The 72,089-nt window shown below is 35.6% G+C and overlaps 1 pseudogene across 1 annotated transcript; it reads left to right on the top strand.

Annotated features, from left to right (window-relative positions):
- The first annotated feature begins 30,407 nt into the window (after positions 1-30,407).
- Positions 30,408-31,865, top strand: LOC306644656 (GMP reductase 2-like; annotated as a pseudogene). Its single transcript, XR_013766899.1, has 2 exons — positions 30,408-31,551; positions 31,747-31,865. The product of XR_013766899.1 is annotated as a GMP reductase 2-like (transcript).
- The last annotated feature ends 40,224 nt before the right edge of the window (positions 31,866-72,089 follow it).

The raw sequence follows: 72,089 nt of genomic DNA, 5'->3' as shown, positions 1-72,089 counted from the left end.
CCTGGATTTGATCCCCCATAGAATACACCCCCCACAAACACAAATACATGAACATCACCCTTCCAAACTTAACACAAAGACCATATTTGATTTTTCCAGGTGTCTTAGATGTCTGTAACCACTGTGGGATGTTTTTCTGATTTTTGGTTGTCTGCTTGGGAAGCACCAATCTGGGCCTCATGGTTGGTGTTGCTATGTCTCCAGGTAGCTGTTGTAACCAAGGAGACTCATAATTAGATACCTCTGTCACATACCCACATATAGGTTTAATTCTTTTTGAAATATTGTGCATCAAGGAATTAGATATTCAATCCATAAGCCAAACCAGCCAGGAGTGCTACTCCAGAAATCTTTACTGAAAGCTGTGGTGCAATGAATTCAGGCAGTTGAAGAATCACTCACTGTTCCTCAGAGGAACATCACTTCAACAAACATCATATGTGTGAGACTCTAATTATCTAATGTGACATGAACTGGAATAGAAGACTAAATACCTTTGTCAATATGCAGATCCTTGGTGGTTCTCATTGCAAGAAAACCAGGATAGTGCATGAACTAGATCTGGTGATTTTCATTTAGTTCTTCAAGCTATACTGTAGAAGTAATATAATAAAAATCACAGAGCATTTCATACTAATAATTTGTCTACCTTGAAATTTAGATGTAAGCTTCCAAAGTATTCCCCCAGAATGTCTTTTTTCTTTTGACATCAGAGAATAAATAGTAGCAAATTGTGCAACTGTTTTATTTGAAATGAGATTCTTAGAGAAATACACAAAATGAACTTAACATTCTGGCTGGTGATGGGGATCTCCCTGAAGCAATCCTTGTATTCGGTCACACTCCGACCCATGCAGATGGCTCTCACCCAGATATATATCACCATATCTGTAAAAGCAAGCACCATTAGCACCTTCAGAATTTTCATCCTTATAGTCAAGCAATTCCTGAAGACCTGGAATATAACAGCTTTGTGCAGGTTAAGCTGATAATGTTCTAAGAGTCTCTAAAAGGAGACATCTTTCTCTTATTACATTCTCCAATCTCAAATCTTTCCATGGGTCCAGAGGTCTATCAGAAACAGGTGTACAAGTTCAAAGAGCATGACTGAGATAAAAGACCAGGAATCCTAGATGCCGCAGTCATTGCCAGGGACACTAGATTCAGAAGACACAGCAGTGTCCGTGTGCCAAGTTACCCACAACTGGCTTGCTGGCCCTCTTTTAACTCTTTCCAAGGATCCTAACTCACAGGTATTTGGTTACTGACAATCTTTGAACCAATCGTGTGCCTTGTACATGAGGTTGTGCTGAATTATTTGGCCTGCCATATACTTCATTCTTAGGGCCAGGGATAAAGTTAAGCAGACAGGATCCCAAAATAAAAACCAGAACATAGGTGAACAAGCTGCTAAAAACAAGTAATTAGTTTATGATTATGTTGAATCTAGTAAATTATAATCAGAAAAAATTTCTCCCAGTACCTATACATTCTGTGGTATCTGGTATATCTACCTCTGGACAGCATCTGGATCAGACCTATTAATTCTCTTGCTATATCCAGCACACACTTAACTAAACAACTTCAAATCTGACCCACTGGTCTTCCCTTCTTGCCCTTCTCACACCTGCCAGTACAGAAGGGAGGCATGAAATTGATTTTATTTTCCATTCAGTTAGTTTTCTCCTGCTCCACATCCCTCTTCTCCTGACTGATCCTGCTGCGGGATCACGGGAAGAGGGCTGGGAGGAAGGATGGCAAAGGGCTTTATATGTATAATGTTTTGTTTTGTTTCTTAACGTGGCTCTCTGTGTTCTCCATCAGAGGTGTCAAACAGAAACTGATTTTCCACTTTAAGGCTCCAATGTGTGCTCTCTGGAATGCCCCCCTTCTGCTCCTCTGACCCTTGCAGCTATCTTCACACTGTTATTTTCTCTAATTCTTTGATGCTTTTCCTGCCTGGCCACTTACACCCTCTTCTATCTCTTGTCCCTGGCAGAAGAGCTGTACATTCTTCCTGCTAAAAGTCTCCACCTCATTGGTTTGCTCTCTTAATTGAGTTTCTTCCACAACTGCTAGAGCTCTAAAAATTACTTAGACCTTAGGAACTCATACATCCTTCCCTACTGGAGTCAATAGATATGATTTCTGTTGCAGCCTTTTCTTGCCTTATCCTACAAAAATCTGAATACTCCAGCTAATCTTCTACATTCAGAATTTTCCAGGCAGGGTAGAGCCACCAACCTCTTGATTTGCCTTAAATGCCATTTGCTGGGGAGTAAGAACTCTCTTGCAATAACCTCTGTTAGCAGTATCGCTAGGACTAGAATTTGCAGTTCAACAAGCTTTCAGTCCAAGAATAGGATGCCCACTCCCCTTTTTGCAGTTAGTTTGAATTTCTGGAATGATTTTCTTGGGATTCCTTCACTCTGCTTCAGTTAGGCAGTTCCTTCAACCCTTTCCCAGACAGAAGACATGGGTAATCCCACAACTTCTTGCTCCTATATGACTTTCCTCATAAAGAAAGAGATTTTCTCAGTGTATCTCCAGTTTCTTTGAAAGCCTTTCTGGAGGTAGGAGATGAAAGGGCTGCTCCAGTTGCAGCAGTCTACAATGAGGATGTTCACAGTACATGTTCTCAAGTTGAGGGTTTCAGGCTAAATTCTGAGACACCAGGGATTTCAGTAAGAAATAATAAGTAGAATTAGGGATAGATTTTTCCGATTCATATTGCCACCCCGCCCCCCCAGTACTACAGCACAGGGTGGGCGTTTAATGATCTTTCTCCTACCCTGCCCAAGTATCAACTGGCAGAGAATAAAATGCAGATGGAGGGGAGAGAAGACTAAAAGAAATGGGATTGCTAAACATATAACTGCTTCTATTATCTTACCTGCTGAGACCCAATCCTCTTGTTTCATGAAAGGTTAACCACATTCTGTGATAGCACTATAGAGCACATGTGATTCCATTTTACCTAAAAATAGAGCTTTCTAAAGAATGTAGATCTGTAATATTATTTTAATATTTAAGCCTGTACTCAGTAAGAATCAAAAACCCTGAAAACTTCCCCATCACAGGAAACATAAATCAAGGGCCTGTATTTAATATCACACAAAGAAGAAATAATCCTGCAAAAAAATGGAAGCAAACAAAGCACACTTATAGATATAGTATGTTAAACAGATATGCATGGCATTTATCTTCAATAAAAGCCACTGAACAGGTGGGAACTGTGATTTAATAAGCTTCGTTTTAACTCAACATCAGACAATACCAAAAAAAAAGGTGTAATTTTATCAAATATAGCAAATGAGTTTTAGTATATCCACACAATATTAATGGCACTAAAACCCACAAAAAATAATTCCTTGACTATATGAACAGATAAAACCAATGCAAATGTATTTTCAATAAATACAAATATAGTATATTTTCTTTTAAGTAGAACACATTCCAATGTTGAAATATATATGTTGGAAAAAGACATAAATTACTAGTATATCCTCAAATAGAGGCACTGAATGCAATATAATAAACTATTTATTAAAATGAAAAATTAATTATAATTAAAATGAAGTTATCTAAAATTTTTCAAACTGACAGTTTTTGTACTTTAGTTGATTTAAAAATAGCGTTTGTCTCCAAGGAACATTGCATTTAGAGATGTTTAATATTCAATGATTTTTTTAAGATCACTATTGTGACAACAATATGATTAAAACTATCATGTTTATAAAAATTAAAATTATAATGATTCCTGGAAAATATACTGTGTTCTATACAGAAATTCATTATTTTCCAAAGCATTTGAAATACAAGGGAAAAAATGAACAAAGCTTTTCATTTTTAATTAATTAATTTGAAAGTTGGAATTGCTTTACTTTGCCCACTTTGTAGGTGCGAGAAGGTTCTTAAAATAAATGTCCCCAGAAATAGAAAAGGGGTTGAATTGTCAGATAATCATAAAAACAAGTTCCAAAAAGAAATTGTACAGTTAATAGCCTTATCATTTTGAAAAAAAGAACACTTAATTCTTAACCACCAACTAATAGAAAAGCAATTAAGGTGCTAGGATGATTCTTAGACCTACTAACACTGACCCTTCCTGTTTCCATAGGGAAACCAATAAGATTTGTGATGAATTGAGGTGGAGAATTGCACTAAACTTCTTTAAATTAATTATGCCATCACATTTTACCAACATTTAGCACAATAATCATCAGACCAAGCATTCTTTGTTATGAACAATATGAGTAAATGTGAGCAATCAGAAATAACTAAAAGATTAGATAACAAAAGAAATCATTATACATGAGTTAGAGTTATACTGAATTGTATAATAAGAGATTCGTCTACAAAAAGATTGTTAGCACAGAATTCTATACAACATATGAATTTATTTTATAGCAAAAATAGAAGAAAATCATTCTTGGTTAATAATAAATTTTTTAATCTTTCACCTGTAGTAAGACTTCAGACACATGTGGAATCAATTTTTCCTTAGCATCCTATAGAAAAGTTCACGATGAGTAACTGCTGACAGAAAGTCAAAGATCAAATGACCATATATATGGAGAAAAAGATTCTCTCCCTCCTCCTGTGCACCTCCTCTCCCCCCCACTCTTTCTCTCTCTCTCTCTCTCTCTCTCTCTCTCTCTCTCTCTCTCTCTCTCTGTCTCTCTCTCTCTCTCTCTCTCTGTCTTTCTCCTTCCCTCCTTCATTTCCCTGCATTTCTGGAGAAAATATTTGAATGAAGATAGAAGAACCTATCTCTAAAGATTGAAAATGAAACTTTCATGCCCCAAGTCTACTCTACATTTGAATAATAGGTGGGATGGCTATTATTATTATTACTTATAGCCTTAATAATTCCTGCTTCCAACACTAGATGCTAATGTGTCAGACATTATTGTCATTCAATCAATCCAAATAAGTTCATCTTTACATGCAATTATTTAATGTCTCATAGGTGCCAAACGATTGTTCTGGCCACTGTGAAGAATATGTGGATGAAAGGATATAGATCTTTTGCATACAGGGTTTAAAGTTAAGTTCAGAGAGCTGAGTGCACAAATATCATCTTTAAGGGGGATATAATAGCTGCCTAATGAATTAAGCAAGCAATAAGCAGACATAAAAGAACTAAATGAGTGCTGGGGTTGTAATTCAGTGGTCCAGTGCTTGCCTAGCACATGGAAGGTGCCTCAGCACCACATTAAAAATAAATAAATAGAATAAAGTTATAAAAAATTTTTAAAAAAACTAAAGAAAGTAGGAAATGATTGTAACAATGAGTTCTTACTGTATACAGAATACTGATCCTTTATGACATGCCTCAACTCCTTTAATTCTCAAAACATCATTCAGAAAAAGTGATTATTTTCTCTACTTACAGATAAAATTAGTTTTCTAAAGTTTTTATAACTGATAACTGGTGAATTCAATATTTAATTTCAAATCTATTAATATTTAAGCCCACATTCTCTCACTATGTAACTGACGTGAATACAAGGAAAGAAAGGAGCAAAAGGCCCATGGAAAACAGTGGAAGTTCAACAGGCAAAGATACAAGACACAGAGTGGGTGGAGAAGTTTTATTTTTTTTATTTTTTATTTTTTTTTACAGACTGTATTTTGATTCATTGTACACAAATGGGGTACATCATTTCATTTCTATGGTTGTACACAATGTAGATTCATACCATTTGTGTAATCATACGTGTTCATAGGGTGATGATGTCTGTCTTATTCCACCATTTTTCATACCCCACCTCATTTCCCCCTACATAATCTAAAGTTCCTCCACTCTTCTCTCACTCCCCAATCCCCCACCCACATTATATAACATCATCCACTTATCAGAGAAAACATTTGGCCTTTGGTTTTTGGGGATTGGCTTATTTCACTCAGCATGATATTCTCCAATTCCATTCATTTATCTGCAAATGCCATAATATTTTTATTCTTTAAGGCTGAGTAATATTCCATTGTGTAGATATACCACAGTTTATTTATCCATTCATCTGTTGAAGGGCATCTAGGTTGGTTCTACAATCTAGCTATTGTGAATTGACCTGTTATCAAAATTGATGTGCTTGCATTACTGTAGTATGCTCATTTGAGAAGCATTTTTAATATAGGCAAAGAAGCAGGGGACCTGAAGAGTATTAGAAAATGAGAGGGACACCTGCTGACGGAAAGAAAATCACATTTTAATCTTTTAGTTATGCCTAACTCTTACTCCCTTCTGCACTAAAGGAAATGTATGTTCTTCATGAGACTAATTGTTACACCTTGAGAACACATGTATGTAGCAATAACAATAATGTCCCATTTTAATCTGTAAGAGCAATAAATGTTTTAAATTGGGTCCATAGTTTAACAAGCTCTCCAGAGAATCTTTTTGATGTTCAAAATTTAAGGTGGGCTTTTTGTTTGTTTGTTATGTTTTGCTTTGTTTTGTTTGTTTGTTCAGTTTTTTTGTTTTTGTTTTTGTTTTTGTTTTCTTCTCTCTCTCTCTAAAACTGAACAAAATCTGGAAGGAGAGAAAGCAAAACAAATAAATCAATAGGGGACTGGAAAAATAGTGTACCAGCTAGTAAGATGGTGTTAGGAACTTGTCAGTCTGATAAATTCAATTTACTGAGCATACCCAATATATAGTAGAGGTAAGTGGAGCAGGTAGGTTAAGAGAGTAAATTCAAGAACTGTAATGCAAAAGAGATAAGCACAGGGGTCTTTATTGTAAAGTTAATGGAACTTACTTCAAAGGCTCCTCATTTCTGTTCTCTTCCAAGGGCCTGGGAAGAGCTTAACAATGTGATTATATTTGCAAAACTAAGTTACTTAACCAAAGTTACTTAAGATCACTGTGTCTTTTCTCTGCGATTTGCTGAGTCATAGGATCTCTTCTGTCAAGACAGAAGGCTTTGGAATGGCCTCAGTCATTATTGGGATCAAGCTACAAGGAGGTTGAGTTTCAGATTTTTTATTTTAGGGGCATCTTATCCTTGGCTATCAGTTACTTTTTTGATGAGTGATTAAATTATTTCTAGTCCTCTTGATGTTGCAATTATACCTGGTATATTAAATAACCTACTAAGCAAATTCAGTTTTATATAAAATTTTGTACAATTTTGTAAATTTGTTTCATTTTGTTTAAAGAGAACATAAACTCCCTACCCCATAAAATTCTGGAGATTAAAGTTTCTGGAACAGAGGGGTTGGTAACTGATTAGAGACATAGTCCAAGAAATCAATGTGACATAAAAACTAATAAAAATGAATGTTTTAATAACTCTGTTGGGAATGAGAAGACCTAATTTCTAGTATCAGAACTATGTAAATCTAAGTATAATAATTTCATCTCTTTTGGCTTCACTTCTGTTATTTGTAAAAATGAAAAGGTTAATCCCACTTAAGTTTCTGAAATACCAGTCCTTGAATCGGTATTTGTTCACAATGTTTTTAAGAAAAATACATTCATTCACACATGACTACAATGAACCATAAAGCCACCAGAGAGGTATAGGCCCTGCCTTTTTGAAGCTGAGAGGCTAGCTGGGGTGGAAAGTGGCAGGTAGACATTAAGTAAATAATCACAGAAATTAATACAAAGTTGTATACTATATTTAAGTATTATGGAAATAAATTAGAAAGAACTGCAGGCAGGAGAGCATAATAAATAACTTCTGGAGATCCGTTAAGGCTTCCCTAAGAAAGTGTCATTTGAGCCAAGATTGGATGAGCAATCCAGTTAAGTACTCAAGTAATAAAACCAAGAGATGAAAGGGTGAGTTCCAGGGCCTTTTGGGAAGGCAGCAAAACATGAACACTCTCCTGAAGGGGAAAAAGATGTAGATCACAAGAAGAGTCTCTGAATTTTATTTTGATCATGTAAAATATTAAAAATTTGAGCATACTAACTGTATTTGTGTATTTATACATTTATTTATTCACAAATGCTATACACACTATTGTGTTTCTATTGCATAAGACAAAAAATAGAAAAAATAAGAATGTTTAAAGATTATATGACTGGTTCAGAAAACTTTCTTAAAAAAAAAAAAAAAGAAAAAGCACCGTTAGTGAAGCCAGAATTAAGGACAGGTAGTTAGTGTAGAAATAGGGGATCGGGTCAACTCGAGGAAATGAAGCCATGAAGCCATCTGCCTCTGGAAGCTGAGACTGCCCCTGGAAGAATGGAATGTCAAGGATCTCCAGAGCCCATTGATTACCAAATTTACCTGCCTTTATCAAGGACTGCAAGGAAGGAGCTGCTAATTAATGCTCCTTCCACCTTCGCCCTGCCCCTGTCCATGGCTTCTCACTTAATGAAAAACCAGGCCTAGTCAAGTAGGCAGGAAGGAGAGATTAGGGGGAGAGAATTGGAGAACAAAAGAGAATTTAACCTATAAAAGATAGAAGGTGCTCTCACTTGTTGGGACTTTTAGAACATCAGCCATGGCCCCCTTCTGCCTGCCGGGAGAAGTCTGTATTATTACCTTTAAATAAAACCTGCTTAATATGGTTGCCTTGGCATGCTTCTCTAGTGTCCAATCTTCAACATTAGAAGGAGCAGAACTCCTCACCGGTGTCATTGGTTATGAGTAGATTGTAGATCTTCATTTAACACTTTGTAATTAAAATTCTGACGCTGTAGCCAGTTTATTTTATGCTGTAACGCCCCCAAAAAGGAAACCCCAACTCTGTCCCATGGATCTACGGCAACCCCAATCAACCGCAGGAGGCGTCACTTGATGCAAACCGCAAGAGGTGTTTATTCCAGCGCGCTGGGACCCAACTCGTGACTCACGCAGGAGTCCAGGAGTTGAGTCCTGAGCAAAAAATCTTGTAGGTTTATAAAGGCAGAGACCACACATCGGGAGGGGTTGCACATGAAAGGGAAAAGGGGAACAAAGCTGCCGGGAAATTTCAAAGGGGGTCTGGGTTTGCTGATCACAATGTTTTACAACAGGGCGTAGATTCTGGTGTCTTAACTGCCTGAATACTATCTTGCTCCAATTACTCTTTTACTCTCTGTTCCGAGCTGTTTCCTGGAACAGCTTTAAGGGCTTTGTTCCCAGCACTGGGAGGGAGACCTTAGGGGGTTGAGATAAAATAGACAGCTTAAAAAAAATGTCCATTCTTTCAATGCCAATTTTAATGACTATTGTCCCATTAAGAAGTAATACTCCATAAAAAGTTGCAAATCTAAATAACAAAATTACTTAACTGAATTTACCAAATTTTAACTTTAGTTCTTTAACCTACATACCCAGTAAGCAAAGGTTTTTTTTGTTTGTTTGTTTGTTTGTTTGTTTATTAAAAATTGCCTGTAAATGAGCATTTCCTGACCAAGTAATCAGAGTATGTTGTGTTTCTCAAAAATATTCTAGCTTCATTTAAGTAAAATTGACTAATAAAAATTTAATATATTCAGTGCACCATATGATGCTTTGATTGACAGAACTAAGGGAAATGATTGCCACAGTTAAACTAATTAACACATACAACTTGATAGTTATCATTTGTGTGGGAGGGAGGACTAAGGACACTTTAGAGCTAACTTCTCTCTTAGCAAATTCCAAGTAAACAATACATTATTATTTACAATAGTTGCCACAGTGTTTGTTATATCCCTGAGCTAGGTCATCTTATTAGAGAAAGTTTGAACCTTTTGATCAATATCTAACCATTTATTCTACTTCCCAGACCCCGTGACCACCATCTTACTCTCAGTTTCTATGAGTTTGAGTCTTTTAGAATTTACATGTGAGATCCTAGTGTGTTTGTCTTCTCCATCTGACTTAATTCACTCAGCAAAATATCCTCCAGATTCCCCCATGTTGGAAGTGTTTGAATTTCTTTCCTTTTTGTGGCTGAATAATATTCTATTACATACAGACACACACACTTTTTCTTTATCTTGCCATCTGTCAACAGACACTTGTTTTCCACTTCTTGCTATTGTGAAAAATGATATGACAAACATGACAAGACAGATTTCTCTTTTACATTCAGATTTCAATTCCTTTAATTATATAGCCCAAAGGGAGAAGATTCCTGGATTGTCAGTGGTTCTAGTTTTAATTTTTTGAGTATTCTCTATATTGTTTTAAACAATGTTTGCACCAATTTACATTCTTACCAACTGGACACAAGATTTTCCTTTTCTCCATATCCTTGAGAACACTTGTTACCACTTGTCTTTTTTATAATATCCATTTTAAGTGATGTGAAGTGGTATCTTTTTTGATTTTGAATTACACATATTTCTTCCCATACCACAGATTGCTTTTAATTTAATTTATTTTTCCCATGCCGAAGCTTTGTAGTTTGATATAATCCTATCTGTTTATTTTCGCTTTTATTTTCTGTGCTTTTGATGTTCTTTACAAAAACATTGTCAAGATCAAGGTTGAGATTTTCCCCTATATGTTCTTGTAAGAATTTTATGGTTTCAAGCCTTATATTTAAGTCTTTAATCCAGTTCAAGATTATGAGATTTATCCTCCATAAATCACTTGAGCCAATTTCTTATAACATGAGAGAGGGAGGGAGACAGAACCATTGGATCTGTTTCTCTGGAGAACACTGACTTCACTATGGAAAGGCACCAGTATGTTTTGCTACTATTATTTAAGAGTTAAAATAACTTTCCAGTGGAATTATTTACATCCTTTTATAAAATTAAATTGTGTAATTTAGGATGCCACATAAAGTTATCTGTATATACCAAAGGTTTACACAACACAGATTATATCCCTCCTTCTGATCATCAATTCCCCAGTTTGCTCACTATTCTCAGTGTCAAGTGTTCCATTTCACAGAGATAAATTATTTTTCTACTTGTTGGTGAACTCTATAGGTCTCTTTTACTTAAATTTCCCTTTATAATTCAATATTTGAATATATTATAAATATATGGATAATTGTGCCAATAGTTCTTCCTCAAAATATTATCCAGTAAGCAAATCCAATTGCTATCAACTTTGATATGTTATATTTCAAAAAATATCAGATTCATAGTGGCAAAATCTTAGGGTTACTTGAGGTTGAATCTGACATTAAAGAGGTGTTACAGAAATCAAGGAACAGAAGTAATTTCTAACAAGGACAATAGAGAAGCACTGTTTTTTTAATATGGATTATAGTCCTAATCTAGGGCTGATTTTGCTCTGGGATTATAAATTTTTCCCAAAATTCTAAGGACCATCTCCATCTATCTCCAAATAACAGATGGCCTTTCAATTGTCTTATTGGTCTTTAGCACTTTTTAGTGCAGTATTCTAAAGCACCATTGAGCAAGTACTTCTTGAGTACTAGATGATTGCTTAGTAGTAAACTAAGTATTTCTCAAAGAAAAGGAGTTTCAAAGTTGAGCTGTAAACAGATGTAATTTTCATTTTTGATTAGGCAGGTAGCTGAACCAATCAATTTTGATGCCGATAAATACATTATATCACCAGTAATTGTTTAAAAAGTTGAACATGCAGATTATACAATATCCAACAGGACCTTAGAATGCAATGGAAATACCGAGTACATTCAACAACAACAGATAGATGTGTTCCTGTAGTGCTGATAGCATCAGCGGTTAAGTATCATGTATTTTTTAATTAAATTTTATTGAGGGGAGAGATTGGAAGTAGATAGAGGAACCATGTAATAAAAATATTTATTTGGCTCCAAATCACTTGCAGTGAAAGAGAATTAAGCAATCCATTAATTCTCCATTTCTCTTCTTAATCATTTTTATTCAGTCTAAGCTGGGAACTAATTCATAGGTGAAAGCACACTTCCTCTAATAAGGGAGAAAGCACTGAAAAATAAACTTATATGTTGAAATAGGTATAAAACACATTACATTGTCTCATCTACTAACTTTATTCTCCAATATCGTATCTACTAGCTTTATTCTCAGTGAATCAATAAGCAAAAAAGGACCTTAAAAGACCGAAGGCTTGAGAAAAAGAGGTTGAGCCAGATTTTTCGTAAAGTATAATACAATCTATGAGAACTGAATGAAATAATCACATAATAGTGGAAAGCATCCACCAAGAGAATGATTTTTTTTTTTAAATAAGTGAACACACATAGTTCCCTCAACACCCATCCAGAGTTCAAAGGGTAAAGAATTTTTGCCTCTTTGATAAGCTACCTACTGTTACTTCTGTGACCTGGAATCCTGTTTATTTTTTTGTTAAGAGGAGGTAAAAATAAAAAATAAAGCATGCTGGAGGAGAAAATATTGATATTTGTAACAAAGGACTGGTTAGAGAGGAGAGAGAAAGGAAAAGAGAACTTGGGATGAAATTGTGTCTCATAACGAAGGGATCAGCTGCCAATCATGTGGAAAATAGAGATCAAAGCATTGTGAAGAAGGGGTTTTGCTCTTTTGTTTTGTTCTTTTGTTTTTTGTTTTTTTGGGTTTTCTTAAGTAAGAAAACAGATCTAAAATAAAATTTTGTAAACTCAAATCAAGAAAGAAGTAGAAGGGATGCTGCCAGGTCATTAATTACTATCGTGATAAAAAGGAATAGATTACTGGTTGTATGAGAGTGTCCAGTGCTTTGGGGATTGTCATAGAACAGGTAGGAAGGCTGGTACGGTTAGCAGCCTAGATTGGTACAGCTAAGTCTTTGTTAAGGGAGGGCTAAGGGATACTTTCAGGTACTGGTAAATATGATATTTCACAAAGGGATTTTTGAATTGACACAAGTCATTCACCTTCCCCCAAGTATCAGAGATAGAGTAGGTGTAAACCTCCAGGACATAGCTATGAAGATCTTCTGAGGAAAGGACTTTGGGTGTGTTATGGGTCATCATGGTGGACATGAAGATGTACCACTCAGTTTCAAGGACTTTTTGCTCCAGCAGTTGACAAAACTCCCAAAGGACAGCCCTCATCAGTTGGCTACTCTAGGGATGGTCTCAGCTGCAGGAATTGCTACATTCAAGGTCATACACTTGGACAGACTCATATGCAATGACTGAAGTGGGGCCAAAAAGACCTAGGTATTAGAGGTGGAGGAAGGGAACCCTGGGGCCATTGCATAAGATTTCCCTTCAGAGTTAGCTGAGGCTGTTAGATCTGAAGGACAACTTGATTTTCCCAGTTGCACTCACCAGTCAAACTGCTTCTCCCTCCCAGGGATGTTTACCAAATGACTCCTTCTGAATAGGAAAATTCATCTCAGAGGCTGCTTCTGACAGAACCGAAAAGGACATCCATCAATAACTATGTTAATCAAATAATTCTAAAAATTCAACTGGGTGGCAAACTAGGAGGAGAAAAATGACATAATTTCTTTAAGTTCCATGGTCCCTATAAATAATAATAACATAATATTAATATTATAACAATATAATTATATCAATAAACCATTATATATAATGTAACATATTATATACTATATATTATATATGTAATACATAAATATATACTTTATAAAATATATATAATTATAATAATATAATTCCCATCTATATATAAATAAAGTTCCCACCTGAGAATGTCCCTCCTTGTACATAAATTTTCTTTTTGTTTAGTTTTCAAAAAAATATTTTTTATTTTTTTATTATGCCACTTGTACTGTGTGTTCTGTATACTAATCTCCAGTCTAAAGACTGGATTAGGTATTTCCTCCCCTATGTTCATCTTCTTCAGTTGATTATATTATTATTTCTTTAAACTCATAATAATAGATTGTGCATTTGTATCATACAATTTATCTTCCTTTATCAGGAGAATTAAAATGTTGTTTCATATCAGTTTCTTATTTAAATCTTTCAAAAAGCAACTGAATGGTTTCTGTACAAATAAGATATTAATTAAATTTTTATTTGGCTTTTGGCAATCCATAAGAAATTTCTTACATGCCTACCTCAAAATTTATTCCATCTTTGGTCTTATTCCTCTATGTTATAATAGAAATATTTACTCTGACCATTTAAACCAAGTTGTAATGGTAATAAAATATTTGAAATTGAGTCCTTAAAAGGTGGCAAGTTTTGTGCTAAGTACTTTATTAATATAATCCAAATAAGTTCTTAAAATAGAAACTATTATTATGACTTTCTTATAGGTAAAGAATCTAAAACCGGACAGAGTGAGTAATTTACTCAACGACATAGGATTTGGGATAGCTTTAGGGATAGGGCTGCCTGACAAGAAGGAAATGAGAGGGAGATGGGGTATGAAAAATGGTGGAATGAGACAGACATGATTACCCTATGTAAATGTATGATTACATGAATGGTATGAGTCCACATCGTGCACAACCATAGAAATGAAATGATGTATCTGATTTGTGTACAATGAATCAAAATGCAGTATGTAAAAAATTTAAAAATAAATAAGTAATTTTTAAAAAAGAAATAAAATACAATAAAATGTGGCTCATACCACTACTGGATTAAAAAAAAAAAATACCATAGATGTAACTGGCAGACAGCAGTGCAAAGCCACCAAATGACAAACCATGATCTAAAATAAGAACTAGTAGGGAAAGTGAAGCATTAATGTCAAGATACAGGCCTTGAACCAGAGGCATTTCCTAATGGCAACATCAAGGAAGCAAACAGATTCATCTGTGTTATGGGACAGTGAGAGAACACCAAGTGGCTGGTCTCTACAGTGATCTGCCTACAAATTAAGACAGATAACTACATCCTTAGTTAACTTTTATTCTTGTTTATGGTAGATAATTTTCCTAGTAAGGATTATTAGATGGAAATTATGGTCATGATTAATGCTAGTTACACATGAAATATTTAAACATCCTTTCTTGTTGAGAATAATGCTCATTTGGAATGAAATGAACATTTTGAACTATGGATAGTGCAAGGAAAAATAGCATTATTGGAGCATTATCAAAAAGATCAGAATTAGTGTCTAAGGCCTGTCATTATACACTTGAGAAGAATATGAAGAGTAAAAACTAATTATTTCATTGATTCATTCAAACATTTTCATGTCACATCTTGAAAACACAAAATACTTTTTAAAGATTGTTTTATTTAGCCCTCACAACAATACTATAAATTTAGCGTGTGTAAGGTCTCACCTTCTTATAAATAAAAAAAAAAAAAAAAAAAAAGGATTGAAGACACAGCAATGTGCTTGTGGTCATTCAACTGGAGAAATGACAGGTCTGGCCTTACACTCAGACTTGTCCAGCTCCAGAGCCTCTGCCGAATTTCCTGGTAAGGCACAGTTCACATAGTCTAGAGAGAACAAGAAAACCGTCCTTCAGCATCCTCAGCACACTGTTCCTCCTCCTCTTCCTAATAATGACAACCTATGGGGAAAATCTCGTGGGTCATAGACTACGGCAGAATGTCACACTGTCTGGCAGAACTTCAGCTTAAAAGGTCAATAAGCTTCACAGTAAAGCTTTTTAATCATCCATGGAAAATAAATTGCTCATATTTCTGTTTACTAAACAAAGCGAAGGCGAATTTATTATGTTCATCTTTTGGGTGCATTTTCTGAGGACCAAAAAGTTAACAATGTATAAACCACAGCAGTTTGACCAGATAGCACGTTTTCTAACAGATGTTTTAAATGCTGCTAACCCAGAAGAAGAGCTATAAGCACAATGGGAAACCAAAAAGTATGAATCAAGTGGAAGACACACAAAAAGTCAAACTAAAGTGATGAGGATACAAGTGAATTGTACTATAAAGGAAATATCGAAAGCCATAAAAACCTAAAGGAATGAGTCAGTCTGCAAAGGTTAGAAACAATCAATAATTAGCATGGTGCAAGGAAGACTGAACAGGAGGAAATTGAGGGAGAACTTTTAGAAAGGATTCTCAGGAAAGATTGCTCTGACTATTAAAACTGTGAGTTTTTAGAACAATCTATCCACCACAGGAAGCTGTGAAACTGCCATCATTTAGGACAAAGAGGGATTAGTCTCTCAGAACCACTAAAAGCAAGTGCTAGAAAATACATTAGTGGGAAATGAAGAGTCCCCTTTCTATTGTTTTTTCCTTTCAACACAACAGGCATCTACTTTGTCCTTGACAAAGTTATTTGTTAAAATATGTAGATTTTTCACCTGGCAATTGAGTTATACCTTTTTGTCCTCCACGTAAAGTTTCTGCTGGACTTGCTTAGCTCTCATGAAGAGTCACATTCATTGAGCTTATCAAAATGACAAAAAGACCTTTTTTTTTTTTTAACATACTTACTATGGAAAAACAGACAAGCAATTCAGCAGTGCCAATATCTAACCATTCGGGGATAAAAATGGCGACATTTCTGTGAACAACAGAGACTTATGTGCAAGTGTTTGTGTATGTACATGTTTACACAGGTTTGTGTTTATAGAGATTATAATTATGCCATAAATAATCTTTTTGCTATTTGCTTAATAATTTAACCCATGATTATATCCCCGTGTAATTAAATTGTCCTGTATTATGCTATAGATTGCATCCACAGTATTAATAAAATCAACTATTCATTCTTAATTGGACACTAAGCCGTCTCTGATTTCTTACTATTATACAATGCTGCAATGCCAACATTACTGCATAAATTTTTGTCAGTTTCTGTTTTAGTCAGATTTTTGTTGCTATGACCAAAAGACCTGACAAGAATGATTTTAGAGAAAAGCTTATGTGAGGCTCCCAGTCTCAGAGGTTTCAGTCCATACATGGCCAACTCCATTGTTCTGACCTGAGGCAGAACTTCATGGTGGCAGAGGAAAGCAGATCTGGACATGATACTAGGAAGTAGAGAAAGAAACAACTCCTCCAGCCAGGGATAAAATGTAAACCCAAAGGGCATGCCCCTAGAAAGCCACTTTCTAATCTTTTAAAAGAAATTTGAATTGCTGGGTGAAAGGGCTTGCAAATTTAACTAATTCCTTAAGAATCCTCCAAAACGAATATATGTCCAAAAAGCAATAAACAAGAGGGCCTGAAACAAGCTGTCTGAGTGACCATATGCTGATTCTGTGTAGCTCAGTCTCCTCATCTGTTCACTAAGATTCCTAAAACTACTCTGTATGATCACTGCTACGATTTCATAAACAAAATTATGAAAAGTACCCAGAATAATACCAGTCAGAATGTTTACACTTATTATTGTCACTATTGTTTCTGATTAGCATCTTATTAGAAGCTATTTCCCCCATCCTAGATGACAATATTATCACAAAAATATTTTCAAATGTAACAGATTTAAAAACACTATATAATTACTATTTTAACTGTCTTTTGATTAATAACGTTAGTGTAAGGGATCCCACAGAAACCACACCGAACATGGGAAATCACAGAAGGGAGTTTATTAAGCAAACAGAGTGTCTCCCTGCAGGGTAAGAGAGAAAATGAGAGGAAAAGAAAGGAAACGAGAAAGGGCGAACGAAAGAAAGAGTGTGAAAGTGAGGAGGATAGAGAAAGTGAGTAGGAGAGAGAGAAGGATGAGGAAAGATGGCGGAGTAGCTACTGAAGCAGTCGAATTCCTCTGGGCTAACAGGGGACCAATAACGGAGAAGGATACTTGCAAGCTGACTGATAAACCAATAGCTAGCTAGGATGTTCACAGACTGACAGTAGTTGGGAGGCGGGGAAAATGACTACACCAGAAAGGTCTGAGGGAGCAGCTTTGTACATTACAGTTAGGATATCAGAGTGTATTTATTGGTCATCTATAGTTTTTCCTCTGCATCTAACCTGGTTATGGTCCTTGGAGTTTATTTCACTGCTGCAATTTTTGTTTTCTGGTATGTCTAAGGTTCCTTCCTTCCTTTCTAGAAAGTCAACATCTTGCAGAAGCAAAGCATATATAGTACTAAAAATTTCTAAAACAAAATACCCACACATTTCCTCCTACATTTCCCCAAAATGTTTTTTTCAGTCTATTTAATTCTCATTTGAATTCTGATGCCTTTTAAATCTTTGGCTTAGCAAGTTCTTGTTACTAATTATTAATGTTGCTTTCACTTTAGTCTTAGTCCACAAAATATTTATTTATTTATTTATTTTTGGTCTAGCAAAAAAAAAAAAAAGATAAGAAAAGAAGGAAGGGAGGAAGGAAGGAAGACACACACAGTCCATCACATTATAGAAAGCTTCATGTTATTGACACTATCCTGTTACCCTACTTAAGTCATTATAGCCTTGGGCTAAATAATTTCACAAGCTTTGTTTTTTTCCTAATTTGGCTAATTTTCCAAACCTTTAAGGAAATATAATGCAGCAAATAATTTAAGAACATAATCTTTAGAATTAGATACACTCAAATTCTGGTTCTACTCAATGAATTTATGCAAATTACTTAGTATCTCTGGGTCTCATTTTTCTTACATGTAAAATGGAATTAATATCCAGCTCAAAGGGGCAGTATGAAGGTTAAATCACATAATGTATGGGACAATTTAGGTGCTTAATAAATAATAGTTACATTTTTATACTGTATTGTTTTCTTGTTCAATGAAAGTTCATCAAGTTATATGACCATGTGAAGTGTTCCCAAGTTATATGACCATGTGAAGTGTTCCCATCTTAGTGAACACCAACACCAGTCCTACATCTAGTGGAAATCTTGGAATCATCCTTAGATCATTTTTCTCTACCATTCTCCCACATGAATCTGTCATGAAGTACTATCTACATAGCATCTAAATGTGGTTCCCATCCATCCACTCAGCTCCATCCCCAATACTAGGGCACCCATCTAGACTTCCTCATCTCATTTTTAGATACCTACAAGGATATTAATTTTCTAACTGCTGCCCAATGACTATTTCTAAATAAGAAATCTAAACAGGGCACTAGTCAACTACAATAATCCCCATAGTTACCCATTAGTTAAAAGAAAAAGACAAAATTATTGAGTATGGATTCATGTAACAACATGTTCTTGCTCTATCTCTACAGCTTCATCATTGACCTAAATACTTTCTAATCTCAATCCCACTTATAAAATATTTTTCACTATAATTACAATCATTTTTGTCATTTCCAGAATATTCTGTGGGGACTAACATATTAGGGACTATGCTCAAAACATCCTATCTCAAATAGCATTTATGAATTGCTTTATTCACAATTAATTGAAGAGAAATGAGCATTTACTGATTTTAAACAAACTCCAAGTACCTTTAAAGGTTAAAATAATCTTGTGTTAATCTTATAATGGACAAAATTAAATATTTTGCCCAAGTTTACAAATGTAAACTGCAGAGCTGGGTCTTGTGTTTTCCTCCTTTTCTGAAATATTTATTAGATTCTTGTTTCTATTAACTTTTTTATGAACATAGAGATGGATTAGAAACAGGTTCTTAATCAAGGAAATCAAAGTCTAGTGGAACAGCAGCTCAGAAATCCCTTATTAATGAGGACAACCATGTTTGTGCAAGGTATGTTAGGGGCATAGCCACATATTATGGTTTCCCAATAAACCATGGCTGCTCCATTTCCTGCCATGGTTTCTCCTTGCATTTCCCTTCCTGGCTGTGGGAACTTAAGAACCTATTAAAAACTGAATTAACATAGTAAAAGGGTGTCTTTACTGCTGTGCATACCCTAAGAAAAGGGTTAAGATATAATAGAGGACTTAAATTATAACACCAGAGGAACACACACACACACACATCATCATCATCCTCATTATCAAGAATTTATAGCCACTCACAGTGGCATGAGTTTGTAGGTGACTTAGACTCTGTCTCAAAATAAAAAGAAATAAAATGGCCTTGGGATATGGCTCATTGATTGAGCACCCAGATTCAATTCCCTGTGCCAAAAAAAAAAAAAGAAAAAGTAGGTGGAATAATAATTTTCTGTACCACACATAAGAAATCCGACATAATAAAAGGCAGGCATTTTAAGGAGGAGGAAAAATAGACATTGGAATCCAAGTACTTGTATTTTGGGTCCTTTTATTTTCTATCAAACTGTATTGCATCCTGGTCATAAAATTATAAATCAAATTTCAATGGTATCTAGCTACCTAGCTAAAGCTACATGCTTTTATATTTTTATGATTAAAATCTCAAGGTCTTAAAAAAATCCCAGGTACTTACACAAGCATGATTGCAATCGGAGTGAATGTTTCTATTTATGCTTATAAAATATAAAATTTAGGTCTCTGAGACTTTTGTGGTTGGGGTCTCAAGATCACTGGTTATAAACTACTAGGATATGAAAAGGAAAACTAGATTAGAAAACAGGAGTACTTTTAAGTGACTAATTGACATGCCAAAGTCATTTAAGGTTTATCATTGGTTTGTTCATCTCCAAAGATAATAGTAATTACTTGTTTATCTAAAAAAAATTAGACTAAAGCAGATAAGGCATTAAAATTTATAAATAATTAAATACTACCAAACTTTCTGTTATCATTATTAATTACGACAGTTCTATAGATCATGGAATTAAAAATTTAGAATAAGAATTTAGAACTGGAACTACTACCTCATTCTACCAACTAGAATAACAAAGTTCAAAATAGCTAACTAACTTCTCTAACATCATACGGTATATTTTTAAAATGTGTATAAACATGTATGAGTTAAGTTATAAATACTGCCAGTTATTTCAACCACCCATTCTTATTAATGTCTGCATTTTAATAATGCAATAAAATGCATTACAACTAATTCCACAGAAATGTAAATAATCATGAGATGATGCACATTATACCAAAAGTTGGATACACTAAAAGAAACAGATACATTTCTAGAAACATTTAACTTACAAAAATTGAGTCATAAAGAAATGAAAACTCTGTAGAGATCAATAACAAGTACTGGGATGGAAACAACAATAGATATTCCCCAATTACAGAAAAGCCCAGCTTCTGTAGTTTCACTGCTGAATTCCATAAAACATTCAAAGATGAAAAAAACGAAAAAAGAAAATCCTGCCCTTTGCAACAACATGGATGAATCTGCAGAAATTATGTTGAGTGAAATAAGCCAAACAGAAAGACAAATCCTTCATGACCTCACTTATATGTAAAATCTAAAAAGTCAAAATGTAGACTTGGTCAGTAGAATGATGGTTACCAAGAGGTAAGGGTTTAGAGAAAATAGGGAGATGTTGGTGAAAGGGAATATATATTCATTTACAAGGTGAATATTTTCTGAGGTTCTAATAGTTATGTACTTAAAATTTACTAAGAGAGTAGATCTTAAATGTTCTCACCATGCACACACAAATGACAATGAGGTGAGGTGATAGATGTATGAACTAACTTGAAGGTGTTAATTGTTTTGCAATCTATTTGAACGTTAAATACAAATGTAGTCTAATGTAGGTTCAGGGGTGATCGGATGTATGAGGGGACTAAAGGCTTAGGAGGAGGATTGGCATGTGTGTTTTGTCAACTTCATATTTGAAGTGACAAACAGAACGACAAACAACAAAACTGATTAATGAATGAATGAAAGAAGTGGAGAGAAGGGAAGGTAGAGCTTTGTTATGGAAGGTTCTGAATGACATTCTAAATATATCAGAAATCATCTTTCTACTTCATTGACCACTTTGAAGCATTAAAGTATAAGCCTGACAAATTTGGATTTGTTTTACAGGTAAGGATTGCAGAGAATAAGACTGTCTGGGAGGATTAAAGACAGGAATAAAATATTTAAATATATATTTAAAAAATACATACACACACACACACACACACACACATATATATATACACACACACATATATATATATCTTCAATCAACTAGAAAAAGATATAATGATACCCCACTTGATTCTTTTACCATCTTTAACCAATTCTAAGAAAGAAGATCTTGTTTGAGAAAAACAAATAATTTAGGAAACTTGGGTTCTTCTGAATTAGCAGTACCTAAACCACATTCAGATACTCTAATTTAGTAAACAAGTACCTATAATTTAAAATTGCCAGCATTTATGCAAGCACCTGGCTGGTATGCATAGATCTAGCAAAGAAAAAAATCTAAGGTAGAAATAGAAAGGAAATAAAATTCAGTCTGAACACAGAAGAAAAGTGTTATAATAAAAAAAAAAAAAAAAGAAAAGGAATGATCCAGAAGAAAAAGGAATAAAACCAGCAACACTCTAGAAGCAAAGAAAGTTTCAAGAGTGAAAAAGTGGTCAACAATGCTAGGTTTTAGAAAGACTAAGGACTGAGTTTAGCAATTAAAATACTGTTCTAAATTTTGAGAGGGAAGTTACATTTGATTATAGTGGGTAGAAGTAAGCTAGTAATATGCTAACAAAAACGACACAGCAGAGAATGGATTTTTCTTTCCAAAATGCTGGCAGAGGAGAAATGAAGAAAATCAGTGAATGTGTTAATGAATTAATTACAAAATGAATTATTTTCTTCAAGATTGATATCGAACATATCATTATAACCATATAGGTCTATCATTATTCAGGGCAGTACCTTGATATTGTAAGTATACAATTTAGGCCCATATCTCAAAATGGTTTGTAGATATAAGAAAAGGATATTGAGCTTTGTCCCACTCGAGGTTGAAATGGGAAATGGGGAAGAAGACAAAAGTGTCTTTTCTAGAAATAAGTATATCTAAGAAGTTTCTTAATGAATGAGTAAAAGTAGTCAAGCTGTCTTAGTTTAAGATTCATCACAAGCAGAGTCTGAGATTAAAGCTTGTGTGCTGGCACTTTAAGGAATTGATCCTCAGAAGCAATACTAAGAAATGGAGTAAAACAAGAAGAATGTTTCATCAGGTCGGTCACCTGAAGCTACTCCAGACTTCTCACATGGGGTCTGAAGCCAGTAGTAGACCCAAGAGGATTTGAAGGGCCACATAAGAAATATCTCATTCACAAGTTATGGGAAGAAAAGCAGCAGCGATAATGAGAAGTGATACAAGGTAGAACTTCATGTAGTATGTGCCAGGAGTGATTTTAAAAATTCATGTTGCAAGAATACTCGATCTGAAGAAAGGTGTGTGACACAAGACACTGGAGAAATTGGTTGAGCTTTAAATGCCGTATTAAGAAACTTGGAATTTATTCTGCAATCACTGGTATATAAAATCGCATAAAAGTATATAATAATTGCAAGTGGCTCCATCTGTAATAAAACTGTTGGTAAGGATCAACATAAGACATAATGTTGGAAAGAAATAAATGAAAAGGGAGAATGAAAATGACTTTATGAAGGTGAGATTTCTGCTTCATACCAGGTCAATAATTGAAATTGGGGTAGTTTTGCCTCCTAAGGACCATTTCAATCAGTCTTTTTGCCACTGTAACCAGAAGACCTGACAAGAACAATTTTAGAGAAAGAAAATTTTATTTTGGTGCTCTTGGTTTCAGTGGTCTGAGTCCAAAGAAGGCTGACTCTATTCCCTAGGACCCGAGGTGAGGCAGGACATGAGGGTGGAAGTGTGTGGTGGAAGAAATTGGCTGAAAACATTGCACCAGGAAGCAGAGAGAGAGAGAGCTCCACTCTCCAGGGAAAAATATACACCTCAAAGACATACCCCCCTGACCCACCTCCTGAAGGAGTTAAAATTTAAGTGCCCATAATCAAAGCACAGAATCTGTAGTCTAGCAAATGAACTTAGAAAAAGAAACAAAGAGGGGCAGGCTTGAGGCCTGAACATACCTAAACAAGCCTAAAATAAGACTGCCAAATCATCAAAAACTAACTGGCCATGGAGGATAAACAATCTCCACAAGGCCGTGGACCATATGGTGTCACCCACTTTCCCCCTTCTTCCCTTTTCTTTAAGGTTAACTTGACCCCTGCTAACCAAAATAAACTGCCCTACCACATTGCTGGAATGTCAATTTGCATGTACTACTTGCTGATGTAATCAATGTAGTCATGTGCCCGCTTATGTTTGAATCAGCCAATTATGTGTACCCGCGTCAAACTCCCTAACTTTTCCTATATAAACCCCTGATTTCTGAGCCTCATGGTCAACTCCTCTATCTCCTGCGTGAGATATGTGTTGGCCTGGAGCTCGTTATTAAAGTGCCTCATGCTTTTGCATCAAGCCGGTCTCTCGTGTTTCCTGGAGCGCACCATCCTGAGACTCGAGTAAGGGTCTTCCTTTTGGGGGGTCCTACACTCCTCTGGCTACACCTTGCCTGCCTACACCCAATTAATTCCTATTGGGTGATTAATATGCTGATTAGGTTAAGGCTCTCATAATCCAATCATTTCACCTCTAAATTTTCTCACATTGTCTCACACATGAGCCGTTGGGGTAAATTCATATCTCAACCATAATGGGGAGATTCGGCAAAGACTCAAATTTTGTCACAACCTGTGGTGAAGTGTGTTACTGAAACCAGTGTTCAGAGGGTAGGGATGCTACTATTGAGGCAATATACATGATAATCCCAATAAAATGGGTTATCCAGCTTTAGTGTCAATACTAGCTGCAAAGAAATCATAGAATGGGTACTTTGACCTGATCAAAGATATAGACATACGTATACTTATGCATTTGTGTATGTATGGTTGTATGTGTGTATACACATATATAAAGTTTGAAAGCATTCAAAGAAATAAAAAAATAATAAAGAATGTTCAGGTTTTGATCCATCAACAAAGGAAAATACAGAAAGACTGAAGTTTTTATCTTGATAATTTTGAAGTTATTGTATATCATTGTACTGATATACAATATCAGTATTGTATATCTTAACAATACTGAGCTCTTCTACCCATGACACACTTCTAAATTTATTATTCTATCTTTAATCTCTCTCAACAGTGATTCATTATTTTCAGTATAGTGGTATCCCATGTTCTTTTATTTTTTTATTAATATTCTGAATATCTTAAAAATAAATAATTTTTATTCCATCTTCCATCCGTTCATTATTATTATACAAATAACATTGGCTTTTTATATTTACAAAATTTGTTTATTAATTCTAGATTTATAAACCTTAAGTTTTTAATATTCTGCAATGGATTTTATCTTTTCCGATCTCATTTCTGTGTAATCGAAGGCACTCCACTGCATCCTAAAATTATGCACTCTGGCTGGTTTGCATCAGGACTTTTTTTCTTTCCACATTTTTATTGGTGCATTATAGTTGTACATAATGGTGGGATTTGTCATTACATATGCACACATGCATACAATATAGCAATATAATTTGGCCAATATCACTCCCCAGTACTTTCTCCTTCCCTCTCTTGAGTATCAAAAATAATATTGATAGCCTCCAAAATGCATCAGATTAACTGGATTTCCTCTGGCCAAAGTTGGTATAGTGAGTTTCATGTGGTATGTAGGGGACAAAAACGTACCTTCTTGACCCAGCAACCCCTAATGTGAATTGTGTAGGAACTTGGCAGAATTCTCAAGGGTTCCCGTCACCATAGCTACCAAAAAGTTGAACTCCAGGAAATTGTCATATTGCTGCATTTCTTGAATGAAACATTTTTATTGAGTGCAACGAAATAAATAGTAAAATAGAAGCACAAGTCTGAAAATGAGACTATTTTGAAAACAATGCAAGAAAACACTTGCAATGAAAATGGGATGATTTCAAGTACAAGCAAAACTTGAAGTAGAACAAGGTAGGATCAAACTAGAGATAGTTTAGAACTCCAGGAAAATTCAAATTCAAAGGCATGGAAGTAAAAATAAAATAATAAGGGAATTCATATACACACGCAAAAAAACACAATCTCTATCCCTATAAAAATGCAAGTAGCCAAAGTTTTTTACTTAAAGGTTAAAGATTTAAATCCTTGCTCAAATTTATGCTACTATGCTGTTTAGCAAAGTTTCCTGCGTTCTCTAATCCTTAATTGGTTTATCTGTAAAATGAAGTTGTGTGAGTGGGGTTTTTTTGAGGTTAGGTAAGTAAAACACCATTGTTTCTGGTACTCAGTAAAAGCTTAATTATGGGTCTCATTTCTTAAAAAGAAAAGATTTTTTTTCCTTTGATTCAGCATCATTCTACATTGGGCTACCTCTCTCACAACTAAATGGTAATGGTGACCTTATGTGCATTTGGTTTTTAGAAATTATGGCATAATAGCAAAAACATCCATGCCATATAAAAAAATCAATTCCAGGTAGATTAAAAACCTAAATGTGAAAGGCAAAACCATAAAGCTTTTAGAAGATAATATGGAAGAATAAATTAATGTCCTCAGTGAGAAAGGATGTCTTAAACAAAACACAAAGAACAGTGACTACGAAGAAGACTAATAAATTCAATGATGTTAAAATGATGGTCATAATTTTACCATCTTCAAAAGACACCATTAAAAAAGGTGAACAGTCATAAAATAGAAGAAGCTATTTGCAATACATCCAGCTGATGAAGAACTTATATCCAGATTTTATGTGAAGAAAACTCCTAAAAAGTCAGACAACTCAATTTTAAAAAATAGGTAAAAGACTTAAATCAAGCATTTCACAAATAGGAAAGCCAACTAACCAATAAACTTATAGAAAGGGGCCAGGCATAGTGGTGCACACCTGTAATCCCAGCTACTTAGGTGGGTAAAGCAGGGGGATCACAAGTTCAAGGTCAGTCTAGGCAGCTTGTTGAGACATGTAAGCTTTTCATCACTGTGACAAATACCTGCAAAAAATAAATTAAAGGAAGCAAGATTCATTTTGGCTCACAGTTTCAGTTCAAGGTCCACTGGCTCGATTCTGAGCCTGAGGAAGTGTAGAACATAATTTCAGAAAGGTGTGGTAGAGGAAAGCTACTCAGCTTCTAGCAGCCAGAAAGCTCAGGAAGAGAGAAAGAGAGAGAGAGAGAGAGAGAGAGAGAGAGAGAGAGAGAGAGAGAGAAACGCAAGTGCACACCCAGGACAAGAGAAAGTCCCAAGGGCATGTCCCCAGTGACCTACTTCCTCAACCATGAACTACCTGCCTAGAGTTTCCACCACCTCCCAGTAGTCCATTCAGCTACTGAAGGATTAATCCACAAATGAAGTCAGAGCATTTATGGTCCAATCGCTTCCCCAAAACCCCACACCTTGCTGCACTGGAAACTAAGCCTTCAACACATGAGACTTCAGGGAATACTCTAGATCCGAACCAAAACTGTTGAGGAGCATACTCAAGGAAGTATAGACCTGTAAAGTGATGCCCCTTCCCAACACTTGGATTCATACTTCCTAGAGAAGCTGTGTTTGCATCCTGTAGGATGGTAAAATTTTCAAAGATAAAGTTGGCTCACAATCACGGGATAAGCAAGAAACACCCCACCAGGGTGTGAAAAGGTCTGGGACTGACAGGTAGTCTCCAAGAGTGGGTCAAGACATCACCATATTGAGAAACTATTTCATCAACAAGGTGGCAGGAGCAGAAGCCAAAGACAGCACATAAAGAGAAGTTCCTCCCTTCTATGAAGTTCTTTCAGCATGCCTGAACAACTATGCTTCATAGGTGAAAGGCAATCAACCAGCAATTGGCATGGAAGGGACAGAGAGAGAGATTTCTGGGATACTAGTAATGTACCAGTACTTCACGTGTGTGGAAGTTACATAAGTGATCTCATTACAAGTATTATTAAACTACAAAGTAAGTTCTATGCCTCTTTCTTTATATTTCACAATAAGATATTGATTTTCAAGAAGCCACAAGGTATTTGCTAAGCCACATAATTTCTCTTGATCGTGAACTCATCATTCTTAAAAAAATGTAAATGGTAATATCTGCCAAGTTAAATCAAGTGATTCTCAATTTTTTTAAAAATGAAAAATGAACAAGGCAACATATAAAAGTGTTCTGAAAGACATGGGGAAAATATATAAATCAACATAAGGAATTATTACCTTTCTAATAATTTTGAAAAGCCCAGTTTATAAAAATAAGAGTGTATTTCTCAGGCTTCTCCAGGGAAAACAGAAAAAATAATATATGATTTATTGAATTTATCTCTTTCTAGACATATTTATTATAGAGTATACATATAATACACACACACACACACACACACACACACACACACATATATATCTTATCCATGTATCTCTTTCTAATACAGATGTTTATGTTCACTATGAAGAAGGAAGTGCCTCACTTGTGAAGTCTAAGGAGTCCCATGATCTACCATCTGAAACTGGAGATCCAGAAAGAATGGTGCTATAGTGTCAGTCCCTGCCCAAGACCTGAGAATGAGAGGTGTCAATGGAGTAAGTCCTAGTCAACAGCAGAAGACCATGTCCCTGTTCAAGAATTCAGGCAAAGAGAGTGAATTTTCCCCTCCTCCACCTTTTTATTCTATGCAGATCTTCATAGGATCAGATGATATAATGCCCACACACACTGGGGAGAATAATCTGCTTTATTTAGTCGACCTATTCAAATGCTAATCTCAACTAAAAACTCTCTCACAGTCATATCCAGAAATAACATTTAGCCAGATAGTTGGACTCGGCTCAGGGCTTAGTGACATTTACACATAAAATTAACCATTGTGAAAAGCAAACACTACTAGTATGGTGATATTAATGCCAAAACCAAGAACTTTCAGTTTATTGTTATTCTTTCAATAATTGAGAATGGAAAGCACACACATAATTGTTTACTCAAAAAGTAATTGCTTGGCATGGTAGTGCACACCTGTAATCCCATCTACTCTGGAGGCTGAGGCACAAGGATTGCAGGTTTGAGGCCAGCCTCAGCAAATTAAGTAGACCTATCTCGACTTAGAAAATTAAACTGGCTAAGAATATAGTTCAGTGGTAAAGCATCCTGTTTGTTTGTTTGTTTTTTAAGAAAAAAAGTAAATGCACTATTACTACTTAAAGAATATATATTTTCAAGCTAAATATTACCTACAAATTATCTAGTTCATTCTTTAATTGTAAATAGGGAAATATTGCTGCCAGAAATAATATTTTCAGCTAGTGAATTTCAGGGTCAGAATTGGAACTCAAATCTCCTGACATACAATTCATGTCCTTTCCTGAAAACCACACTTAGGATCTAAACAAATCTTCTAAGGATTCAGAAATATTATGAGTATAAGTATGAATGGAAGCAATAGCTATGGTCTACTTCCCTTTTATCCATTTGATCCTTTTTGAGTGGGTGTGAAACTGAGACTTACTACAGATTGATAGCCTCTGGCAGTGTGAGGGGGAAGACTAGCCTGCCACAGTGGAATGAAAAATAAAAAGTGTGAGAAGGTGTAATGGAGTGACATAAAATTCTTGCTCAATGCCCAAACAAATTATCAGTGTTTGGCCACTGTAGTCTGTTGGGCTGTGCTTAGATGCGAGCCAGTAAGATAAGTAACAGAGTGAAGAGAGAACGTGCTGTTATTTACATTTCTGGAATCATCTGTATCTGTGAGTTACAGAATGAAGGGCAACAGATGTGCATCTTACTATGATATTTAGTCTTGGTTAAAATCCAGTTTAAATCAAATATTTGAAGCAAAGTTCAAGCACAGTTTATATCTACTTACATTTTTAAATAATAAATCCTGAAACAGTTCAACCAATTCTACTGTTGAGTTCATTAGTGAGTTAGAGAAATACACTTACAGACAATAATTACTATATTCTCGTTGAAAACTGAATGTAGGGTATTCGAAGGACTTGTGTAGAAAGAGTCTTTCATACCTAAAATCAGGAACCCTGAGCCTTTTGTTAAGTTTTGACTTATGTAAGAGTTGAAATAGCTCTGACACCTTCCATTACCTGTGGAATGTAAACTGCAGCCAGTCAGCAGCTGGCTGACAGTGATAAAGTGCGAACGGATGGTGTTCACCCTCGGCACTAACCCTGATGTACCTGGCCTTTTCAAAACAGGGAGGCTAATGTCTAACGAGTCATGTAAAAGTCAGAGTGGATGAACCTTAAAGAAAATGCAACAGAACACCCTTTGCATTTCAGTTTTCTTTGAAATATCATCACTTTAAGTTTAGTGTCAGTGCCAAAAGCCAGCGATTTATAAGTTTTGCAATGTGTGCTAACTTAACAAGAAAACAATTCAGTATTAAGGAGGTTGAATCAGTTGCTATCATTTGACAGTTTTAGGACTTTGCTTTTGCTTTTGGTAATCAAGGTCGTGGAATTAGCTTCAAGATACTTTCCCTGAAGTTAGAATTGAATCATTTTCAATGAAAAACAAGAGCAGCAGTTTATAAAAATATGAATTAGTTTCATCATAAAAGATACTGGGACTGGAACAATAGGTCTTGAATGCCCGCTTTGTACAGACGTAACCTGGTAAGAGAATTTATTTTCATTTTCCCCCCAATTATCCCACTGACCGACTTCAGTTGAAATTCAGAAAAATTGAAAAATCACTCACTCATGAATCTGATAAACCAAAATAATAAAACCTGATATTTGTCATGTGTTATGTTGGTTTGTTGGTTTGTTTGTTTCAAGTATATATAGCACAACTCCTGATGGAGAAAGAGTTTTCTGTTCACACTGCATTCAGAGGAGTAACGATGTTTAGTGCAGAGTTAGCAGAACCTGTTAGTGTGACCTGACAAGGCTCAGCTAGGCTGCATGAGGCTAGTTGCTAAGCAAGGGGAGCTTCGGTCAACTGCCACCTAGGCCAAGGCAACAGGAACACTCAGATTGGAGGCTATCCCCAGTCCCCTGCCATGCCTCATATCGACAATGACGTGAAACTAGACTTCAAGGATGTCCTTACCAGGCCAAACTGCAGCACCCTTAAGTCTCGAAGTGAGGTGAATCTCACAAGATCCTTTTCATTTCGGAATGCAAAGCAGATGTACACTGGCATCCTTATCATTGCTGCTAATATGGATACTGTGGGTACCTTTGAAATGGCCAAGGTTCTCTGTAAGTTCTCCTTCTTCACTGCTGTCCATAAACATTATAGCCTTCATCAGTGGCAAGAGTTTGAGGGCCAGAATCCTGATTATCTTGAGTATCTGGCTGCCAGCTCAGGGACAGGCTCTTCTGACTCTGAGCAAACTGGAACAGATCCTGGAAGCTATTCCCCAGGTGAAATACATATGCCTAGATGTGGCAAATGGCTACTCTGAACACTTTGTTGAATTTGTGCGTTTCCCTCAACACACCATCATGGCAGGGAATGTGGTAACAGGAGAGATGGTGGAAGAGTTGATCCTCTCTGGGGCTGACATCATCAAAGTGGGTATTGGGCCAGGCTCTGTGTGTACCACTCAGAAGAAAACTGGAGTGGGGTATCCACAGCTTAGTGCAGTGATGGAGTATGCAGATGCTGCTCATGGCCTCAAAGGCCACATCATTTCAGATGGAGGTTGTAGCTGTCCTGGGGATGTGGCCAAAGCTTTGGGGGCAGGGGCTGATTTGTGATGCTGGGTGGCATGCTGGCTGGGCACAGTGAGTCAGGTGGTGAGCTCATCGAGCGGGATGGCAAGAAGTACAAACTATTCTATGGAATGAGTTCTGAAATGGCCATGAAGAAGTAGGCTGGTGGGGTGAGGCAGATTACAGAACCTCAGAGGGAAAGACAGTGGAAGTCCCCTTTAAAGGGGATGTGGAACATACCATTCGTGACATCCTAGGAGGGATCCCATCTACATGCACCTCTGTGGGAGCAGCTAAGCTAAAGAAGTTGAGCCAGAGAACTACCTTCATCCAAGTCACCCAGCAGGTGAATCCAATCTTCAGTGATGCACGCTAGACCTGAGTAGTTCTGCCCTCTTAAGGCACCAATACTTCACCATAGGTCGCCCACATGGGCTTCTGACCCATTCTAGCTACTGTGGCTGTGCATTTGCCAGTTCCTATCGTCTCCCTCCTGAGGGCTCCTGTAATAATTCAATACTTCTCTGTTTGTACATATGAGATGCCCAGAGCACTCACTGGGAAGGAAGTGAGGAAGAATACAGTCTGAAAATGAAGTAAGATAATCAGATGGATATCTGGGGACCCAGCATCCTGAAGATTAAAAGATACTGATTGATTCAGAAAAAAAGAAAGAAAGATGTTTAGTGCATACATTTGGTTGGTTAGTTTAGCCATACATTCCTTTCCTTCTCTGATAAAACACTGAGTCTATTTCCTACTTCTGAATGGGTAAAAGGGAAGATGTTGTCAAAGAAGACATACTATGGAGAAAATGAAATTGAAAAAAAAATAGGATATAAGATTAGTACATCAGGACTTAGATGATCTGAAGTCTAAGGCATATTAGCCTAAGAAAACAGAACTGGGAGAAAAAAAATTAGGACTTCAGAGAGGAAATAAAATGCTTCCTCAGTTCTGGCTTAATCTGCCTAAGGGTTTTATAGTTGTGATTTGTGTCTCTCCTCTTCCTTCTTTTAGATATCTCTTAAATATTTAACAGCCTTGCACATTTGCCTTTAAACAGAAACTACAGTAGAGAAAAGGCTCAGTAGGGGTTGATCTTTAAATAATTATTAAGTTATGGTTGTGGCCCATATTCTTATGATAGGACTTAAAAAGTCATAGTTCCTTAGAGTGAGGGTAGGATATTTTTTTCAGAAATCTGAGGCAGGAACTTTGGTCAAGTACTGTGATTCCAATTTCTTTTGTCCTTCAGTATCTAAAAGTTCTTCACAATAAACTTTAATAATATGGCTACTAAGAATGAAATTTTATATTTTTTCATCCATACTCAATGAATCCAACAGGTACCTTCCTCAAAGTATCCACTAATATTAAAAATTAATAATCAGACTTTATGTGTTAGACTGAAATTCCATAAATTTTTAAGACATATTGTATTTGGTATTTTGCTCAAAAAGGAAAGAATTTGAGCTTGTCATCAAAGTTAAGAGTGTGACAGTGCTTCTTAACTTGGGGCAATTTTACCTCTTGGGGTACATTTGGCAATGACAGGAGGCATTTTTAGTTGCTCCTACTTGGAGGACTGCTACTATAATTTACTGGATGGTGGCCAGGAATGTTACAAAACAATACAAATAAACCCCTCATGCACACATACCCCAAAATATCTGATCCAAAATATCTATAGTTCCAAGGTTGTGAACCCTGGTTTAAAAGATGGTTAAAAGATATGCTATCAGAGTACAAAGTAATGACACAATAGCAGGGTTAGGATGAGCTGTGGGATAGCTGTTTCTGTTTCCATAGAAAAGCTTGTCAGTGAATTGTCTATGGAACAGACAGACTTAAATAAGAAGGCTGGTGTGAGGCCCCTGATCCCACTACAAATGGGATTGATTTAATTAAACATACAAGTAAAACTGGGAAAAAGACTCAAGAAGGTCATTGGTGGGACCTATATGAGCTGTGATCAATTCATGATCAGTGAGTTACACAGAGTTCATATAGATCAAGAATATAGTCTTCAATTTAATTTTCAGATGAGAATCTTGAAAAGCTCATTTTCTTTGATTTTCTAGTATGAAAAAAGCATGATTATTTTTTCATTGGAAATTTTTAAAAAATAAAGTATGTAGTCTGAGTTGTATGAATATACCCTTTCCCTTTGGATCTCAATAAAGTAAAACAGAATGAGTATACTTTTGTTATCTATTAAATGACCCTCTCTCTCTGGGCATGGGTGGTATCTCATATTATTACAGCATTTGAGTGCTTTATTATGACAACTCATTTTTTTAAATAAATTTTTAAAAAGTATTTTTGTTGACAAATAACACTTCAAATATTTTTATTTTACATATGTTGATTCACATGCCCAAAAATACTGATTAGGGATATAAATATTTATGAATCATGTGATTCAGTATTTCTGTTTCAAGTAAACCAATTAGAATACTTCAGATCTGGATAATATTCAATTTAGGGAGGTCAATAAACTTGTATTTCTGGAAATTATAAACATTTTCCATATTTTTTTAAATGTTTCCAACTCTTGATCAATTTCTCTTTAAAATTCCATCTTTCTGGTATGGAACAAAATTTTCTGGTTACTTCATGCTGTACAAGAACTGGTTCCAAGTGTTTTAGTTTGGACAGGGAATGTTTGCATTGTTTAGGTTTGAGGGGTTTTATTGTTTGTTTTGTTTTCAGGTGAATAAAAGCAAAATATATAAATGCCATTCTAAAACTGCACAAGGGAAAAACGCAGAGAGATAATAAGTGCCTGTCACATGGATATTAAAGTGATACAAGTGAGTCACCAACACCAACCTAGTACATTTCCTTCTACGTTGACAGGAAGAGACAGAGAATTAGTGAAAAGGATCACAGAGTTAGGCTCAGAGTTGCTGATATGCCTTCAAGATACAAAAACAAACATGTTCTTTCTTTCTTCAGTTAATCATTTTCAGTTTCACTTAAAAATTTTCAGACACATACAAGTCTGAAATGTGCTAAATGTGCCATATATATTACTGGGCCTATAAACATATAAAAACCTGTCAAATGGATATCATCGTTATTATACTCATATGAGGAAGCCAGGGAACAGAAAAGTTAAGTTACTAACTTAACACCAAATAGCTAAGCAGTAGGCATCAAATAGCTAATTTATACTCTACTACCTCTCAAGCAAGAAGCATGGCCAGCCATATTACTGCATGAAAACAATCTGAAGGATCAGTGAGATCTAATTAGTGGGTTTACCCAATAATGTAGTTTTTTCCATCATTTTTAATGCCAAAGAAATCATGATTATTATGGGGAATTCTTAATAAAGAATATCTATATAATGATATAAAGTTTAGTCTTTTTGAAAGAAGCAACCCATTTCAAATTCAAATTATTTTCTCCAGTCTTTGTACATTAAATTTTACCTATAGTCCCCCCTTTTTGTGGAAGATATTTTCCAACATTTTTAGTGGATACCTGAAACCACCAACAGTACCATGACCTATATATACTGACTTTTATCTATACATACATACTATGATGAAATTTAATTTATAAAGCAAGCATAGTAAGAGAGTAACAACAATAACTAGTAAGAGTAATTATAATAATATACTGTAATAAAAGTTATATGAATATAATTTTTCTTTATCTCTCATAATGTCTTGTCCTATATTTATCCTTCTTGTCATGATTTGAGATGATACAATGTCTCTATGATAAAGTTTGGTGAATGAGGTAGACATGAAGATGTAGCTTTGCTAGGACCTGAAAATAAGCACTATTATATTGCAAGTCAATCTCATAACTGACTTGGTTATTGAATGATTAATCAGGTCTTATATACATTGTGGATTCTCAGGTCGAAGGAATGATTTAGTTCCTGGATGGAACATAGCAGGATGATGCAAGATCTCATTACATTACTCAACATTGGGTGTAACTGAAAACTTATAAATTATTTATTTCTGGAATTTCCATTTAATTTTTCACACCACAGTCGGTAAAGGATAATTAAAATAGGAGTAATGGAAACCATGGTTAAGGGAGGACTAGTGTACAAAAAACTGTAGGTTAAGCTGGAAGTAAGAACTAAATATTTAAATGTTTAGATAAATAGGATCTAAGGAATGAAAAAATTGTAGCATTATTTGGAAATCTGGCTTTCCTCTGTTTGGCCCTTTGATATATCAAGAATCTACTTCTACCTAGATTCCAGTATAGAAAATATCTGCCCCTTCTATGCACTTGTCTTTTCCCGCATCCTTGATTCCCTAGAACCCCAAGGAACTGGTATCAGACATAAAACATATCAGCAAACATCTCCATCAGACCTTTAGATATTCAAGACAAAATTCTGTTGGTTGTTTTCTTGGTATATTAGTAGTATATAGTAGCTGCAAGGTCATTTAAAGCTCTCCAAATCACTAATAAATTTTCAAATATCAGGGCAATGTTTTTATTGAAGATATTATAAATATATGTCAGTGCAAGTTTATGCCAACAAAGTTTCATTAGGTTATAAGAGAAACAGAAAATTAGTATGAATATACTGTGTTTTGAAATTTTAAAGGATCTCAAGTCTTCAGATTTGTAGTGATAGTTATTCAGTTGGTCCCCTTGTGGACTTCTTTTACATGTGTATGTATGTACATGTATGTATGCTGTATTAATATTAAATTTTATGTGATTATTAACTTTAATGTAATAAACATTTGTGGTCACACTGTCTAAAATGAAGGGCAGATTCTTGATGGTCACTCATTCCTGGCTCTATGGTTTCTACCTCTGCTATTTACCTGGGCTTTCCCTGTCCTGTACACAAGTAAACCATCACCAACATTATTGTATTCATCATTCTCTTGCTTTCCTATTTTTAAGACTTTTTCATTCAGATGTTTCAGCAGAGTGTTTTATTTCAGTTGTTAACTTTACTTCAGAGGATTTTTAAAACTAAATAATATGCCATTAAAATTCATCTACGTCAATACTGAAATTGGTTCAATTTGGATTTTGTTTCATAGTCCATGGTATAAATAGATGATGTATTCATTTGTTTTGTTAATGAGCACTCAAGTTATTTCTAGGGTTTTGCTGTTATGGAAAAGTACAGCTGTAAACATTCTTGTACACATCTTTCAATATAGAAATAGGAGTTTCTCCGTAACTTGTATGTGGGATTCGAATTGTTTTCAGGGTTTAAACCTTTTATAGTGTCATAATAGGTAAAGGTACAAGATGACATCAAACTGATTTTATTATTTCACAGTCCCATGGAGTTTATAAGAGATATTAAGTCTACATGACTTCCAGTACTGCATACAGTCAAGATTTTTAAATTTGTGTTAATATCATAAACTTAAAACTGTGTCTCATAGTGCTCTTGATTAGAATGCCCTGACCATTGATGAAGTTAAACAACTATTTACTAGCCATATATATTCCCTCTAACGTGAAATGCCTTTGATGAACTTGTCTTGTTTTTTTTTCTTTCAGGTTTTGATGCTTTACCTGCTAATTTGTAACTCTTTAGCTAGTCTTGATAAAATTTCATTGTCAACTGTTGATTTCTGATAACTTTTTACCATTTGTAACTTAAGTTTTCACTTAGGATTATTTTTGATGAATAAAACTTTTAAATTTAATATTGTCAAATATTGTCAATGTTTTGTTCCTCAAATATGTTCATCAATATGTTCTATTAAGATGTTCACAGTTTTTTATAAATCTGTGGATGATTTTACTTTTGTGGGTAGCTAATCTTCCACCATTTTTAACTGAATCTTCCTCTACCTTTCCTTACTGATGAGATAGGTGTATCCAAAGTCCTAAGAATTCATGTCTACTTTCTATTCCTGTGCCAATCACACTCTGTCTTTATTTTTATAGTCCATAATTAAGTTCTGTTAACTGATATGAATAAATTCACAATAAATTATCTATGGAAATATGAAATACCAATCAAAGTAAATGAATTATAGATCCATACAACAATATGCATGAAGTTTAATGATACAATAGAGAAAAAAGTCCTAAATTATCATATATATATATATTATGACATACATTTCAATAAAATTAAAACAACTAAAAAATACATAGATTCCTTTGGACACACAACAGGTTAAATTACATAAAATTAAAATGTATAAAACTGATTTTCCTCAAACTTAAGCTTAGAAAATCCATCACATGAAGAGATTGAAAGAGAGAAATAATATGGTTACTTCAAATAAATGTAGGTAGAACATAATGTTAAATTCAACCTAAATTAATGAATAAATTAAGAAACTCTTACTAATTCTGGAAGAGATAGGAACATTATTAATCTATTAAAAATATCTTTGAAAATAAAAAGGCAGAGACTATTGAACCCACATTCATCTGCAACCACCCACTCCAGCAGAGTTATACATAAATACAAGCTGGGAAAGAAAGCCAAACTGACCCAACAAACTGGGCAGTATAATGGCATAGCAGCATGCATGAAATCTGTTGTGAGCGAGGAGCGAATCATCCAATGGTGAGAGCAATCTGCTCTCACTTCTTATAAAAACAATGTAGGAAGTTGTAGGTCACTTTGGAGGAACGTCCCAAGTACTGAGCTAAAGATAGAAGATGCTAAGAAAAAAACACAGATGACTTGCAACTACAGAAAGAAAATTGGGACCAAGTCACGGTACATCTGCAATGATGTCCTATAGCTTTGGGGAAAGTTCTTCATCCTAATGTTTTAAAATCAGAAAACACTCTTCTGTTTGAAAATGAAAGGTGGCTACTGTATCACTTTGCTAAGGGTACTGTGTCAATGACAGGAATGTGGCTGTGGATTGGTCACAAAAGGCATACCACAAAGCTTTGGAAATCAGCAAATCAGAAATGCAACAACTCATGCCATCAGATTTAGCCTGGCCCTTAACTTCTCTGTGTTCTGTTATGAGACTCTGAACTTTCCCCCACCATACCCTGTCACCCCACAAAAAAAGCTGCTCTCTTGCAAAGACTACTTTTGATGTACCCATGGCTAAACTAAATTTCATTCATTAAGTGAAGTGTCACACGAAAACAGCATGGCTGAGAAAATGACGACTGAAAGATGATTTGTCATCATGGACGCTAGACATACAAGAAATCTAACCAGAAGCAGGAAAAGGAGGGAAAAATTTGTCAAACTTCTAATTTTTGTCTACTTCATTCTCAGATAAACACAGTAGACCATTTGTAACATATGCTACCCCACAAAAAGTGGGTCTGTTTATGATTTGAGACAGTTTTGTGTTATTTATATTTGATTTTCTATCTTTCCTTTCTTTCCCATGACCTGTGTGGGGAGGGAATGGGTAACTGTTGGAGGTGTGGACTAGCTGGAAATGAAAGCTATGAAAGTAGTATTACAAAATAAACACAGAAGACCAGAAACATAAGTGAGGGCGTGATGAGTTGAGCAGACCTGATGGGACTGACTCTAAAAAACAGAAAACCCTGCAAATGCTTTATTTATAGTGGTAGAGATCAAAGGGGATCAGTAAAGAGCTCCTTCAGGAAAAATAGGACAAGAGTGGGGAAGGACAGTTTGTTTGGTGCTTGGCAGACTACACCCATCTCCGGATGGCTGTGTTTGAACCTGGGTCTGTGAGCTGAGTCAGGGCACCAGCATGATCTGGGCTTTCTCACAGGGAGAATTTCACCCAGGAGTCCCCAGAAAAGCAGTTTCCCTGCCTTCATGGCTCAAACAAATCCATAATTTATACAAGTTTCCAACATTTCCTGTGTAGTTTTGTGTTCAGTATTAGGGGAGTAGAGTCAGTTAGCATTTAGGAGTGACACATTGTGGTTTCGAGGTATCTGGGGATGTAGAATTGTCATGCTAGTTGTTTGGAATGGTATGTTTGGTACACTGTGGCTTCACAAGGGCTCCTGTTAAAACTGCTTCTAAAAATAAGCAAAGTAATCTTCCCACATATGGTTTGTTGTAGTGAGGGATAAAAGGGTTCTTGTCCCAGGTGGACTTTAAGGTTTAGAGATGAAGGCTGCGTAGAAATAGAGCTCTCATGTCAAACAGTGCATTGGTAGAATTCAGAGTCTCAGTGTGTGCACCTTTGACTAGAACTACGGAAGTGTTCCTTTAGAGGGAGATACGCCCCACTTTGCTCTGGACAAGGGCAGAAATGGCTCATAGTACATTATTTGTAGACTCACCTACTGTTTACTTTCTTTTTACTGTTTCTTTATATTTATACATGACAATAGGATTCATTTTGACATAATTGTATAAGTGTGGAATATAATTTTTCTAATTCAGTCCCCAGTACTTGCCATTCCCTGCCCTTCTTCCTCCCCCTAATCCTTTCCCTCTAATCCACTGGACTTTCTGCTATTTACTTGCAGTTTTTTTTTTTTTTTTTTTTTTTTTTTTTTAATTAGTGTCTTGTGCATGAACATGATGGTGAGATTTACTGTGCAATATTCATCCATGTTCACAGGAAAGTTAGGTCAGACTTATTCTGTTGTCTTACCCTATTCCATCCTGCCTCCCTTCCCTTCATTCCCCATTTGCCTACTTCACTGATCTTTCTTTAATTCTTCTTTTTATTATCCCCCCCTTACTTTGGATTACTTTCCGTCTATCAGAGAAAACATTCGCCCTTTGACTTTTTAGGACTTACTATGATAGTCTCTAGTTCCATCCTTTTCCAGCAAATGCCATAAAGTCATTCTTCTTTATGGTTGAATAATACTCCATCGTGTATATATACCACATTTTCTTTATCCATTTATCTGTTGCAAGGCACCTAGTTTTATTCCATAGCTTAGCTATTTTGTATTGTGCTACTATAATCATTGATGTGGCTGTAACTATAGTATGCTGATTTTAAATTCCTTGGATATATCCCAAGGAGTAGAGTAGACAGGTCATTGGTGGTTCCATTTCTAGTTTTTAAAGAATCTCCATAGTGATTTCCAGAGAGGTTGCACCAAATTGTAGTCCCACCAACAATGTATGAGTGTACCCTTTTCCCCACATCCTCATCAATATTTAATGGTACATGTAATCTTGATAATTGCCATTCTGACTGGAGTGAGATAAAATCTCATTGTAGTTTTAATTTGTAGTTCTCTAATTGCTAGAGATGCTGTACATTTTCTCATATATTTGTTGACCATTTGCATTTCTTCTTTTGAGAAGTGCCTGTTAAGTTCCTTACCCCATTTATTGATTGGGTTATCAGGATTTTTTGGTGTTAAATGTTTTGAGTTCTCTGTATTTCCTGCCTATTAATGCCTAAGATAAAATCCACTTGATCATGGTGTACTATCTTCTTAATGTGTTTTTGTATGTGGTTTGCCAATATTTTATTAAGAAATTTTGTCTCTATGTTTATCATGGTTATTGGTATATAGTTTACTTTCACCATTGTTATTATTATTATTATCATATTTATTTTAATTTAAGCATTTTAGGCAATCTAAAAATGAATGTACATGAAAAGAGATAGTAAAAATGAATTGTATGATAGCCATTACTTCATATTTATCAATCATACCAACAAAGCACAGAAATGGAGAGAGAAAACATGTTTTTAACTTATTTTAGGTTTTCTGTGTTTATGTCAATGCATGATTATAAATATAGCTAAAAGAGAAATAAATAAATTGAGATGATAAATTGTCACTCTCATGAGCAATCTCAGCATAATTGTTAAGAACATGTGTTTTATGTGGACACAATAGTGCATGCCTATAATACCATCTACTTGGGAGGCTGAGCCAGAGGATCACAAGTTCAAGGCTAGCCTGGAAAACATAGTAAGGTCCTTCCTCAAAGCTCAGTGGGACATTACTTGTCTAGCATGGGTAAAACCCTGGGTTCAATATGCAGTACAACAAAAGAACATGTGTCTTCAGTTGACATAAGTAGATTTTTTTTTTGAAAAAAGAAAAGATTGTCCATTATCATCCTTTTATTGACATTTACTCGGTAGCCTCATTTTAAGACCAGCTTAATAAGTTGAGTATTCAGAGGTCTAGAGTTTGAAGAGAATGGAATAAAACTTTGTTTAATTATAGATTTTATCATTTACACAGAAAACACAAAATAACCTACAAATTATGAGAAGGCAAGACACTTCTATCAAAATAACTGAGCAATGGTTGGTATACAAAAGCCTGGTACTGCCCTACACCCCCCCAAAAAAAGGAAAGTACACTTTTAAAAAAGTATTAGTGACATCTACTAAGTTAGAGATAATTTTTGTAAAGCCAGGCAGCTGGTCCTTCACTGTGAAAAAAAAGTACAACTTTATAAAGAAACATAAGAAATATCAAGGGCTGGGGATATAGCACCGCAAAAAAAAAAAAAAAAAAAAAAAAAAAACAAAGAAGAGCTACATCAACAGATGTGCCATATTCATTAGTTGGAAGACAAATTGATCTATAGATTCAAAACAACTTCAATGAAAATCTGAGATTTTGTTTTCAGAGAGCTACATATATTTCAAAGATCAAATGGAAAACTAGAATGCCAAGAACAGCCAGAACAGGAGTCTTACCCTGGGAACATTCACCAACTGTCAGTGGTTTCTGTCAAGGCTGTCAGTTCAAGAACAGTGGAGGTGGAAGCATCCTACGATGAAGAGCCTGGTGCGACAGAAACTCCACCCAAAATGTTTTCAGTTTAAGTCGTTACCCTCAACACTGAGGGAAGCAGTTTCAGGAAGAATCATCTTAATTTGGAATTCACCAACCATGGAGATTTGGAAGGGAAGAGAGAAACGATCTTTTGAAGCTAGTTAATATTTATTTTTCTTAGCCCTTTGTCCCTTAAAGGCCATATAATGTGTTATTTTAATCTTAAAGACACCTAAATGAACAAATGTGCCATCACGTGAGGGGGTAGGCATTGCCTGTATTAAGACATCTAATAGGCAGAAGCACGAGTAGGATTCTAAGGACCTTTTCCTTATTTTATCTTCCCACAATTGCTCAAAGCTTTCATCTTTCCCCAGGGACTAAAAAAAGGTAGAATAAGACTGGTGGCAATTAAATGATTTCTAATGTAAGAAGAATGAACATTTCTCATTATAAGTCTAGTGGTAAATTATAGTGTGATATACAAATTTACAGATACTTTCCAGGGTATATGCGATCCCCAATAACTTGGTTATAACTCTACTACTTTCATTCAATCAAGAATATTTATTAGAATACAAAAGAAAGTGAAGGGCTTTAAAGGGTAATCTTACTTACTTGTTGTTTTCAAAAATAAAACCACACACATATTGAAGTACTGGAAACTACTTTTAGTTCATAAGGTAAAAATTATACACCAGAATTCAGCTATGGGGAAATGTAAATTTATTTTTAATAACTGGTGTTATCTTTGTTCTGAGGTTCCATTATCATTTTTTAGTATAAAAAGAAAACTCAAATTTCTATCCAGGTAATCTAATATCTTCCAGTTTTTAAAATTGAGGGTTTTAGAGTACTTACTTACCATGTGCAAGGCACTGGATTCCATCCTCAGCACCACATAAAAATAAATAAATAAAATAAATTTCTTCTGTCCATCTATTTAAATTTTTTTAAAAAAATCTAGTTAGTTTTAAAAAAGTCATAGTTGTGTATAAATCTACTCACAGTAAGAAGTAGATTTTTTTATCTATATCAGAGTGTATACAGATATAGATATCTAGATTTGCTATTGATATAAAACCAAACTTCAAAACTCAACTAACAGCTTGTATAGTGGCACACACCTGCCATCCTAGCATCTCAGGAGGCTGAGGCAGGAGGATCATGAGTCCAAAGCCAGCCTCAGCAAATTAATGAGACCCTAAGCAACTTAGTGAAATCCTGTCTCTAAATAAAAAATTAAAAAAGCACTGGAGTTGTGCCTCAGTGGTTGAGTGCCCCTGAGTTTAACCCCTAGTACAAAAAAAAAAAAAAAAAAAACAAAACAAAAACCCAACTAACAACACTTCCCACTTTCTAGGAAATACTTGTATTTTTCTCTTTATGCAGTTTTTAACCTACAAGTTTTTTTCAAGTCACACCAATGAATTATGCCTAACAGTTTTAAAGACACTAGTATAAAAACCCCAATCTGAGGCAATTATTTTTATATCAATTAACTTGGGAATTTTCTATATCCCCTTTTGTTCCTTCCTTGTTTTTTTCCCCTCTACTTAATTGAAATTATCAAGCTGTGGGAATAAGGAAAGGTTTAAGTGCTGAACCTCATTACAATATTTATCAGGCTACATATGAAAAGCAAAGAACTATCCCAAGTTTATCAGATTGTCTCTATTCTTTCCAAATATATTTGTATGCAATAGCTTAAAATGCTGTGTCTAACCAATTGGCACTGGCTCTGTTTCTTTCCCCCTCATCCCTCCCCAAAATTTCTCCCCTGGCACAAAAATTGCATACCATTTCTTTTTTTCTTTCTTTTTCTTTATTTATTTTTTATTATTATTTTTATTTAGCTGTAATTTTTTACAGACTGCATTTTGATCCATTGTACACAAATGGGGTACATCATTTCCTTTCTATGGTTGTGCATGATGTAGAGTTATACCATTCGTGTAATCATACATGCACATAGGGTAATGATGTCTGTCTCATTCCACCATTTTTCATATCCCCCTTCCTCTCATTTCCTTCTACATATTCTAAAGTTCCCCCATTATTCTCTCACTTCCTACCCCCACCCCCATTATATATCATTCTCTACCTATCAGGGAAAACATTTGGCCTTTGGTTTTTATTCTTTGACAGAAACTGACCTTGAGTCTTATCCTTTATTCCACTTGGGTTCTATTTGTTATTCTCATTGTTGACACAAGTCCCCACCTCAAGAACTGGTCATTGCAGCAGAAAAATACTGATAAGAGAGAACTTTATAATATCTCAAACCATCAACCCATTACATAGAAAATTTTTATGATTAATATCATAACTGTTTCTGCTATGTTATTATGCCTAAACCCTATCATTGGAAACACCGGACAAGTCAAATGCTGTCTTTTCTAATGGGTTAACCTAAGAAATAAGAGTGATTTTTCCAAGACTACCCCATTGATTTTTGCATTATTTTCCTAATTGCAGTCACTCTTTAAACATTTCACAGTGTGTTAGCATTGCAGATTCATCATAACCAATTCTAATGAAATAGAAAGTTTCATGATATATTTAATTATATTATTAATTAAATTGATACAGTCCCAATTAAAATAATACTATTCTTGAAATACAAGAAAAGTTCATTTAAATAACATATAGTACTCCAAATGATTATAAATTTTTTAAACTAACATAAATAAAAGTGTAGATCTGATTTTACAATAATTATACTAATGAACAAAGCAGCTCCAGCTTCTTAAATATCCATATGTTTAGGAAATAATCATTTCATGAAGAACTGTGTGTTAATTAGGGAATTAGAGCACATTAGACATGATGCCTTCTGAACATATTTCAATTTCTCTTTTTCTCACTTCATCGCATTAATATGATAATCACTAAAAGTAGTCATATGAAAAGCCCAGCCTAATAAACCAAAGTTAAATCAGGCTAAATTAATCTAATATATTCCTAATTTAAAAAAAAAATGACATGTGCTACTTTGTATTTTAGAATACTGTTTAAAAATGCTTGTCCCTTGCTTTCTTTACCTATTGCCCATCTCTTTCCATCACTGAAAATCAGGCTAGTCACTGTGATTTTGTGATTGCTCTTACGAAATTTGCAGGGGATAAAAGCACTTGACCTACATTTTCCTTTAGGATCCTCCTTCTGTAACCTGAGAGGGGGAAAAAAAAAATCAGAGTTCACAGTGAGAAAAACAATCTTTTCTGTACCACCTACACTTCTGTTCTCAGGGTTCTGCAATCAACTGTGATAGCATTTAAGGACACTAATCAGTCAGACTCTGAGGTTATTGATCCCAGAAAAAGTGCATGAATGATTTCCTTTTTACTTCTTCGTATCTGTGGGTAGCTCCAAATAGAAAACTCAGTAACATCAATGACTCAAAACCAACTATAAATAAATGTGTAAAGTCATAATACATTAAAAGATGACAGAATTTGTGTGATCTTATTAGCATTCATGTCTGGTTTTGAGAGAAGTTCTTAAACAAGGTAGCATCCACCATACTACTCTTTCCTACCCAGGAATTTGTGAGTAGTGAGGGTTTTGCTACAAACACTCCCAAAGTCTCTTTTTGTAGACCCTTTGATATGTCAGCCTGAACTTTAAAAGGACCAGTCTTTATATCCACACTGACATAACAGGGATTTGTGTTTGATCATGTACACAGGAATCGAGTATATAGGTAAGTTGTGAAGAATCCAGATAATGAGGTTTTCGTACATTTTCCATATATATATATCCCTTAACAAGAGAGCCTTAGGGTGCCATTTACACTCTCTTGCATCTAAAAATCCCAGTTTAATTTCAAATATCACATCTTCAGGAGCACTAATAGCATGCTATCCATATGTCATTTACCTTTGTATTCTCAACCCCTGATATAATTAATACCTGTCACATAATAATGACACTAAGTTGAGTTGAACAAAATAAAGATGCTATAGTGTGCTACTGAATCACAAAGAATTAAAAGTTACATATTTCTGAATTTAAAATGCCTTTTGATCAATGAAATTATACTTATCAAACCCAATTTACAAGCTGGGTGCGGTAGTACAAGCCTCTAATCCCAGTGACTAGGGAAACTGAGGCAGGAGAATTGCAAGTTCAAAGCCAGGCCTCAGCAACTTAGTGAGGCCCTAAGCAACTCAGTGAGACCTTATTTCTAAATAAGATATAAAAAAGGGCTGGGGATGTGGCTCAGTGGTTGAGTGCACTTGGGTTCAATCCCAGTACCAAACAGAAAAGAAAACCCAATGTATAAATTCTTAACTAAAACTTCCTCCTTAAGGAGAAGGTGGGTCATGATTTTTGAGATAACCCACCTTCCCATTTCTTTACTGTTTACTTTTTGGAAGTAAATATTAAGAAACTAGACCTTATTTGTGTGAAGAAATATATAAAATACTTGAAACCATAGTTTAAAGCAGAAAGATAGGAAACTACATGAAAATTCAGAAAGTCTGTCATTTTAAGTAGATTTATTTAAGGTTCTGCAACATTTTTCCTGCACAAACTATTTCATTTTGAAAGACAATTTTATACCTTTAGGAAAGAGCATACTGGTGTCCATTAAAAAAAAAAAAAAAGATTATCTTCGGACAAAAAAAGTGGTTACCTTGCCAGGATGGTTGGCCTGACAATAAGAATCTGGTGAATTACATTCATGGTGTGTTCAGCCTTGTAATCCTCTGCATCAGGAAGGAAAACTCAAAGTTTCTGAACGGGTTGCTGAAAACATGCTTTCTTCAACCTAGTATAGTTTCATCTTAACACAGTTTTGAAATAATAGTGTATGGGGAGTCTAGATTTTCTTTTTCTTTTCTTTTTTTTTTCACTAAGGTTTTTTTAGAGTTAAGATAGTTTCTCATCTGCCTGGATTTTTTTAACTCTACCCTACTTAAAATAAAGTATAAAGGTAAAAGAATATATTTTAGAGGAGCTTTCCACACCCGTGGTAAACATGGTGTGGCAACAATCATATACCACCTCAAAGTAACATATTGCCCAGATATGCAATACAGCTGACAAGTGGTTTCCATCTGTCACATCCTTCAGGGTCTACTTTGGTTTCAGTCAGCCACCTGGGCTTGAGGTAGGGAAACTCAGTCAACAAATAATCAGTCTAAAGTTCCCCACTGGGTTAGTAAAGGCTTCAGGGGGCCCTTTATCACAATTCCTTCATCTATTCTGTATAGTTCCTTCTCCTTTCTTTGACATGTATTGATCTTTAATAAAATTCTTACACCATATATTGTCTCAGCATCCACTTCTGAGACCCTCAAACTGAAATAGTAGCTGTATAACTAGTCCAAGAAAGTGGTCAATAAGATGGAATTTTTTATTAGTCACACCTATTCATCCTACTGGATGAATATCCTATCACTGGCAGTGGGGAGGAACATAAATTATCCCTGATGCAAGGTGGAAGTCCAATTACTAAAACTTTAACAGGTAAGTTTTGACAGTACCAACAGAAGGAGATTCATTAATGAGGTCAAGTAATAGATTACTATTTCTAGAAGTTATTGAATTCACTGCAGAAATATAAAGAACAACCGAGGACAAGTAATGGACAATTGAAAGACAAGTGTGAAATCCAGATGATCTCATCTCTTGAAAGAAAAGGGTTGAGAAAATTAAGGACCATATCTATGATTTGGTTCTCTGAGTAACTGAACTGCAAAGAGAACTAAACACCAGTCTAAGGTAAGTCTGTTATGCTAAGATCAGAGTGCTCATTTGGAAAATTTAAGATTTTGACATTCTTTCCCTTAAATTGACTGATGATATCTAATTGGATTTCCCTTGTCTATTTTGAATCCTCTACCACCTTTTAATCTGAGCGTGAAGAAGTGCATTGTCTCCTCACTATACATGCACATGTGCGCCCACGTGCGCGCACACACACACACACACACACACACACACACACACAACCCTCTCCTTCCTTAAAAATAACTATTTGCTTCTCAGGATGTGACCTTTTACCTCTTCTTGACTATTGTGATAAAAATTGGTGTAAGTCAGAATGTGACCTTCCTGGGGCATTGCTACACTTGATGTGTAAGAAAGTGGACTATGTAGCAAAATAGTTGCAAGACTTAGCTGGCACAAAATGGCAGAAGCTAATGAAGTAAAGACAAGACTCAATTCTGAAGGTGCTTCATAAAGACTATTAATACATGTGATTGACTCTGGAAGAATGCATTGATTTGGAAGGGCACCAGGAAAACACTGGATTGAACATTCTGGTGAGAAGTCAGGGAGATGTCGCAAACTTCCTAGTAGGATGATGCTTAGAAGCACACAGTAGAACAGACCATAAAGGAGAAAATTGAAATAACAGAAAAGCTATAGTAAAAAAATGAAAGAAAATATTCTTAAAAGTGTAAATTTGGGAATGTATATACAGCATATACCCTACCAAATCCTCCAGATTCTTGTATTCCAGAAAAAAGTCCAAAGGACCCACCACTTATCAAGGCCATAAGAAACATGATGGCAACAGAATCAGCATCAAGTTTTAGTCCTGACCTCCTCTCCCAACCAGAGTTGATGGTAGAGCGGTTGTTATAGAACTTGTCTCACAATGTCAATGAAGATTATATGACCCTGAAAAAGCAGAGACCAGATAATGTTTCTCAAGCATCAGAAAAGAAGGTACTTCAATTATTGTAATGACATGAGAGTCTGGAGAGGCAACCAGGAGTTCCTAGTATGTAGAGAGTTACTGATCTGATTAAAAGAAAGCCATTTGCCTAGGCACAAAATAAATGAGCATTTTTCCAACAGATGAAATAAGAATGGATGACTAAGTAGTGGAAACCATCCCACTAAAAATCATGATTGTTGATCCAATGTTAGATTAAATCTGTTGTTATATGAAGAACTCATTGACAGAAAATGCTTACAATTTTTTGAGAAGGAGGCCACTACAGAAACTATACAGTAATGATTTTTCCAATGCCTTTTCAAAGTGACCTATGACCATTTACTCAGGTAACTGCATAACAAAATAAAGAGAGATACCTAGACATTTGGAGATGGTTGGATTCAGGATCTGAGTTGTCATTGGTAATCTGAATCCACACCATCATTAGGACCCCTGTAAGAAAAGTGTTACATATGGATCACATAATAAATTGAGGCCAGGTCATGGTCAGATAAGTGGTTCCTCTTGGCTGACAGACCTAAGCACTGGCATTTCAGATTGATTTTCTTGGTAGCTGGTATAAATACAACAGTGGCTTTTGTCCTGAGAGACAAGAACTACAGCAGTGAAAAGGTTAAGTGGAAGTTTCTGAAATCATCCCTCTCCAAAGCAAGCTAGAGAATTAAAACCAATATTTGCATCCTTGGAAGTTTAATGGATATTGCACCTCATATAATAATCTAAACAAATTAGGGTGATTGTCCCTATCAGTTTTCCATTTAATTTACCACTCCAGCCCTATAGAAGATGAATAGGTCATGGAAAAAAATTTAAAAGAGAAAAAAAACAGTAGATACAGGTTGTAGTAATCATAGCCTTGACATTCAAGCCATGTGATTTTGCAGACTCTATGATGTTATAGCTGTTATGACTAGAAAAGATTCAAAGTGGAGCTTGTCACATACCCCAGTGGAATAATCACAAGGTCCCTGGAATTCTGGAGCAGGATTATGCATTCAACAGAGGAAGTCACATGCCTTTTGAGAAACCCAAATTTTTCTGGAGTAAGAATATTCTAAATAAGGCAGACATGTGCATGACTTTCTTAATACAATTTTGGAATGCTATGGGGCTCATGTAGAAGCAGAAGCTGAACACTGGACATCCAAATGACCATGAGTCTTGAACTGCCCATCTAGACCTGGGCATGTTAACCAAGTTATAAGATTAGGTCAGGGCTGGGTAGATAGCTCAGTTGGTAGAGTGCTTGCCTCACAAGCACAAGGCCCTGGGTTCAATCCCCAGCACTGCAAAAAGAATAAATAATAAATAAATACATAAATAAATAAATGAAAGATTAGGTCAGCTTAGCAGGAATTTAGCAAAAGACAGAAATGGTGTATCCCAAATTGAGCATGAGAAAAACCACAAGGAACATGGATGCTGCATGAAAGGGAAATCCAGACCACAGTGGCAGGAAGTGCATAGTGGAGAAAAGCTGCTTACTTCATGCCTATAACATAAAAAAGAGAAAGGAAGAAATCAGGGTCCCAAAATCCTTTTTGAGAACACAATCCCAATACATAAGAACTCCCTCTAGATCCCACCTCTTAAAGGTTCCACCAGCTCCCCGTATTGCCACAGGCCAACCAATCATCACGTGGACCTTTGAGAGAGGTTGCAGATACAGCTATACCATGTGGTGGATTTCTCTTATATTTTTGCAGAAGGAGGAATAAGATCTCATAAGTACTATAAATCATCAAACGAACAAAAAATTTGAATCATCATTCTTTCCAAGAATGATAAGGCTACTTCACAGCATCTGTGACTTCTACCTTTTGGAAACTAAACAGTGAAAATCAATAATCTGAGAATGAAGGCAGCTTGAGGGAAATTTAAATGTTTCATTTTCATAATTTTTATATCATTTGTCTTCATTAATATTAGATGACCTTCTTTTAAAATATAGTAGAAGACACCAAATCAAATGTTTCACTTGAGGTTGTTAAAAATCACATCTTTTAGAATTTGAGTTAATAATTTTTCAGTGGAAGATTACTACTTTGCAAATAGTCTTTTAAAATAATGGAGATTTGATCACTCATGTAGAGTAGACTTTTGTCCTTTTATTTGAAAGAATTTACAGATGAAAATTTTCAAATTTTTTCAAAAATATATAGACTCATATTTACTTTCTTTGCTACCAGAGTCATCTACGGTTGACTGAATGATTTGTCTAAGCCCATCACATTTCCCTTGCCACTCTACATGTAGAAGAAGGCAAATGACCAGATGCAGGTAAACAAGATGTGAACAAGACCCCAAGTTCTGTGGGACTTCTGGGCAGGAGGTCCTTGCTGCTAAGAAGAGGACATAGAAGAAATGAATATTTCCTTTCAATGGACACTGCCAACTCTACAATGTCCAGAAGTTATCCCTCTTCTATTCTGAAAGTGAAGTTAAATATGGTGGAAGGTAAAGCAGATGGGCTGGAGAGAAGCTGAGCCACAGCTTCCATGTCCAAGAGCCTGAACTCATCTAGTACATAGACTTTTTATCATGGAGCTAAAGCCTTTTCTTATTAAAATTGTTTGCACTGGGGTTTTCAGTTTTCAGATAGGAAAGGGAAACTTGATATATCTCCAAATCCTCTAGGGGGAAAAAATTAACAGAGATCTGTTAACTTCCCATCATGAACGCCGATGAATTTCATTATAAAGCATAGAATTTCTCAACTGAGATATACTAGCTAAATTAAGGATTAAGTTGTAGAGTTTTCATAAATAATCCTCAGTAAGTGACATTTTTTTCCTGCTAAGAAATGAAATATGTATGTTGGCAAAGATAAGAGCAAATTCAGGGTATTTATATTTTCAAGTAGTTAGTGAGATCCTAAAGTATTATCATTTTACTTTATTTACTTATTTTTAGAAATAAAGATATAATTGACCCAGTTTCTGAGCCAGTCTTTTGAGAAACCGTGGGAGATTAGTAACTAGTGTTTGCTCATTGAAAATGATGGAATTTAGAACTTCAAAGTTGTGATCAACCCTAGCCCTGAATGAAAACAGCTTACTCACACAATTCTGAATTCTCTTCATGAACTTGCCTCTTGGTTCTAAAACTAGAATATTATCAAGAATGGTGAGGCATGAGAAAAAGCAGAAATAAGGATACATATAGCATGAATTTCTCCAAATAAGAGAATGTTGCTTGATGTTGCTCTAGAATTCATTTCACTTAAATTCTTTAGAAATGATCTGAACAAGGATCATAGATGCTGAAATCTTTACATTAGTAGATGACTTTCTCTTCTGTGAGTAATGCAATGTTAAACTCTCATTCATACAGTCTAGCTGATCAAGGGTAGGGGGGTAAGTTGCATGCAGGGCAAAGAACATGCCCAGAGACTGCATGGGAGATATATGCTATATTGGAGAAAGCTTTTAAGAGATCAGAGACTACTCCAAAGAGTTTAGTGGCAACAGGCTTATAGGTCATACCTGTCTTCCTCACTGTGCTTTGCCAAGCAGCTTCCTCTCTCTCTTACATTTTGTCCAGTGGCAATCATCTGGATAGATATCATATATCCTTTCCACAGTACCCTCAGTTCCATGTTAGTCCCCACTCAAAGATCTTATATGTTAGGCTACAGAAGCAGTGACATCATCAACATTAGTTTGCTTAGTTTGCTTACATGTCAGCACCCCAAGGAGCAACTATCTTAATATACAAGAAGGTAGTTTTTTATAGACAATACTAACTTGTTCTATTTCCCAATATGCATAAGAGAAAGCCAGTCCTCCTAAATGATACGTATCTGCACTTTCTGGCCCAAGCTTGCTAATGGTTCTCTTAACTTGGCTAGTTTTGAGGAAACAGAAAGGGAAATTCGGCAACATGTTGTTTTATTGTCCCCCTTTTCTTTGGTGGTGATACACATAATGACTGGTGGAAGTTCTTAAGAGACTGGGTAGATAGAGGAATAGTAGGTGAATTGCATTAGTTAGTTCAAGGTAATGCATTTCCAAAAAAGTAACCAAAATTTAATTAGAAGAAAGTGGACTTGACTTATTTATTAATAATACAGGAAGTATATTCTACTCTTATGTTTGGCAATGTTCCTGGAAGAGTACATAGATGCAGAATCATAGTAATCTTAGAGGCTGACATGAATCTAAAAACCTATGGCCTCAGGAGAAACTACTGGAACCAGTTCAGCCGTAAGGTAACTGAAGTGCACTTTTTGAAGGAGTCAGTGAGATCTTGTTTAAAATATTATCTCCAAAATTACCAAGATGTCAGAGTTGACTTGTAGCTATATTCAACTGCTGTGTAAAGATAAGGATTCACCATATGAGTTTGCATACTCCACAGTGCTCTGAGGCAAGCCTTTGGCTGGGATGACTGTAGTGTGCTCTGTCAACAAAGAAGACTTGAAAGTGAACAACAGATCCATTCCATCCAGCAGTCCAAGAGGGTCTAAGCTGTAGTTGTTCCAACAGACTCTTCCCACTGGAAGGGTGTGTGTGTTTAAGTAATCTTTGAGTTAGCACAGGATGCTTTCAGCTAATTAACATTGTTAGAAATTGCAGTACTGAATCTAGTTTCTTGGGTTTTATATTACATTTTATATTACATTTTTACCTCCCCTTTAAAATAAACAGAGAACACTGGCCACATTCAGTCAGTAAAGAGCCAGAAGGAAGTGTGGCTGAGGCACAAGAGAGAGCAACTTTCCATGCTTTCATCAGCTATCTCTTTAGGTCACTTGTATGCTGGAGTATCATGTGCAAAAGTACAAGGGATGTGCCATAGGAGTTCTCACCCTGCGTTCTTCATCTAAAATGTGAGTCCCTTCAAAGTATACATCACAATTGTTTGTCCATGTTCCTAGCACAAAAGGTATTTTATTAATTTATAAATTAATGAGGGATTTTTTTACAGGATAATCATAATTAGAGGAGAAGTACAAGTTCTATTAATAAGGTTATTGTATACATGTGCATAGGTGCACATATGTATGTACAGATAGCCTACATATTCAGATATTCAGTTATTGATATTCTTAGTGTTTCCCTGTGTTGATATAATGTTACCTTACTCTTTTCCACAGATGATGACAGACATACAAAACAACTGTGCCAAAGAATTTCAGGGGGGCCAGGACCAGTGAACACTGAAACAGTTGACACAGTCCCTGAAGTATAAGATTCAGACAGAAGAAGGAAAGAGGAAGGCTATTAGATCTTTAAGAGGGTATCAGCTGATGCTGTGATAGACCATTCTCAGAAAGTCATGGAGAACTGGCTGAAACACTCAGAAGAGATTAGTGAGGAAACATCTTCTCCAAGACAAGGATTTTCTTCAGTAGACATTTTGTATTGATAACTTCATCCCTGATTTCTGGGCTAATGTGTCATTCATTATTGTGGACAACCTAATAAAAATATATTTATATTTTGATTTACAAGAGCAGAGAGAGTAAAGGAATATATTGTTTTTCTTCCAAATTACAATTCACCCACACCTAAAAGTGCATATTAAATTCAGGTAATTGAATCCAAAAAGTGACTTAAACTTATTCTGAGGATATTTTTCTTCATATTTTGAGTAAAATCTTGCCTATCAACTATCAGCACATTGTACTCTGAAGATACACTAAAAAAAATGACAATTTTCTACATGACACCACTTCAACTTTTTTAAAACATCTATTACATTGATCTCTGATCTACCTTTTGAGTTATATATACACAATTCTTTCACTATCTTACATGTTTTCTTTATACAAATTTTGGAGAATTTTTAATCTACAGCAGAATTAAAGATAATATGTAGATGTTTTCTAATTAGTATATTACATAAAATAGACTATTATCTCAGAATCATTACATTATATTTTTATTTTAATTATTACAATGTTCATTTTAATTTTCCATACTATTTTTATTTTAATTCATTTGGATATTGTGACATTGCAGGTTATAGATTTATGTGTGTATTTTACTTGTCCACAGCATTTATGAACAGCATATTTTTAACACAGTGAAATACATTAATGCTTAACAGATTTATAGCATAATATTTTAGACAATAATTTTTAGATATTCTTTAATTTTTAAAAACAACAAAACCCTTTATCATTTCATATCACATCTTTTGGTGTTCACTACTTAGACAACCCAGTAAAATACTTCCAATAAACTTAAAAGTATTAAGGCCTACAATATATTGTTGGTTAGAACAGGAATATGCAAATAATTTAATGAAATCTATAGGACTAAACAAAAATGTGATTAAATGTATTCAAAAATAATGCTATAATCATAAAAGGATTAGACTACCATAAAACACAGATGTGGTCCCCATACATGCAAGATAGGGTAGAGAAAGGCAGGAGCATTAGAAGGAACATTCTTTAATAGTCACGCATTCTAATGAAGTTTTGTCAAGACCACTTGGTAGTCCTGGAGCTAAGTTCATCTCTTAGAGTAGTCCTTCATCACAAGGGACTTACCCAAGTAACTTCACACTGAGTCCATGACTCAGTGCAGTGACCTCAGAATAAACAAGGCAGTGGAATCCCAGTATAGCAGCTGGGGTAATCCATCAATTATGATCTTCTAAATGTGTCATCTGAGCAGAATGTTTTCATGGACTCTATGCCAAGTCATGTGGGTTTAAACATTTATGTAATGTTCACTTTTCAGCTTAAATGGACATTGGTTAAATTTATATGTGTTATTTATCTATTAAACTATTATATCAGAAGAGAATTTTCCATACATACCTAAGTATTCTGAGTCCTCTTATAATATCAATGTTAATTAATTGATCTAGTTTTATACATGCAATTTGAACATGTTAAACATGAGATTATTTTTAAAAGATCCATCCTAGCTGTGCTGACAAAATATAGTATCTAGATATGAAAAGCTCAGGAATGGATCTTAGGTGATGATTTACCAAGATGTACTAAAATTATTATGATTGCCCTAGAACGCCACCATGAAGAGATGCTGATGACATTTTTAAGGTAAGAGCCTGGTTGTTGATATTGGTCAACTATGAGAATGGCTTAGCTTTCTTGCTAAAATTTCTATACCTTAGAGATTAGCCATAAAATCCTTGTATTCACTTTAGAAAGACACAAAGATATTGACCTTGACCTCTTTTGGAAGTAATAACTATGGAGGTTAGTTTATTTGACTAGCCTTACAATGAAGTAAGGACAGATGTTATCTAAAATGCATATCTCCTATTTCCTGGGCTAATACAATTTCTATCATAATCTCTCTCAAGTTCATGAGTTTTTATATTAATGTTACCCCATAATTCTTATACTTTCATTCCTCATTGGTTCATTCATTTAAATCATTTTGAATAAGCAGCTATTTGTTATAGGCCTACACTGCCCAATATGGTAGACAATTGCCAATGTGGCTATTATACCTTTTAGATATGGCATATCTAAAAATCATAAGGATGAACTCTAAAGATAAAGGCAAACAAGATTTTGAGAGCTCATGTTAAATTCAACAGTTAAAAGAGGCAAGTCCAGTCTAAAAATGAATGACCATGATCCAAAGGAAGCAGAGCAGTTAAGGAAGCTGCCTAATGGTGATTTGAGCTTCGAAATTACAGATATTAGTTTAACAGAATGTTAAGATAAATGGGCCATACTTGCAGATTGTGTGGTCATGAGAGACCCTCAAATAAAATGTTCCAGGAACGTTGATTTTGTGACTTACTATTGTCTTAAAAATATGGATTTAGCACTTTGTTCCTACCCCACAAATTGATAGGTGTATAGTAGAACCAAAGACAGATATTTGTAGAGAGAATTCTGTAAAGCCCAGTACCCACCTAATAGTGAAAAAAAATTTTGATAGTATTAAGGAGTATATAGAATAATATAATTTTAGAGACTACTCTGAAAAGTATGGTAGGATTAAACCATAGAAATTATAGAAGTCACACAAGGTGGGAAAATTTTGCTTTTATAACTTTTGAATATATAGTTGATAAAATTGTTATTCAGAAATACCACACTATTAATACATATACTTGTGAAGTGAGAAGTTCTTTTCAAAACAAGAGATGCAGTCATCTAGAGCACACAGAGTTCATGGAGGTGGATTTGGCAACTTCTAAGGTCATAGAGAAAACTTAGATGGTAATTTTTGCTGTAGTGGAAACTTTGGTGGAGCAAGAGAGCATTGTGTTGAAGGAAGTGGCAGGAGAGGTAGTTATGGAGGGGGTAATGGTAAATATAATAGATTTGGAGGTGGCATTTATAACAGTGGTCATGGTTGTAACAGTTAAGAAAGGATATGGTGGGTGGAGGAAGACATGATTGTTATAATGAAGAAAGAAATTTTGGTGGTGATTAACTATGGTGGCAGGAACTATAATGATTTCAGAAATTGCAGTTGACAAAAACAATCACATAGGGAACACATGAAAGGGGGAAATTTGGGGGGAAGAAATTCTGGCAGTCCCTATGGTGATGCTTATGAACCTGATGATGGTAGTGGTCCATGCAATAGCAGAAAAGGACTACTGTTCTTAGCAGGAGAAGAGCAAGGAATATTTAGAAAAGTTGCAGTTACTGTGAGACAGTCATCCAAATGCATTAGAAGAATTGTAAAATTCTCCCACAGAAAGAATGATGATCCACAGTAAAAAATATTATTATATTTTGAGCATGAAATTCTCCTTCTTCAGGACGGTCATGACCACAGTTTGCTAAAAGTGCAGCTATTAATTAATGCAACATTATGTTAATTTGATATATATTCCTGAGGTTTTGTTTAGGTTTGGGGGTTGTTTTGTTTGTTTGTTTTGGGTACTGGGGATTGAACCCGGGGCACTTAAACACTGAGGCACATCCTCATTTCTTTTTTATATTTTATTTAGAGACAGGATCTCACTGAGTTGCTTAGGGTCTCAGGATGTTGCTAAGGCTGACTTTGAACTCATGATCCTCTTGTATCCGTCTCTTGAGCTTCTGGGATTACAGGTGTGCTCCACAATGCCCAGTTAGTGAGCTTTCTTTTCACTATATAAAGTACATTTCCCTGTAAATTGTGGTCATGGTATAATGAATAAAAAAATTAAGGAATTATTTTTACTTTAAAATACTAAACTTTAAGAACTTAGCACCCAAAACTGTGAAATTTCTCATTAAAATTTTTATATTTATTATTCAAGTAATAAAATTCTAGATATATTAGATTGAATAAAATGTGCTGTTAAAACTAAGCTAATCTACTTTTTTATATTTCATGCGATTACTAGAAAAATTAAAAATATATGTGTGGCTCACATTATATTTTTATAAGATAGAACTGTTGCAGAAAATTACACATGGTTCATGTGTTGACTTGAAGTTTATTACAGCCCTCCAAGTTTTTAAACAGTGTGCATCTCCATCTTTTCTCTAAAGAAAATGATTAATTTCAGATGAGGTGACTTACCCATATTCTAAAATGAGAAAAAATTACATATATTATTATAAGACATATTAGTCAGGGTTCTCTAGAGGAACAGAATCAACAGGACGTATGATTATAAAAGGGAATTTGTTAGGTTGGTTTAGAGGACCAGAAGCTACAATGGACATCTGCAGCTAGAGAACTAAAGGAACCAGCAGCTGTGCTGTCCAAAACAAGGAAGCCCCAGAACAAGAAAGATCAACAATACTACCCTAGTCTGAGACCAAGGTTTCTGTAAACTACCTGGAGAATCACTGGCAGAGTCCCCTTTGGACAAGTGAAGCGAGAGTCCAATATCCTCAGAGGATGGAAGCAGCAATCAAGAACCTGTTTTAGAAGTGTGGAGCTTGCATCTGCATCTGCTTCTTGTTCTTCCAACTTTTATTCCATCCTATTGGGTCCATGCTTAGGGAGGGTTTCCACTTCAGATCACTATCCCACATTCCAATCATTTCTTGACATGCCCAGAAGTCTTTCAATCATCAGTATTCCTTACTCCAATCAAGTTGACAAATTAACCATTTCTTAAGTTATATGTAGTTTAGATAAGGTTGTGATCTGAATGCTGCTATCATTCCTCTTGGAGACAAAGCTAACTGAGGAACAAGATCAGGCTTACACAATATCCTTGACTTCTTTTCTTGAGCAAATTATGGGTTCATTAAGTTCACAGACACCTGACCTCCCTTTTGAGGACAAAAAATGTCATTGTTTCTCTGATACCAAGTCAAGTTATTAGTGCTCTTCAGACTATCATCCTCATAGCATATATCTTGCTCTTTCATTTTTTCCTTACTTTCTAGCTGGGGTTATCTTTTTTTAAGAGGTCCCATTTTGGGTTAGAGGTACTGGGGTTAAGGGAAAACAATCAAGTTTTCCAAAGGAATGAGATAACAGAAAACTGTTACTAAACTATTGTTTATTTTCCAATTCTTCCATTACTCTTTTTTATGGAGCATAGGGGAACATAAGTATACCTTTAAACTTAGGAAGTCCTTAAACAAAACTTTAAAAATAGTAAAACAAAGAAATTGCTGGATGTGGAAAATTCCTAATAAAATATGTCTTGTTAAAAGTAAGCACCTTTCAAAAGGAAAAAATGTTGAGAAAAAATAAAAAATATATAATGCATTTTTCTCAATTTTATCCATACTACTAGAGAATAGTCTATTAAATTTTGAAACTAAAAAAAAAAAAAAAAAAAAAGAAACCACCACTTTAACATAAGAGAACTGCAGTGCAACTCTTCTTAACTTTTTAAATGTGTCACAAGGAGTTTATAAATAGCCAGCAGATAACATGATGAAGTACTGGACTTATTTGTTTCTTACAGATATAGCCCTAGAAGAGCTTTATGTTCATAAATATTATAAATTTGATAACAAAATAATCTAGGCCAAAACTAAATATTAACAAAGTGAAAAAATACTTTACTTGGCTACTTCATAGTTACAGGGCTCACCTTTGTGACACCAAAGAGATAATCTTATCTTTTCACAAAGGGTTAATTGGATTTATCTCTGTCATGTGAACTTTATAACTCATATACTTCACCATGACAGAAAAAAAACAAAAGTCATAAGTCTCTTAAGATAAGTTCCATGACTGTTCTATTTATTACATATCTTTAAGGGTTGGAAATATTTCTCTGTGATAGCTTTACATTTTGCAATTTTTTTTAAACAGGAAAAATAATTGAAAGATGTGCTGCTATTTTTTTATTGTAGTGACACAAATCATACAAGTATTTTTTCCTCTCCTTTGGAAAATTATTCACAGTGTCCTTTTCCTCATGAGCTACTCTACTTTATTCTACAAGCATGTCTTGGAAAGGTGAAAATAAAATAGTTCACTTCTACACTTTTGTTATTGAAGCTCTGATTTTAAGTCTATGAAAATTAATGTAATCTGTCCTATCTTATCAACACTGCAAAAAACGACCTAAACATTTGAATGGTTCATGGGATCTGCTACCATGTATTGCAGGGACGTCTACACTGATGAAGGTTCCATTAAAGGACAAAAGCTGAAGGCACAGGGATAATGGAGTCTCCCATATCTAGCCCATTATGGAAACTAAAAATGAAGATATAGACCTCTGCCCAACTTTCTCTGAAATTCTACAAGTCTTTCTTGTTTTTGTACAGTTAATATTGAGAAAATCATTGATAAATGTACTATAATGTGACATAGGTGATGAAAATGAACATTGCTGCAAATTAATGTGCCCCTACATTGAGAACAAAAGAGTAAGTACTCCTCCTTTCTGCTCATTAATGCAAGTTGAATATTATGAAATTCTTGACTAGAAGAGAGATAGAGAAATCAAAATTTACTATTTCTTCTATATCAGTAATTGGTTTCTCCTAAGGACAGAATTATTTCCCCAATGAACTCTTGAAGCAGACTATGGCTTGCATGGAATATCATGTTTTGTTGCAGGGATTACAGTAGTGGTATGTAGGAAGAGGGGTTGAAGTTGTGTGAGAAGTTTATGCTGAGGGCTGGTGTATACACCCACACACATGTGTGTATGTATATATATATATATGTGTGTGTGTGTGTGTGTGTTTATATATATATATATACACACATACATATTTAAATATATGAAGATATTTTTATATATATGTAAATATAAAATGCTGTTTGGCTACTCTGGTTAATGCAGTCCATACAATAATACAGCTGCATGAATAGCTTTTGTGCCTTATACTTCTAAGAAAATGGGATCTAAACAAATTAACTAATGGGAAAGGTTTTGGAAATTTTATTTATTATTAAGTTGGGGCCTACTTGTAATCTTACCGTGACATGAACAATGTCTTTATTGACAGCTTTGCCAGCTGATGTGTGAACCCTCATGTCAAATAGAACTGGCTTAAAATCTCAGCACTACAACTTTAGGGTTTGTAACCTTTGTAAAATGTGTGTAACTCCTAAATGTTAGTTTGTTCATTTGAAAAAATGCTCATTAAGAATGGAACAAAATCCAATGAGACTCTGAGGACTAAATCAGATAATAAGATATTAATTATGGAAGATTTTCTATAAAAAATAATAGTTTTCCTTACAGATATACAAAGTGCCTACTTTTTACATTATTTGTATTGATTAGAAAGAACTGTATTCTGCATACAAGTGGTGCTCAATGAACATCTGTTGTCATTTACTTTAATCCATATATCCATTGAGGCAGTCACAGTGGTCTGATGTTGGGTAATCTATTTTTGGTAGCAATAAATAACATGGTCTTCATAGAAATGAAAATAACTTCAATTAAATTATCTGGGAACTACAGAAAGCTCAACTAATGATGAGTTTAATGTAGTCATGGTATCAATATGAGATTGTAAGCTGAAGCATTTAATTTTGAACTTGTTATTAAAAGAGGTGCTGTTATAAATATTGTATAGTTAAAATTTATAATACTTCCCTGACAGAAACAGCCAGAGTCAGATGCTTATTGATTGTCACATTTTTTAAATAATTCACATGAAAAGAAGATATGTGAATTAAAGGCCCTGGGATTGAAGATGCTATTGTTTCATGCTGGATATTGGTCATATTACATCTATCTGGGATAATGCTGTGACTCTAAAAGCAATCTTTTTAATCTGAAATGAAAATGGAGGATATTTTAAAAGGTTCCAATTACCTGCCACATTTCAAAAAAGCAGTTAACCTGTTCATGGAAACTACAAGCAATTTCTCTCTTGTGAGTACTCCCACACATAATTTTGTAAAGCATGGAATGTGAAAACAAAGTAAGAATTCTTTTAATAATGCCTGTTTTAAAATATTGGAAGAACACAGCAAAAGTTGTATTAGGTTATATTTATTTTTCCTTTTGTTCTTTGAGATGAACTGACCATAGTTTTCACTTACCTTCCTTGGTACCAAAAACTAGGTCCCCAGCAAGTTTTCACCAGAGTTGTCTTTTCTTATTCTTGACTGAAGTGCAAATTGTTATACTGGAATAATATCGGGAATAAATCATAATCTTGATTTTTTTAAATAATCAGTTGGCAAGTGTTCCTGTAGAAAATAGCATCTGTCAATGGTATAACCCAACAGTACCAATCTTTGTGGGGACATGAGGATGAAATGTCTAGAAATTTATTTTGGTAATAAAGAAAACTTTTATAGATCCACTTTCATTGTTTTAGCCTAGAGAAATATCAGCATCTGCTCCTTCTTGAAAAAAATAAAAAAGATATTAACAAAACCCCATGCTTTAGAGTGCTTTCATCCTGTAAGATCTGATGATATGCCACAAATATGACCTGGTTTTGCTTCACAGAGTCGAACTTTGTCAAATACTTTATTCCCATATAACAGATGATGGAAAACTATGAAGTTAATAAACTTTGCCAAGGGGACACAATAAGTTGATGGAGAAACTTAGAACTGAACTCAGCTGGAAATAGAAATACTGGTTTCTTGTCTGTGTATGATAAAAATAACTTAATATAGATATTGTAATTTGGCTTTAAAGGCTTTAAACACCTGACATTATTGATCCTTTAATCTTATTTTGTAAACTAAAAGAACCCTATCAGCACAAGAATTTAAGTACAGTATTATATGCATGTTTCACCATCCTTCATTGTAAGATCTACTTAGATTTTCCCATTATGAGAACTGAGTTACCTTAGCTACAAATGCCTCTCATTCTGTGTAGCTTTTAGTGTGGGAGTATGTGGAGAGGTGGAGGAGAAATACATTTAATTGAACATCACTGTTAAAGTTGTGCTTGAATTAATAGCTGCGTCAATATCTCCTAATGTTTATAATAAAATTTTCAACTCTGAGAAAATCATAGAAGGGAATTTCCTTTAGATGTACTTATTTATGTGAGGGTAACAAACACACATTTACGGAGAGACACAAAAAGTAATAAATTTTCTAGTGCATTTAACACTTAAAATACAATTTAATTACCTGTTTCTTTGTACAGAGCACACTGAATTCACATTCAGAGTAGGTTTGTCTTCACAAGTTTGGTCAAATTCTACTTATACAAATATTTCCAGCCTCTAATTTTAGAAAAAGTGTAAGTGTGATAAAGGTAGCAGAAAGCTCTGCTACTTACATTGGGTCTTAGAATTACTTTTCAGGGAAGGACTAATACTAGTTTCTCTGATCCAATGGACAATGAATCTCATAACCTCCAAAGCCTTAGAGAGTAACTGGTCCAGAGAAACTCAAGACTAAAGATTGCCAATGTATTCTTATTAGTTTTTTAAACTATTTTTTTAGTTGTTCGTAGACTTTTATTTTATTCATTTATTTATATGTGGTCCTGAGAATCGAACCAAGTACATCACATATGCTAGACAAGCACTCTACCATTGAGTCACAACCCCAGCCCTGGCAATAGTTTTGATATTCTTTTAAAAATTATTTTTTTTTACAAATGTAGATACTATCCTATACTATCCTCATGTTGCATTCACCCATTGTGACCTTATTAAGTTTTAATATATATATATATTTTCAAATATTATACTTTATGCAAACAAAGTTTTTAGAGTAGAGAGTATTGATGTCTACTTTCAAAATACTCAAGCCCACAGGTACCAATTTTCCCCTTCCAAGAAACACAGGGAGTGAGATGTCATCCTATGTGCAATAGAATTCATCCTGTTGGAGAGGAATTCCAATTATAAAAACGTGGTTGATTATAAGGGAGCAGGAGTGTTCCCTATCCATTTCTGCATTTAGTGTTCAACTTTTAAATATAAGAGAGGAAATATGATTACCAAATTGAGAGAATTAAGTCCATCTATTTCTTCTGTTAATTCTTCTTTTCTATAAATGTCCGTTAAGTCTAAATTATTGATTGTGTTATTGAGATCTATGGTTTCTTTGTTCAATTTTTGTCTGGAAGATCTGTCCAGTGGTGAGAGAGGCGTGTTAAAATCACCTAGTATTATTGTGTTATGGTCTATTTGGTTTCTGAAATTGAGAAGGATTTGTTTGACATACATGGATGAGCCACTGTTTGGGGCATAGATGTTTATGATTGTTATGTCTTGCTGATTTATGGTTCCCTTAAGCAGTATGTAATGTCCTTCTTTATCCCTTTTGACTAGTTTTGACTTGAAGTCCACCTTATCTGTAATGAGGATGATACCCCAGCTTTTTTGCTGAGTCCATGTGCATGATATGTTTTCCCCCATCCTTTCACCTTTAGTCTATGTGTATCTCTTTCTACGAGGTGAGTCTCTTGCAGGCAACATATTGTTGGATCTTTCTTTTTGATCCAATCTGCCAGTCTATGTCTTTTGATTGATGAGTTCAGGCCATTAATATTCAGGGTTATTATTGAGATATGATTAGTATTCCCGGTCATTTGGTTCATTTTATTTATTTATTTATTTATTTATTTATTTATTTATTTATTTATTTATTTATTTGGAGACGACTTGGTTCTTCCTTTATTTGACAATTCCTTTAGGATGGTTCCTCCCATTGCTGATTTGTTTCTTTGTTTTTCATCTCTTCCTCATGGAATATTTTGCTGAGAATGTTCTGTAATGCTGGCTTTCTTTTTGTAAATTCTTTTAGCTTTTGTTTATCATGGAAGGATTTTATTTCATCATCAAATTTGAAGGTAAGTTTTGCTGGGTATAAGATTCTTGGTTGGCATCCATTTTCTTTCAGGGCTTGAAAAATGTTGTTCCAGGCCCTTCTAGCTTTTAGGGTCTGGATTGAAAAATCTGCTGATATCCGTATTGGTTTCCCCCTGAATGTAATTTGATTCCTCTCTCTTGCGGCCTTTAAAATTCTGTCTTTATTTTGTATGTTGGGCATTTTCATTATAATGTGCCTTGGTGTGGGTCTGTTGTAATTTTGTATATTTGGAGTCCTATAAGCCTCTTGTACTTGATCTTCCATTTCATTCTTCAGATTTGGGAAATTTTCTGATAGTATTTCATTGAATAGATTGTTCATTCCTTTGGTCTGTTTCTCTAAGCCTTCCTCAATTCCAATAATTCTCAAATTTGGCCTCTTCATGATATCCCATAGTTCTTGGAGATTCTGTTCATGATTTCTTACCATCTTCTCTGTTTGTTCAACTTTGTTTTCAAGGTTAAATATTTTATCTTCAATGTCTGATGTTCTGTCTTCCAGGTGTTCTATTCTATTAGTTATGCTTTCTATGGAGTTCTTAATTTGGTTTATTGTTTCCTTCATTTCAAGGATTTCTGTTTGGTTTTTTTTCAATATCTCTAACTCTTTATTGAAGTGATCTTTTGCTTCCTGTATTTGCTCTTTTAACTGTCGATTGGTGCGATCATTCAGTGCCTGCATTTGCTCTTGCATCTCGTCATTTGCTTCCCTGAGCATTTTAATTATGTACATTCTGAACTCCCTTTCTGTCATTTCTTCTGCCATGCTGTCGTTGGGTTTCATTGATGTAACATCTAGATTTGTTTGCAGCATTTTCTTTCCTTGTTTTCTCATATTGTTCAGGTATCAGTTGACCGCTGTGATATTGCAGATTTCCTCTATTGTCTTATAATATCCCTGAAGATTTCTATTATATCCCCTCTTAGTCTTCAGTAGCCTGAAATCTTGGAGGAAGTTGATAATGCAGTGCTCCACAAGGGAGCTGACTCCCTAGGGGTGGTGGCCTTCTGGTGGGGTATATTCCCTGCTAGTGGGCAGAGGTACCTTCACTTGCTGATGAATGGTCATCCAGAAGGGAAGTAGGTTGTGGGCTGATGCAAGACCAGTTTGGGCCTGTGTCTCTGATTTTACAGTCCTTTTGGGAGAACCTCACCCAACAGGGAGGAGTCACCCGGTGAGGTCTCGCTGGTCGGTTTTCCTCCCAGAGGTTCCGTTCAATTCACAACTACCGCCTGGGCTGGGCAGCCTTCTTCTGCAATGATCCCAGGGACCCGGACCTACCTCCTGGGCCTGGAAGCCTCACCCTTCACAAACGAATCTCCTTCGGCTGCCTCTCCTCAGAGAAGCTGCCTGCAGTCCTGGAGCCTTCGCTCCGCCCCTCAGTTTGTCTGTGGGGCCCTTCCACCAAGAAGCCGTCTAGGACCCTGCTCTGCACTTTTCGCCTGGCTATGCGGCCCCTCCTCTGAGCAGCCACCTGGAGCCCCTTACAATTGCTCCGAGTTCCAGTGACCCGCCACACGCCTTTTCCTCCGGCAGCCACCTGTTGTTCCGTGCGGTCGCTCTAAGACCAAGTGACCCACCATGCACCACTTTCTCCACCAGGCAGTTACCCAGAGATCTGGTGCGTCACGAGTCCCAAGAACTCACTGTGCACCTTCTTGTCCCGACTGCCTCCCGTAGCCCTGGTGCAGTCACTTCGAGCCCAAGCACCCTGCCGCGCTCCTCCTCCTTCTCCAGACAACCCTCCTATGTTCAGGAGCGGATGCTCTGGGACCAAACCACTCACCACGCTGTTCCACCAGATAGCCGCCCAGAGCCCTGGCGCAGCTGTTCCAATTCCAAGCGACATGCCGAGCCCGTATTTCTCCTTCTCCTCTGGGCAGCCCCTTGTGTTCAGGGGTGGTCACGTTCAGTCCAAACAGCTCACCAAGCACCTTCTCCTTTGGGCAGCCTCCCAGAGCGCGGGTGGGTTGCGCCGAGTCCAAGCGCTGTGGTGAACAGCCACCTCTTCAATGCTCCCAGTTGTCTGCGATCACTGCTCCGGCGGGGGGAAGGGCGCCTCGCCGGCAGTTCTACTTTGCAAAGATCCCTGCTTTGGGGCTACCGCCCTGTCCGGGGGCTACCGCCCCGTCCGCCTGCCCAGTGGGAAACACTCACCCAGCTGCTTTGAGTTGGTCCCAAGTCTCTCAATATCTCCTTTTCTTGAGTCCTGAGTCCACGCTGCTCCTCCGGATAGCCGCCCGGAGCCCTGGCGCAGCTGATCCAATTCCAAGCTACGTGCCGAGCCCGTATTTCTCCTTCTCCTCTGGGCAGCCCCCTCTTCAATGCTCCCAGCTGTCTGCGATCACTGCTCCGGCGGGGGGAGGGCCGCCTCGCCGGCCGTTCTACTTTGCAAAGATCCCTGCTTTTGGGGCTACCGCCCCGTCCAGGACTCCTGCCCCGTCCGGGACAGCTGCCCAGTGGGAGATTCTCGCCCGGCTGCTTTGAGTTGGTCCCAAGGCTCTCTATATCTCCTCTTCTTGAGTCCTGAGTCCTGGAGCAACACGAAACGCAGCCACCCTCTAGTCCGCCATCTTGAATCTCCTAATTCTTCTTTTAATGAGCACTATAGGTCCTTCCGTCCTTCCTCTCTCCCTCCTTTTTTCCCTCCCTCCCTCCCTTCCTTCCTTCTTTTTTTTTTTTTTTTTTTCTTTGTACCTCTCTTTTTAATTTTAGGAGATACCTTGGGTAAAATATTCAAATTTCCTTTACAGAAGTAAATATGTATTTTCTGTTATTTCTGTGTTCCAATTTTAAAATTCGTACATAGCCGAAGGTTCCTAAATGAGATCATGAGTCTCAATATAATTTGAAGTTCCATAAAGTACAAAGAGATAGCAAACTCACAGAGGTCATTCATGATATTATCTTCTTTACCATCACCACACTGTAGAATCCTAGCCTAGATACCAAGCATGAACATTGGTGTCCTGGGAAAAAATAAACCACATTTGTGACTTGGATTCAGATCAAAATTTTCCTGTCTAAATAATTTCCCTCAGGTTTTTATTTCATTCACTACAAGGATCCCACTTCTCCTATAGAGGCATAATTCTCTAAACCAACTCTCTCTTGGACTTTTAGCATAGAAACCAATTTATTTTGGATACAGCAGTCAAACAGGACAATTTGGTCACTTCCCTCACTATCTGTGTTTAAAGTAGGATATTTTTAACCAACAAAACAGCATGGGATTATGAGTTCTCTCAAGCAGAAAACAGCAGATGTGAAGGCATATGCTCTTTTCCAGACACATCATGGATTTCTGGACTTACCAAGTCAGCAATCACTATCTTAGTGAAGACACAAAATGCCTGACCTCATAACTTTCCTATAATCTAGAGATGTCCACTGCAACAGCTCTGGCAGCTGATGTAACACATTAAATGAATGCTTCTAGATATTAAAAATTGAGAAAGTTCACCCAACAGGAAACTTCCAGCACAATATGACTACATGAAGTAAATTAGCAAAAACTGCAATAGGAAGTTCCTTTCTTATTCTTTATTAGAAATTGTCTTTCATCAACTGTTTCAGTTAACATTCTAACAAAGAAGTAGAGCTACAATAGGCAATATGAAATAAGAGAATTATAGGGATTAGACTTTACACAGTTCATGGAAGACACTTGTCTCTTCATATGGTGATGATCTTAAGATGGGACTGTAGATAACAAGGGATGGCAGGCAAGAGAAAAAGATGGACATGAAGCAGTGAAAAGTGAAAAAAAAAAAAAGTGGTATCCATAAGGACAAATAGAAACCACTTCCAATCATGATGACCTAGGTAACCTGCCCCCAAACTAGAGACCTTACTATAAAGCTACGCAGGGATATAATCAGAAGAAGCTGCAGGCTTGACTGGCTTCTGTCCCACACCAAAAGGTCAGCAACTCTCTGATAAATACACAAGCTGCAGTGATGCTGCTGTCCTTTAATAACCTTCAGCATATAATGACCAATGATGCCTCACTTCTACCTCTGAATGCATGCAAATATTTTTTTCACCAACATAAACCTGAAGCCATAAAGAGAAGGGGATTCTGGAGAAAATTTTGGCTTAACCAGGTTGACACACTGTAAAATAATTAGAGTTTATCTTTGTCAAATTAACATCCTTGCAGACATCTTTATACCTAATTTCTAAATAAAGGTGTTAGTAAAATTAGATACCTGCCTAACTTGATGCAATCACCTATCATAAAATAAAAACACAATTACACCAAATGAGGAATTGAATCCTTTACTTGATCAAAATTGAGGGATTGTCGACTATTCTTTAAGCCAGGTCACAACCATTCCTTTTGATATCCCCTAACATGAACACTAAGGTAAAGTTAGTCATTATTAAAATATGTTATGTTATATGATAGGGAAATAAAATAGAAATAAATAAAAGAATTGCCTAAAATAAATGAGTATATTTCTTTTAAAATCAAGAAATGACAATAATAATAATAGTCCTTATTTATGCAATTGGTCACATGGTGATGGCTGGTATTTATAATCTTCCCCATGCCCCATTCTGTATTATCTTCACTTTCAATAAATATCAGGACTGGCCATGATTTCCTGCCTCATTGTAGAATTCAACTTCATTACAGAAACATTGAGGCCAATAACAGGCAGGACTGTTATTGTTAGTGATTTCTTTTAGCCATAAAATGTGGAAGTAATAAAAGTTACTACAGAGGATCTCCTGTATTCCAAACATACTCCTCCTTAACTCCACTTTTAGTAGCAATTCAATTTCCCCTTGACAGTGTGGATTAATCACCCCAGTCAGGATAGTAATTCTTGTTGTCTCTTTCCATTGACCTGAGGGATCTAAAGTGACCCCTGGAGGAAGCACTGGAGACAAAAGCTGCAGGGAAAGGGAACAAAATTTTCATTAGTTGCTCATTAGGGGAAATAGGAACCATGCCTGTACATACTATATAAATCCTGAATATGAAAGAAACAGATTCATACTGGTCACCAACTTAAAGCATATGTCATATCTTGTGGGATATCATTTGTCTGACACTGAGCATTTTCAAACTGTTTTGCAATTGTGAGTAATGTGTTAAAATTAACGTGAATTTCAAAACTATGAACCTGTTCGCATATTTCATATACTGTTAAATAGAATTTTTGGTCAAAAGCATTGCTTTTAGGAATACCATAATGGTGAGTGAAGTATTCTGTAAATGCACTGATGGTGGTTTTGAGAGAAGCACTGTATTTTAGGAAGGTAAATTTGTTCTCAAGTGTTTATTCCAGTTAGAAACCAATTATTGGCCCTTCCATTATGAAAATAACCCACCATAATCAACTTATCACCAAGTGGATGGCTAATGAACCCAGGAAATTATGCCATATTGGAGACTCACTGTTAGGTTCTGATATTGGCAGATTGGGCCCTCAGTAGTATCTGTGATCAGATTAAAGAGTGAAAGTCCAAGTCACTTAGTCTGTGCATAAACTCTGTCCCTGCCACCCTTACCATTTGGTTTACAAGCCCACTGGACAAAGAATAGATGGCTGGGAAAAAGGAGCTGACTTAGATCTAAACAACTGATGATCAATCCCAGTAGCTCAGGAGGTTGAGGCAGCAGGATAGCAAGTTGAAGGCCAACATGGGCCACTTAGGGAGGCCCTGTCTCAATATAAAAAATAAAAAGGGCTAGGGATGTGGCTCAATGGTTAAAATGGTTAAGCACCCCTAGATTTTAATATTTAATCCCCGGTACCAAAAAAAGAAAAGGAAAGGAAAGAAAAGATTTGATCATCTTGCATACCAGATTATGATCCTGCTCTCCTAATTTGCTCTCTGATGATCATTTACATGCACCACACATAACTCTTTTTTTTTTTTTTTTTTTTTTCTTTGTTCCTTTGGAGAGATTTTTTCAATATTTCTTCCCTAATTTTTTATGACTAAATTTCCAGTTATGTTCCTTTTCAAGACCCTGAGTACCCATCAAAATGATTAGTTTCTGCCTCTGTATCAGCTTTTATCTATACCTTAGTCATATTTCTAGTCATATGTCCTTCTGGACAAAATAAGCAATAAAATGTACTATTTGTAATTCTACTCACTGGGAGGGCTTTCCTTAGTCACCCTTCTTCAGTATCACCCAGACATGGGATGACAATGTTGTTGCCATCCACTTTGGGGTAATGTCAGAAAACAAGGCAGAACAATCTGTTACTGAGTTCCAAATTCTCCTCTTCCTTAATAATGAATCTCAGAGAAGTTCCTTTTGAGGTTATTTGGGCAAGAAATATAGAGGTCATTTGTGAGAGCAAGAATTTAGCATAGAGGAAGTAGGGCCCTTGAGCATCTGCACCACTTGCTCCTATGACTTATTTTTGACTATCGGCCTACTTGAGGTCCATCTCTACCTACCATACCTGTATACTATGTTTCTATGTGTGTCCAACTTTAAGATTTGATAAATCAGGAAATATTTATTCCCTGGTGCACAGTTCAGGTCACATCATGACATAAGGGTCCTCAGTGAAACAATCCATTCTACAAAGACTGAGTAGCAGTCCACGAAAATGTTTCTCAACAGAGTAGTTTTCTAGAGAGGCCCTAATACAAAACCCTAACTAATTAGCCCTGTTATTTAACTATAGGGTTCTGACAATTCCTGAGCCTGCAAATAATTCTAGAAACAATTACAGGTTATAAAAATAGATCTGAAGGAGAATCAACAGTCAACCATGGGTCTCTTGCAAAACGATTGAAATTCGTTAGAGAAAGGAAAACTTCCTCCTCAGCAGGAAGAGCTCCTTCTATTGGTGAAGTGTGCAGAATGTAAGGGCTCAATATCCCTGATTTCAGATTTGCTGACATAGCCCCAGCTTTCAGAGTATAACCTTTTCTCAATTAAAAACTAAATCTAACATAAGAGATACTGTGAAACTATAAATAATTCAATTTGCTTGAATCAAACCCACTTACAGACTGAGTTTGGTTTTCATTTTGGTTTTAATTTTGTTTCAAAGTTTCTACCTACAGCTCCAATAAATAAGAGTTGTTTTAAGAAGCATCACAAGAGATTCCTGCTTCTTTACCTGGTCCATATCATGGAAACTGAAAGCCTTGAGCTGACCATTTTATTTACCTAGTTTTGGGGCACATTTAAAAATAACCAAATGATATCCTCTTTCTTTTTCTCTTTAATGAAAGTAAACTATGGCAGTAAACACTCAGCCACCCAGACTTTTCTTCTGTAGGCACTTGACTAGTCTACAGGTTGCATTGTAAGAAATTTTTTGTCACTGCTTGTCATAAACTCTGTGTCCTCTCTGTCAGTGGCAACAGCTTCCTCAATGCCATTAGATATAATTAGATCAAAAAAAGTTACAGATAACTCAAATCAATTCCCAT

The sequence above is a fragment of the Sciurus vulgaris genome (assembly GCF_902686455.1).
Source record: "Sciurus vulgaris genome assembly, chromosome: 15".
Lineage (NCBI taxonomy): Eukaryota > Metazoa > Chordata > Mammalia > Rodentia > Sciuridae > Sciurus > Sciurus vulgaris.
This window is presented reverse-complemented; position numbering and strand designations above follow the sequence as displayed.